The sequence below is a fragment of the Triticum aestivum genome, chromosome 2D, assembly GCF_018294505.1.
Source record: "Triticum aestivum cultivar Chinese Spring chromosome 2D, IWGSC CS RefSeq v2.1, whole genome shotgun sequence".
Taxonomy (NCBI): Eukaryota; Viridiplantae; Streptophyta; class Magnoliopsida; order Poales; family Poaceae; genus Triticum; species Triticum aestivum.
The window spans coordinates 82,667,633-82,739,721 of NC_057799.1; the positions used below are offsets into that span (position 1 = coordinate 82,667,633).

Genomic DNA, 72,089 nt, shown 5'->3' on the forward strand with positions numbered 1-72,089 from the left:
ACAAACACAGGCCAGGTGCTATGTGTGCTTCTCTGGCTGCCAAACGGATTGACTCCATCGGTGCTCGCGCCCAGCACGATGTTCCTTGGATCCTTCCCAAATTCTGGTTGTTCGAAGTTCAACGCTTGCCACTGGCTCCCATCCTTAGGGTGACTCAGCATCTTGTCTTTTTTATTTATCTCCGGATCATTTGCGTCATCTTCTCGCTTCTTCTCCTCCCTATCCGCGTGCCAACGCAGGAGCTTTGCTACCTTACGGTCCGCGAAATACTGCTGCAGACGAGGAGTGATCGGAAAGTACCACACCACTTTTCGAGGAGCTTTCTTCCTCTTCTTGTATCGGGTGACGCCGCACACCGGACATAGGTAGACTCTGTGTGCTCGTCCCGATAAATGATGCAATTGTTCATGCACACATGGTATTTCACGTGCGGTAAATCCAGAGGACACACGATTTTCTTCGCCTCCTCGAAACTGGTCGGGCACTTGTTCCCCTTGGGAAGACGTTCGTGCCAGAATGACATGTTCTCGTCGAAGCATGCGTCGGTCATTTTGTGTTTTACCATCATCTCCAGAGCCATGAGCGTTACTTTCAGGTGGGTATCCTCGGGCCTGCATCCTTCATACAATGGAGTAACCGCGTCTATCTCCAGTTGATCCAGCTTGGCTTTCTCTCGGGCGGCAGCTCTTGCGTTATCCGTCTGCTTGAGAAGCAGCTCTTGAATATGAGGGTCCTGCACCCAGCCCATCGATGGTCCATCGTCGTCTGCTCCGCCGGCATCTTCATCTTCATGATCATGCCCTTCGTCTGCTCCCGCATCTTCCTCATCATCACGTCCGGCATCTTCTACATGATGACTATGTACAGCATCACCGCCGTGATCATGTCCTGGAGATTCTTCGTCTTCTCGCCCGCCCGAGCCGCGGTGGTTGTCTTGCTGCCCATCCTCATTTCTTGCCCGACCCCCATGGACGACTTCATAGTCATCTTCATCACCTTGCCACTGATAGCCATCCATGAAACCACGCAAGAGCAGGTGGTCCCGCACCTGCCCGGAATCCGGGTCCGCAATAAGGCTCTTCAGCTTGCATCTTCGACACGGACATCTTATCTCCGTCTCGTTCTTTTCAAGCATCTCGGCCTTCGCGGAGCTCAAAAACATATTCACGATGCCTTCGGTCATCGTGCGGACCATGGTCGCCTGCGGGGTAGAGCAAAATGATATTTTAGAACCAAGAAAAAATTTGGCATGACTTTCCCTAAAAATAGGACCAAAAAGAATGCATAGTGCCAAAATTCTCGCCGAAACGGAAATGAATCAACATTCCGGCAAAATATTGGCAACTATCGCATTTCAAATACCGGTACCTGCAAACACAAACATATATGCAACACCACAAACATATGCAACACCACAAACATACATAGATCTAGCTAGGCCATAAAAAGTGCATGTGCACGTTGTTCGAGAGGGAGAACAACATAAAGATAGCTTCCCCCTTACTTACCTATCAAAAAAAGGTAATTTAACCACTTAATTTGGATGAATTTATGGTGCAAATGAGGTGAGGAGGAGGAGGCAGCCGAGACAAGCTTGGAGGAGGAGGTGGAGAGAATGAAGTGGGGAAAGTGAGTGGGTAGGTGTGGCTGTCCAAAATATCTAGCTCGTCCCAGGTTACTAATGGCGCACCACCACCTAATGCGCCATTAGTAACCCTGGCTACTAATGGCGCACCTGCTAGCGGTGCGCCATTAGTAGTTTTGCACCCAAAAAAACACTAATGGCGCACCAGGTAACAGTGCGCCATTACTAGTTTAAACTAGTAATGGCGCACCGTTCCCTGGTGCGCCATTAGTAGTTTTGCAAAAAAATAAAAAATAAAAAAATATAGTAGTGGCGCACTATGTGGCTGGTGCGCCATTACTAGTTAGAACTAGTAATGGCGCACTGTGCCCTGGTGCGCCATTAGTATGTTTGGAATAATTAAAAAAATTTTACTAATGGCGCACTCTGTGGCTGGTGCGTCATTAGTGTCTTTCACGCTAATGGCGCACCAGCACATGGTGCGCCACTGCTATATAGCAATGGCGCACCACATGTCTGGTGCGCCATTAGTGGCCATTCCATCTATAGCCCTTTTCCTAGTAGTGTAGATCTCTAAGCAATAAGGTTAACGATGAAAAATTATGAAGATATTAAATTGGTTAGGTCCAAGTGTAAATCGTGTGAATCTCTTTCCATCCTCAAAGTTTATTAGAGTTTGAGTGGAGGGATGAAGATCAATCGAGCTTTAAGGTTTGTCAATGGTGGAGAAGCTTAGATGTAGGATTATGACTAGAGCTCGAATATGGGCAAGTATATATACCTTCCACACCAAATCTGACCATTGCCACCTCGTGGACATGGGCTAAATGGCCACTAGAGACAAAACCATATACCTAAGGGACCCTCGGGTCAAGACGGGAATCCAGGCTATCTAGAGTAAAATCTCTACCCCATAGACCCGAGGGGTTGAAGAACCAGAGAGCCCGACCCGTCCATTGAGATAGCCAAGAGGCGGAGGGAGACCTCGGGCATGGAGTCCGATGGCTTGGTGACCCATGTTATCTAGAGAGTTTTCTATGGACCCCAAGGACCCGGGGGTCCTAGCAACAGACTGTTTTGGCTAAGGTTTTAACCAGTATTTGAAGTAACACTAGTAGAAAACAGGGCTTTCGTTCGGGCATGGCAAGCCCATTAGTCCCGGTTCAGTGACGAACCGGGACCCATGGGGGCATTCGTGCCGATTCGTGAGCCCAGGGGGCCGGCCGGGGCCTCGTGGGCATTGGTCCCGGTTCGTATAGAACCATTTGTCCCGTTTCGAGGCACGAACCGGGACTAATGGGCCTCGCTCCTGGCCCACAACCATTGGTCCCAGTTCTTGGCATGAACCGGGACTGAAGGCCTGGATTTAGTACCGGTTCTAGCAACGAACCGGGACAAATGAGCTGCCTATATATACCCCATCGCCGTAGCAGAGCACTCCACAGTGCTCTATTTTTTCTGGCCGTCGAGGGGAGGGCATTCGGTGCTCTAGCTCACCTCCTATGCACATGAGGTGTTCGATGAAATGTCTGAGCCACACTAGTTAATCTTTCTCCTCTCAAAACTCGACCTCCGAGCTCCATTTTCCCCGAGATTTGTCTAGGTTTAGCGGTCCGTCACGTCCCGTCCCCGTCTTCACCGCCGTCGATCGCCCGCACCGATCTCGTCGCCAGCACCACCGTGGTGAGCCTCTTGTTCTTATCTTCTTTCCGAAAGAAAAAAAATTCTTACTTCAGATAGATACTTGTCTAATTCTGTTACTTTTATTATTCCTTCTTATTATATAGTGCGATGGTTTTGGTATCCGCCCCCGTCGGCCCTCGTCCTGACTATGATTCGGATGTCATATATATTATCTTTATAACTATTGGTTCATTTATTGTTTATGAAAATTATGCCGACCAACGTGACATAGATTTTATTTATCTAGGAGGTATGTGAACCGAAAATTCCAACCGACCCTATTGTCGAGAGGTTAAATTTAGTTGAAGAAGAAAACAATTTCTTGAAGGAAAAAATAAAAAAATTGTGGAGGAGAAGATGATATTGGAGTTGCATGTTGCGGATGTCGTCGATGATCACAAGACCAAGATGGATGCAATGCGCTTGAAGATTAGAAAGATTAGAAAATATGCCATTCATACCGAGGCTTGGTATCATTATGCCGTTGGATCAATTGTTACCTTGGTTGCGATTATGATCGCATTTGTTTTCGCATTGAAATGTTTTACATAGTTTCAATGTATGGTTTAATTAATTAGATGCTCTGGAGAGCTATATGTTGTTAGATGAGAACTATGTATGTACTTTATTTTTAATGTGATGATAAACTTCTATTAATTTGGTCACTTAATTATCTATTCATGATGTTCTGTAATGGTTTTTGACACACTTAATTATATATAATGCACGCAGATGAACCGGCAATGGATGTACGGTGACAGACACACCTCCGAGTACATTAAGGGAGTGCATGATTTTCTTGAAGTGGCTGAGGCAAACAAGCAGAATGGTTTTATGTGTTGTCCATGCCCTACATGTGGAAATATGAAGTCTTACTCTGACCGGAAAATCCTTCACACCCACCTGCTTTACAAGGGTTTCATGCCACACTATAATGTTTGGACGAGGCACGGAGAAATAGGGGTTATGATGGAAGAAGGCGAAGAAGAAGAGGACGATGACAACTATGTGCCCGCTGAATACGGTGATGCTGCAACGGGGGAAGCTGCTGAAGATCAAGAAGAACCAGACGATGTGCCCAATGATGCTGCAACGGGGGAAGCTGCTGAAGATCAAGAGGAACCAGTGCCCGATGATGATGATCTCCGCCGGGTCATTGTCGATGCAAGGACGCAATGCGAAAGTCAAAAGGAGAAGCTGAAGTTCGATCGCATGCTAGAGGATCACAAAAAAGGGTTGTACCCCAATTACGAAGATGGCAACAAAAAGCTCGGTACCGTACTGGAATTGCTGCAGTGGAAGGCAGAGAATGCTGTGCCTGACAAAGGATTTGAGAAGCTACTGAAAATATTGAAGAAGAAGCTTCCAAAGGATAACGAATTGCCCGACAGTACATACGCAGCAAAGAAGGTCGTATGCCCTCTAGGATTGGAGGTGCAGAAGATACATGCATGCCCTAATGACTGCATCCTCTACCGCGGTGCGTACAAGGATCTAAACGCATGCCCGGTAAGCGGTGCATTGCGGTATAAGATCAGACGAGATGACCCTGGTGATGTTGACGGCGAGCCCCCCAGGAAGAGGGTTCCTGCGAAGGTGATGTGGTATGCTCCTATAATACCACGGTTGAAACGTCTGTTCAGAAACGAAGAGCATGCCAAGTTGATGCGATGGCACAGTGAGGACCGTAAGAAAGACGGGAAGTTGAGAGCACCCGCTGACGGGTCGCAGTGGAGAAAAATCGAGAGAAAGTACTGGGCTGAGTTTGCAGCTGACCCAAGGAATGTATGGTTTGGTTTACGTTCGGATGGCATTAATCCTTTCGGGGAGCAGAGCAGCAATCACAGCACCTGGCCCGTGACTCTATGTATGTATAAACTTCCTCCTTGGATGTGCATGAAGCGGAAGTTCATTATGATGCCAGTTCTCATCCAAGGCCCTAAGCAACCCGGCAACTACATTGATGTGTGCCTAAGGCCATTAGTTGAAGAACTTTTACAGCTGTGGAATGGAAACGGTGTACGTACGTGGGATGAGCACAAACAGGAGGAATTTAACCTGCACGCATTGCTGTTTGTAACCATCAACGATTGGCCCGCTCTCAGTAACCTTTCAGGACAGACAAACAAGGGATACCACGCATGCACGCACTGTTTAGATGACACTGAAAGTATATACCTGGACAAATGCAGGAAGAATGTGTACCTGGGCCATCGTCGATTTCTTCCGACCAACCATCAATGTCGAAAGAAAGACAAGCATTTCAAAGGTGAGGCAGATCACCGGAAGAAGCCCGCCATGCGTACCGGTGATCAAGTACTTGCTATGGCCAATGATTTACACGTAATCTTTGGAAAGGGTCCCGGCGGACTAGCTGTTCCGAATGACGCTGAGGGACACGCACCCATGTGGAAGAAGAAATCTATATTTTAGGACCTATCCTACTGGAAAGACCTAGAGGTCCGCTCTTCAATCGACGTGATGCACGTGACGAAGAACCTTTGCGTGAACCTGCTAGGCTTCTTGGGCGTGTATGGGAAGACAAAAGATGCACCTGAGGCACGGGAGGACCTGCAACGTTTGCACGAAAAAGACGGCATGCCTCCGAAGCAGTATGAAGGTCCTGCCAGCTACGCTCTTACGAAAGAAGAGAAAGAAATCTTCTTTGAATGCCTGCTCAGTATGAAGGTCCCGACTGGCTTCTCGTCGAATATAAAGGGAATAATAAATATGGCAGAGAAAAAGTTCCAGAACCTAAAGTCTCATGACTGCCACGTGATAATGACGCAACTGCTTCCGGTTGCATTGAGGGGGCTTCTACCGGAAAACGTCCGATTAGCCATTGTGAAGCTATGTGCATTCCTCAATGCAATCTCTCAGAAGGTGATCGATCCAGAAATCATACCAAGGCTAAGGAGTGATGTGGTGCAATGTCTTGTCAGTTTCGAGCTGGTGTTCCCACCATCCTTCTTTAATATCATGACGCACGTCCTAGTTCACCTAGTCGACGAGATTGTCATTCTAGGGCCCGTATTTCTACACAATATGTTCCCCTTTGAGAGGTTCATGGGAGTCCTAAAGAAATATGTCCGTAACCGCGTTAGGCCAGAAGGAAGCATCTCCATGGGCCATCAAACATATTATGTCATTGGGTTTTGTGTTGACTTCATTCCTGGCCTTAAGAAGATAGGTCTCCCTAAATCGCGGTATGAGGGGAGACTGACTGGAAAAGGCACGCTAGGAGCGGACTCAATAATATGCAGGGACGGGCATTCTTGGTCTCAAGCACACTACACAGTTCTACAGAACTCTACCTTGGTGACCCCGTATGTCGATGAACACAAGAACAGTCTACGCTCCAAACACCCAGAGCAGTGTGACGACTGGATTATATTTGAACACATCAGGACTTTCAGCAGTTGGTTGGAAACACGTCTCAGAGGTGACACCACTGTTTGTGATGAGTTGTACTCGTTGTCCAGGGGACCATCTTCGACTATATTGACTTACAAAGGATACGAGATAAATGGGAATACATTTTACACGATCGCCCAAGATCAAAAGAGCACCAACCAAAACAGCGGTGTCCGCTTTGATGCAGCAACCGAGAGGGGAAAGGACACATATTATGGTTACATAATGGACATAGGGGAACTTGACTACGGACATGATTTTAAGGTCCCTTTGTTTAAGTGCAAATGGGTCAATCTGTGAGGAGGCGGGGTACAGGTAGACCCACAGTACAGAATGACAACAGTGGATCTGAACAATCTTGGGTACACTGACGAACCGTTCGTCCTAGCCAATGATGTGGCACAGGTTATCTATGTGAAGGACATGTCTACCAGACCGAGAAAAAGAAAAGATAAGGAAGTGAATACATCATACGATGAGCCAAGCGCCACATAGTTCTTTAAGGAAAAAGGGACATTGTGGGATTGGAGGGCAAGACAGACATGTCTGAAGATTATGAAAAGTTTCATGAAATTCCTCCCTTCAAAGTCAAGGCTGACCCAAGCATCCTGATAAACGATGAAGATTATCCATGGTTACGGCGCAATAAGCAAATGACACAAGCGAAGAAAAAGTGAAGACTTTCTCCCGCAACTATTATGATGATACCATGCCAACTTTGTAACTGACGAGTATGATACCATTGTCCATTTTGTACACGAAGTGCATCTAGTTTTTCCGTAACCCTCTCAACTTTCTTGCACATGCTATGTGGATGAAATAATGATACCATGCCAACTTTCAACCTTTTCAGAGTTCATTTGAAATGCTTTTCAATTTTAGGGTCTTATAGCTCAAAATAATTAGTAAATGCATGAAAAATGATGCATGAAAAATAACAAATAAAATAAATAAGTAATTAGAAACAAAATAATATAAACTTTATTAAAATATATAAGTAGAAACAAAATAAAATAAACTTTAATAAAATTTATGAAACTAAAATTAACAAAGTATTTTCTGTTCAAAACATTATAAGAAACCTCTAGTATTATTGAAACTAAAATCATATAAAATTGATGCAACTAAAAGTATCGAAGTATTTTCTGTTCAAAATCATTAAAAGCAAAAAGAACTTTCATGAAGAACTTTTTTTGATAGAAACTTTAATAGCAAAAAGAATTATCATAAAGTAAAATAAATAAGTAGTTAGAAACAAAATAAAATAAAATAAATAAGTATTTTGTTGTAAGTAGAAACAAAATAAAATAAATAAAGCAAAAAAATAAAAAAGGGAAAAAATAAAAAATGCCACCTACTGGGCCACCACGGCCTAAATACGACTAGAAACCCATCCATGGGCCAGGATTCAGGCCCACAGGCATAGTAGTGCAAGATTAGGCCCAGAGGCCTGCAGTGCAGAGGAGTTCAATTGAGATGGCGGGGCAGGGCTTATAAACAGGTCCTGTCGCTCCTCGGCTAGCGTGGTGGGACTAAACATCCCACCGCACCGCGGCTTTGGCAGACGCAGGACATTGGTCCCGGTTGGTGCCACGAACCGGGACCAATGCACACCTTTGGTCCCGGCTGAAAAGAGACCTTTGGTCCCGGTTGGTGGCACCAACCGGGACTAAAGGGGGGCATTGGTCCCGATTGGTGCCACGAACCGGGACCAAAGCTCTGGGTATATAACCAACACTTGTGAAAATTTTCATCTTCATCTCGCAGTTGCCCCTGACGACCCCTCGATGACATCGACGCCGCCAGGCTGCCCCGACGCCACCCGCCGCCACCGCCGTTGCCCGCGCCGGTCGTCGCCGTCGTCGCGCCCTCGCCCGACGTCGTCGCCACGCGCTGTCCCTGCCTCGACGCGCGCCGCCCCTGCCCCGCGCCCTCGCCGTCGCCCGCGCCCGTCGTCGCCCGCGCCCGTCGTCGCCCGCGCCCTCGCCGTCGCCGCGCGCCGCTCCTGCCCCAATGTATTTTTTAGATATATGTAATTTTTTATGTATGTTCATATATGTATGTATGTATTTTTTACATGTTTTTGTATGTATGTATGCATTTTTTTATATTGTAATGATGTTTTAAAAATACATATATGCAAAAGTTAGATTTTTAGAAAAGTTTGTAAAAAAATACATCAAAGTTAGGAAAATTTAGAATGTGCTAAATATGTCAAAAATGTCAAAAATGATGGTTAGATTTTTGTGTTTGTAAAAGAGTTCATGATGTTAATTTTTGTGGTTGTAAAAGAGTTAGGAAAATTTAGAATGTGCTAAATATGTCAAAAATGTTTTTTTGTTCATAGAAAGTTTTTTGTTCATATACAGAAAGTTTTTATATATGACTATGGATATATGAGCAATGATGATCCATGGATGTATGCATTGATATATATGAGAAACGATGTTCATAGAATATTTACCAAGTATATATGTATTTTTGTTCATAGCATTTTTTCCATTTATATATGTATGTGGCTATAGATGGATATATATGAGAAATGATGATCCATGGAAAAGTTTTATATATGCAAAAGTTACATTTTTAGAAAGTTTTTATATATCTAGCTAGGAAAGGAAGAAGAAGAAAAAGAAGGAGAGGAAAAACGAAAATAAGAAGAGGAAGAAAGGAGAAGAAGAGGAGAGGAAGAAGAGGAGAAATAAAAAAGAAGAGGAAAAAAGAAGAAAAAGAAGAGGAGAAGAAGAAAGGAATAGAGGAGAAGAAGAAAAATCTATTTTTTCTTCTTCTCCTCTATTCCTTTCTTCTTCTCCTCTTTTTTTCTTGTTTTTTTCTTCGATCTTCTCCTCTATTCCTTTCTTCTTCTCCTCTTTTTATTTCTTCTTTTATTTCTTCAATCTTCTCCTATATTAATATCTTCTTCTCCTCTTTTTATTTCTTCTTCGTCTTCTTATTTTTTATCGGATATGTCGTTGTCGATACACCCCGTGTCCCGATAACTTCAACACGAGGGGGGGTTCGACCTACCCCCTCCCCGATAACATTATTTTCCCATGTATTTATGTCTTCATTGTCAATATAACCCCCTCCCGGATAACTTCGACCGTGATAACTTATACCACGGGAGCACCCCCCGGCCCTCTCGCTCGACCAAAACTCTCGAGGACACCCAAACCCTAGAAAAAACGATGTCGGTCTCCTACCCCCTCCCGCCGCACCCCTACCCTTGAAGCGTTGCCGAGGCCACCCCAAACCCGGAATAAGCTAGGTCTACGTTTGCACTAATATATCCACATGCTGTCATGTTTGTGTAATAATTGCCATGTTGTAATATTTGCAGAAACAATGGATCACGGACGAGACGAGGAAGCAGAAGAGGTGTTGGGGGACATAATCTTAGCCGGAGGTGATATCTTGTCGTATCTTAACGACAATGATGGTCTGGAAGAACAGGGTGAAGAAGCAGGCTACGGTGATCGAAGAGTGGAGGAGGAAAGACATGATTATGATGGCTCCGGTGACCCAATGTTTGTGAAAGAAGGAGCCCGTGGTGCCGGCTCCGGTGACCGAACAGAGTCCGGCCAGGTAAATATATTAGTTAAGCCTATGCTGACTAGCTAATTGATGCATTCATTGTTTTGGTATGTACACATATTAATTAACACTCGTCTTTCTTCTTTTTTCTAGCCCTCCGGATCGAGCACAACTTCGGTAAAGAGACGAGGCCCGAAGAGAAAGTTGCGCTCGGATGAAAGGTTTGAGATCACAGCAATCGCGCGCGACGGCCAACCGAGTGAACCCATCCGGACAAAGGAAGCATTTGCTTCTCAGTGCGGGGTTCTTGTTACGGACAAGATCCCGATCAGCATCTACCAATGGTATAAGCCTAAGAAGGAAGACCCTGAGGTGTCTTATGTCAATGATATGCAGAAAGATGATCTTTCGACTGAGCTGAAGGCAAATTTCACCCTACCGCCAGAGGAGGATCCGAAGAAGCCAGTTAAAGAGCAATTAATCAAGTCTCGTGCTCTTAAGAAGATGGCAGACCTATTCAGGAGGTGGAAGAATGAGCTGAAAACGTTTGTCGACAAAGAAGAGACACCAGAATTCATCGGCCGGTATGAGAAGATCAGAGATCACTGGCCCGCATTTGTGGCCCACAAGACATCGGAAAAGAGTAAGAAGATGTCAGCGACAAACAAGAAGAATGCTGCGAAGAAGAAGCTTCACCATCGCACGGGGTCAGGTGGCTACCTCAAAGCCCGGCCTAAGTGGGCCAAGGCTGAGAATGATCTGCTTGATAAAGGGATCGAACCAGAGACAATGAACTGGCCAGACCGTTGCCGGACTTGGTTCTTCGGGGCTCGCGGAAAATTGGACCCTGTATCAGGGAGGTGCGTTTCGACGGACGAGCTTTTGAGAATACTAGTCAAGAGGCTTCAGCACTATATCGATGCAGCGCAGCAAAGGACATTCGTTTCAGACAGAGAGAACGACGAGCTCACAATGGCCCTCGGGAATCCTGAGCACCCTGGACGGACACGAGGCACGCCAGGCTCCGTTCTGTGGAAGGCTGGTTTTCCGGACGCAGGCGGTTACAAAAGCCAGTAGAGGAGGAAAAAAGTGGAGCAGACCCAAATTCAGAAGCTGCACGAAAGGGTTCAAGCGCTAGAGGAATGAGATGCCAATCGACATGCCGAAACTACCCCCGAAGCTACCCCGCCATCTCAGCGAAGAAGCAGCGTGGCTTCCACCGAGCTGCTTCAGCCGGAGCATGTCTTGACGGCTCCTGCTAGCTACCCCGTGGATGCTATCACGGAGTCTCAACATTGCCACCTTATGACGCAATGGCAGAACTTCAAAGTCAAGGCGGCTGTTGGCTCTATTTTACCTCCTGAACCCGACGCAACCTACCACTGCCGGCCGATTCCAGAAGGATATGCTAGGGTGATGGTGGATGAAATAACGGAGGGATTTGAGGACCTCCGGCTTGACCACCCTACCGTTGAAGGGGAGACTCGGCTGGGTTCTGCTCTGAAGACTCCATGCCTATGGCGGAAGGAGCTCATCAACCTTCCGAACTAGACGCCTCCGGCGAGTAAGGGCACTCCGCCTCCTCCTCCGGCGAGTGATCAGGGCACTCAGCCTCCTTCTCCGGCGCGTGGCGGTACTCCACCTCCTCCTCCGCCTCCTCCTCCGGCGAGTGATCAGGGCACTCAGCCTCCTTCTCCGGCGAGTGGCGGCACTCCGCCTCCTTCTCCGCCTGCGCCGGCGCGCCAGAGCAGCCAGCCTCCTCCTTCTCCGCCTTGTCAGCAAGGGCGGAAGAGACCCGCCGCCGCTCCGGCTGCTCTGGCGTGTCGTAGTCCTTCTCCTCTGCCTCGTAAGCAAGGAAAGAAGACAGCCGCAGCCGCTCCGTCTGCTCTGCCGGCGTCTAGCAGTACAGCCAGAGGCGGGAGGCAATACAGATTCGGTCCTTCTCTGAAGACTCGAGAGAAGTTACCATACGAGAGGACCGAGGAGGAAACCAGGAAGATCGTGCGAGCCGAAGTGACGAACTTCTTTGAAGGGGTGAAAGCAAATAAACATCCACCTCCAGAGGAGAAGGTAGATCCGGTGAAAGCGAAGCGCACTCTGGCTGCCCTGACAAAACCACCAAAGTCTCCGCCGAAAGGCAACTATGAGCGCATTATTGCAAAGACATTTGCCGAAGCGGAGCGGTCGGGAAGTACTGTCAGTGATCAAAGGTTAAAAGAACGACGAGCTGGGAAAAAAATTGCCTAGCTCGGCGAACAAGCGAACCAATCGTGCCCCCCGCTCAAGGTGTCTAGCGACATCGTCGCTAATGATCCGAGGATGGTGCCCGGTTATAGCAATCTTGGAGATTACCTGCCCGACGATGTACATTATGATATCTTTGAGGTGGATGAACACAAATACCATTACGGGAAGCCTCTCGTCAAAGATGAAAGATCTCTAACAACAATGATGCGAAGATTACATGATTGGTACATGAAAACCTGCAGAGAGTCTGGGGGGAGGGATACTTTGACGCTGAGAGTTAAACCGGAGCATGACCTCGTTGGAATTGAACTGTTGAATGTTCCATTTGAGGAGTTCTTCCAGTTTTTCAATCAAAAGGCCCTCGATAAATCAACGGTCACTTGCTACTGTCTGTAAGTAGTACTACTTCTGTCATTAAGTCTCTCTATATAGGTCAGCTCTTTCATTGCCTGTATTTATAATTATCCTCACTATATTATGCAGATTGAAGATAGCCGAATTGAAGAAAAGACAAATCAGTGATATTGGGTTCATTAACACAAATCTCATAGATGCAACTGAGGTTAAATATCATGCCGAAAATACCGAGGCCAACTTGCTACGATCGTTGGTAATAAATGAAAACAAAGATATAATACTCTTTTCTTAAAACTTTAAGTGAGTGTTACTGTCTTGTGCATATTCGGTTTCCCTTATTAGTCCAGGTTATAGTAATGTAATTGATGACTTATGCATGCGTGCGCAGCTTCCACTATATTCTCCTAGAGATTAAGCTTGAGCAGGGAGTAGTAACCGTCTTAGACTCGAGACGAAAAGATCCTCAGGACTATGCGGACATGACTCAAATGCTCGAGAAGTAAGTTAAATCGATCATTATCCACCATATCAGCAACTTTGTTCATTTCCTGATATCAAGTAATTGTTTTCTTTGTCAGGCAGGGTTTGAAGAAAATTCACCAAAAAAGCTCCGGGACTGCCGAAGAAGCTGCAATTTAAACACCCGAAAGTAAGTACTATAGTAGCATGTTTCGCGCATCTCCTAGTGATTCAAGCGCTAGTTTCATCGATACCATTTAGCATGCTTGCTTATCAGTTTGATTGACCTCTATTTCTTGTAAAGTGGTTGTGGCAGGAATCCGGGAATAATTACTGTGGATACTACGTTTGCGAGTTCATCCGCTACACGACCTGTGAGCGGGGCTACTCTGACGAACAATATGAAGTGCGTAAGCAATAATATTCACAATTTTATTTTATTACCATCATTTGTGTTGAGTTTCATTTATTCATATATATATATATATATATATATATATATATATATATATATATATATATATGTATGTATGTATTGACCCCCTTCTTCAAATTTGATGTTTCGGAAGCGGGATGAACTCCTAGCACAAGATCGTATGCGAGCAATTCAAGAGGAATTGACGGCATTCTTCCTTGACCACGTGATCGCTGAAAACGGAGAATACTATGTGGACCATGTGTTCTTACAATTTAATTAGGAGATTATATTGTAAGAGATAATTATTGTATATATGTAGCCGGTAGTGTTGGATAGATATACGAGAACTTGTTGTTCGACCAATCTCCCGGAGAAGGAGAGGTGGTCGATATCACTTCTCTCTGTATGCATATGTTCATGACGATCTTCTGTTTCCTTCATTTGATTACTAGCTAGCGTGTCTAGACCTCTCCATACGTATATAGTACGTAGCGTCGACCAAGCACGGAGATAAGAGAGGACACTTCTCTCTATTAATTAGCTAGCTAACACAATATATGAAACATCTAAATTAACCCCCCAAAACCCCCAACCCCCCCCCCCCCCTTCAAAAAAAACAAAACCCCCAGCCCCTGAAATGCTGACGTGTGGATGCCTATTGGTCCCGGTTAGTGCCACCAACCGGGACCAAAGGCCCTCCTGCCTGGGCTCGCCGCACCGGCCACGTGGAGGCCCATCTGTCCCGGTTCGTGTAAGAACCGGGACTAAAGGGTTAGGGCATTAGTAACGACCCTTTAGTCCCGGTTCAAAAACCGGGACAAAAGGCCCTTACCAACCGGGACAATAGGCCTTTTTTCTACTAGTGTAAACATGACGATGGCTGAGTAAGTGTTTTACATGATCCCCAAGATTACGCAATCACATCAACCCCACTTAAGAGTATGGTTTTCCTATGACTAAAAAACATTTGACTCTTCAGATAACCGACACCTTTTCGGGGGGTTTTAGGGGGGGGGGGGTGTCAAGGAACTCCATAATATATCATCGAGAGACCAATGTCTCGAGTGTGGCACCCAGCACAACGAACCGGTCGCCCCATGTCGAGCCCAGGGATCAATGTCTTCTGAAACACGGTACAACTTGATACAAAATGAAACCACGATTTATTGAAATACTCGGAGGACAAGGTCTTATCTTATAATACTCTTGCGAGTCAAGGGGGCACTACTCATGCGGTAATATTATATATGCACATTATTCCTCAACCACTCGACCTCGATCTTCTCGTAGTGGAAGGGGTATTACACAACAAAATAGTGTGACGATGGCAGGACTCCAATCCAAAGGGATATTGTTGAGACACATCCTAGTTCGCGTACTCGGGATCCTCGAGGTATCCAGCTACGACATCTCCTGCATTTGGCATGGTAAGCCAGGTTAGTACTTTGAATGTACTCACAAACTCAATAATAGTCCAGAAGCAAGAAAGCAAGCAAGAACATGACAGATCAACATGAAACAGGTTAAAGTTCTAGATAGTAAGTAAAACAAATAACCTATAATAATGAAGTAAACATGGCTTGCCCGTTTAAGGTCCCATGGACCATCTCCCGGCATGATCTCCGATCGTCTGGTTTACTTCTCATGACCACCTCGGCTCTTTCTAGCATTAACCTTTCCAACTCTTCCCTCTTAGTTTCCTTTATTCATGGATTTGATCAAATAGTGTGACTTAATACGAACGGTGCCCACTATTGAGGACTCGGCTCTTCGAATAGATTTTTACGCTCTACAGAGGTTGTACACTTTACCGACACCATGGACAATGATGAGTGTTATTTTTACACTCCTCTACTCTTAGTTTAAACTGATATATTTCATTAAAATCGAGATATTCGCTCCGTATTACCACTAATGACTAATGAATGCATAAGATTCCAAAAATTCCTTCTTTATTTTGTTTACACAGGAAATGGGCTATTTATGGACGAAATCAAGTCATGCCATGAGAGTAAAGCAGGAGAGAGAAGAAATCAAGTGGAGGCGCAACCAGAAGAAATAGAGTAAAAGACGGTGTATCATGCGACCGCGGCCACTCGCATGAGCCGTATGGTGTGGAAACTGATGCCTCTCGTGCACCTGAACAAATTTTATAAAAGGGTCGAGGCCGAAACATTAACAGAACAACCATGAGAGGAGCCACAGAACAGAGTCATTTTCATCAACCCTAACCGCCGTCATTTTCTATCTCCATAGCCACCATCTCCATCTTCACCATAGTTCATCCTCCTCTAGTCATACTTGTAATTGTGTAGAACACACGACATCCATTGTAAGACATGTTATCAATCAATCTATCTTTATGATATCCACGTGTGAGTAGTTTGGTAAGGTATGAATTGTGGCAAGAGCCTTGCAACCAATAGATGTATTGCGCTTTTTCTTTGAATGTATTTGTGAAAATTCAAAATTTATTTGGTTTGAAAGCTATGTGATTTTTATTCGATTGTAAACTATTTATTATTGCGATGTAAAATTTATGTGATTTAAACTTTGGGCAATGTTAAGATTTGTATGCAAAAATTATGTATAAATATGACATACCGACAACGGTCAAAATGCGTCGGCGAGTTGAGCGAACTGGTTATCAAAACGCGGACGGAGCCGAACTTCATCTTACAGACCAATCCAAACAGACAAAAAAATGATCAAATCCAAATCCGTTTGAGCGTTGGAGTTGCCCTAATACGTAGGCACATGGCTCACATGCGTCGCTCACATCGTCGTGCAAGCAGACAAGCATACAGACAAGCGGACGAGCAGTCTCCGTGAAAACGACCATCGGCCGGCCGGCCTCAGCCTGTCCGTCCTATCTTCCCACTCACAGATACCGTTGTTCCCAAAGCTCACAGCGCCACCAACAACCACACACCGCTACTACACCCGTTGCCCAAGATCGGAGGCTCCATGGCGCCCTCACGCAGAGCGGGCCGGCTCCTCTTCCTCCCCCTCGCGCTGGTGCACCTCCTCTCCTCCTGCCCGCACACCACCAGCGGCGCGCCCAACACGGCACCGCTCTCCGTGCTCTGCAACGGCGCGGTGTACGGCGCCGGGGACCCCTTCGCGGAGAGCCTCGCCTACGTGCTGGCCGACCTGCTGGCCGCCACGCCGCAGTCCCGCGCCCGCGACGCGTACACCATCTCCCCGTACCCGAACGCGTTCGCCTACGGCCACGCCGCGTGCCGCGCCGGTCTGACGGGCGTGGACTGCGCGAGCTGCCTCGGCTCCGCCGTCAGCCAGATGAACGCCACCTGTGGCCACGCCGTCGGTGCGAGGGCCGTGCTCGTGGATTGCAGCGTACGGTACGAGCAGTACGCCTTCGTGGCTTAGCTACCGCCCGGCCGGCCGGCCGGCCGGCGTCCTCTCCCTGTGTTGGCACGTCCGCGTAGGTGTGTGTAGCCTATGGTTTGGCTGATGGAAATTTGGGCTGCCGATTCAGTTTAAGATTCTACGGTGAAACATGTGTTGTTCCGTTTTGCTCTGCACACATGTGTTCTAGTGTTTGTATCCCAATTTGTATTGTGTTGTTGTTCTTCTCAAAAAAAAAAAATGTATCTCCTCCCAGCCTCTAAACATGTAAGGCAAGGCCCAAAACATTTTATGAGCAGGGTACACTAAATGACCAATAAAGATGGGATGTAAAACAGTACGACTAAGTCATCATCCTCCCACAGCAAATGTTTTTTTTGAGAAAAAACTTTAGATCTATTCATTAAACAACATGGTAGTACAAGAACACTAAAAGCAACAGTCCAGGTTCATAGACCATCTAATGATGAACCGAAGGCGTGCCTCCGTCATTATCCCTCCCTCACCGAAGCGAGGCAAACTGTGACATCCCTAGTCTGGTAATGGCCTAGGTTAGCTATTCTTGAATGCATCATGTTCAAATTTCTCTTAAACATGAAATGGTGAATGATCAAACCCTAGCACCACATTAATAAAATAGGTTCATCTAAAATATTTTTAATTGAACCTAAAATGCCCTTGAAAAATGTTAATGATTTAAGGTAAAATGTAAAACCCTTAACCAGAGATTATGCACATTTTTGCATGGCATTTAGGAACTTTTGAATTGACCTATATTGTATTTGAGTTAGAGCTAATTAATCCTAAAGAATAGTTTTATAGCTCCAAATAATTTGAAACTTGGTGAGGGCCTCTGGAATAGTTCAGTTAGTGCCCACAAAAAGTTTCAGTTTTTTCAAAAATGATTTGGTTTGAAAATCAAATCAAACAAATTACAGAAAATAGAAAACAGAAAGAAAAATAAGGAGAGAGAGAGAGAGAGAGAGAGAGTGTGTGTGCTCACCTGGCCACCCAGCCCATCAGGAGAAGGGGGTCTTCTTCCTCCCGCCAGTCGAATGCAGATCGTCAAGAGAACAAACCATGGTTATATGGATCCTGTTCTCACAAACTTCTCAAAGGTCCACGGAAGATTGATTGATTGATATCTTTCTGATTATTACACGTCACCAGTTATGTATCGAAAGCAAAAGCACCCCTTGATCAATGTAACACGAAGAATATTTGTATGAGTTGCATGTAATTATAACAAAGAAATTATGGCTGATGGAGAAAGAGGGAGGTTGAAATGGTAAATGTCTGCAAACAAGAAGTATGTGGCGATGGACATTTTCTGATAGCTAGTTATTTGTTTTCACAAGTTCTTTATTTTTCCGTGGCAACACATGGGCAGTTACCTAGTACTACTTAAAAGATGTGTAACGTTCCCTCTCCCCTCTTACGTCGCCCACCTTTCGTCCACCCCTCCACGTATGAGAACCCCCACCCTCACTGATTTCTCTTCCTCCACCGATTTTCCACCCCCTTCCACCGGTTTTTCTCTCTTACTGCTTTTTCATCTACGCGTGAAAACCCGGTGTATCCCAAATATGCTCATTACAGTAATCAATCAATTCACATATGTTAAGGCCATAAACTCATGAAAATCTCAAATATAACAATTATGGTAACCAATCAATTCACGTATGTTAAGGTTATAAACTTGTGGGGAAAGCAAATAATCAATCAAGCTCTGCCGTAAACTCATTGAATCTCTTATGTATAAGGCCATAAATCATGGTGTTATCCAGATGTGATTCATACCTACCAAAAATCGTGAATTCAAGCTAGAATTGTTTACGTTGAGCTATGGTTATACACATACATGATTGATGTCATACTACTAGAATATGTATTGACCCATTGCAACACACGGGCAAATACCTAGTAGTCGGGATGCCGCGGTGCAATTCATCATTACTACGCCATGCTTTCGATGCAGCGGTACCACCGCCGAGCGCACGTACTATGCAGCGCACGTGGCCCAAGCGGCCGCCGGCGAGGACCCGTGCGCAGAGGATAGGGAGGAGGATGGCGATGATCTCATCGATTCTACGGAGGAGCTCGTGGACACCGGCACCGAGGTCGCCACCGTGAGTGGCCGAGAACCTCGAGGTGGAGGCGCCGCTCAAAGCTGAGCTCATCGGCAACCCCGATTTTGCATCTGAGCTCATCGCAAACAAGAAGATTAAACCGAATTATAAACATGGTGATGCAACCTGGTAGGACTACTACTTCAACCTGAGGTGCAACTGAATTTAGAATAACAGAGTTATGACCATATGTCCAAATCAAGAAGTGCTGCAACTTCAAAATCATCAGGATTTGCCTTAGAAGACCGTCGACCCGAATGAATACAAGAAGGAAATTTGCATTAATAAAAATTATCCATTGCAAGAATCGCAGAACAGACAACCATAGGATCGGTTCCAAGTTTGTAATTCAATCAGTCAATCATATTTCATCAACCTTCATGCTACTAAGAGCATCTCCACTCACCCCCCAACAGGTCCCAGGTCGCTTTTTTATCACCGGCTCCAAAAAATGGCCGAGTAGCGCCCCCAGGAGCCCAAATTTCGCCGCTTAGGGCCGAAATTGGCGCCGACGGAACCGGGCCGAACCCAGCTCGCTGGGGGCCGACTGTGGGCACCGGCGAAAGAAAAATGGCGCCAAAACTTCCCGCGCCAGATTCCCACCCGTGGGCCCACCGAGTCAGCGACTAGGCATTATCGTCCTCATCTCATCACCTCGGCTCCCGCGCGAATCAATGCCAAGGCTGCCGCAGGTCAGCCTTCCATTGATCACAGGCGGAGTAGTGAAGGCGAGCCGCCGCGTGTCCCACCCTTTTCCGCCACGCGTCCGCACTACTGCCATCCTGCTTGCCCTCGTCAAGCCCGAGCCCAGCGTCGGTGCAGCCGCGGCGGCGACCTCATCATAAATGAGGGCCGTCGCCAACCTTCACCTTCCCGCGGCCATCTTCGCCTGGTCAGGCCGAAGAAGGAGCCGGTGACGCCCGTGGTGGTCAAGCAAGAACACGTGGAGATGGCTGCCGACCTCGAAACCGGCCTGAAATGGGCGCGCGACGACTATGTGCGGGAGGAAATGGAGCGCCAGTGCCGCGCTTTGGAGGAGATCGTCGAGCGACGCCGAGGCCGCGAAGAGGGTGGCGTCATCGTCCTCGACAGCGACGAGGAGGAGGCCCCGGCGCCGACCAACCCCGTTCACAGCAGCGATCCAGGGCAGGACTGCAGCGAGGACGGCGGCGTGCAGGATGACGGCAACGCTGACGACGGCGGTGGCGGCGACTACACCGCCTTCTACAAGCTCCTCGGCATGAACTAGGTTCGGGATGGCGGCCGCGTAGTTTTTTTTAGTTTTTATGTATGCCTTTAAATTTATACAAATATGAATGAGACCGCCTAAATTTCGTCCAAAATTGAGTCATTTTCTTCGAATTTGAGCCCAATTTGCATTTGAAAAAACGGGATCTGGATGCCAACCTGGGGCGGCTTTTGAGAACCCGAGCGCCCCACGGCGAAAATATCGCCGGTTAGCCCGCGGGAGCGCTATTTCAGAACCTGGTGGCCGAACGGCTGGAGATGCTCTAACACCTCAATCGTGCTAATGAGACCTCAATTGATAACAACAAATCCAAGAACTGCCGATCGAATCAAAAACAGCTAATCTTGGGACTTCAAAAACGTATAAAGGGTAATATAGTCATTTCACATGTCGTACTTCCTTCTGTTTGTATGGTGTGTAGTATACGTACAGGACTCCATCAGATTGGGCCGGCCCATGAAGATAGACTATAGCAGTGCTTGAAAATGAAAAATAAAACAGCGCCTGCAAGAGCTCGAACTCAGGACCTCCAGACTACGGCAAACGTGGTAAAACCAGCTACCCTAGCAACCCGTTTTGCCTAAAAAGTAGCGCGAAGCCTTAAGGATAAGAACAAGGCAGAATATTTTTAAAAACTTCCAACGTAAAAATATTTTTTTGAAAACAAAACGTGATTTTTTGTGAATCCCAATCACTTTACAGATTTTTGAACAAATATATAATAAACTGAAACATTTTCTTAAAACCATGAACAACTTTGAAATGCTAATATTTTTAAAAAACGGAACATTTTTATAATTCCAAATTTCTATGGAAACACAAACAACTGTTGGAACATGAACATTTTTTGCAACTCCAGAAAAGAAATGGAAAAACAACAAACATTTTTGTAACAGAAGCCTAAGACCATCATTTTTTGAAATTTTTGAAAATAATATGAAAACAGGAACATTTATTGAATTCCAAACAAATTATAACACATGAACATTTTTTGGAATCCCAATCATTTCTCTAACAGTTGTGAAATTTTTGAATAAACATATTTTGAACAATTTTTGGAAAACACTAACTTTTTCTGAAATTCTTGATTATTTTTTTGAGAAATGACAAACAAAATTTGAAGACATGTAAAGTTAGAACATTTTCTTACTTTTTTGAACAAATTAAAATGCCGATAAATGGCCGAAGGTGTCGCGACTTGCATATGGTGTCAGAAATCATTCAAACCTGGCATGGATGCCTATCATGGGCATGCCCACCTGCTTGCAAAATGTTGGGTTCATTTCAAGAATGTCCAAAAACATTTTTGTTTCTTTTTAATAACCGAATTCAAATCAGGTTCAGTATTGAACCGTATAACTGAAAGAAAAAACTGAAATCCAGGCATCCAGTACGAGGCCCCCTCTCGCGTGTCACCCAACACCAAAAGCTCAATCGCACACACGTGTCCAGCCATGCAGGATACAAATGGCCCAATGCATGCTTTGTTCCCCACGTGATAGCTAAACCAGCTAAGCTATTGTGGATTTGAAATAAGTTCATCAATGCTGGAAAAAATATTCATCTCGAAATTTTTCCAAAAAGGTCCACCCAAAAAGTTGGAAAAATAAGCTCGAGAAATTGAAAAGGATTGAAAAATTTGAGAACAAATTCATGATTTTTTTATTTTAAAATTTTCACACATTTGAAATAACAAGAAAAAATAAAATGGAAAACAAAGGAAAAATGAAATAAAAAGGAAAACAAACTAGAATAAAGCTCTTTTTAAAAAACATGAAAACCTGGCCTAAAACTTCACGAAGTTACATTTGCCACATAATAAGCCAGAAAGAAAGCAAGTGTTCAAGTTGTGTCCATAAAATTGTTCAGAAAGTTACTTCTTAAGTTTGCACGCTCCTCATATCTCTTTAAAATGATTGAAAATGTTGTTCAAAGGAATATACTTAACATTTTGAACTAACATATATCTTTTTTTTTGAAATGTTCATGCTTTTAAAAAATGTTGTTCAAATTTTCGAAATATGCCATGCTTCTAAAAAACTGAAATTTTCGAAAATCGTTGGATTTTGAAACATGATTTGATTTGTACAATTTTATTCAGAATTTCCAACAAATGTTTGAATTTTTTGAAAAGGTACCTAAATTCTGCATTAGTGTTAGTTCTTAAGTATGTGCACTCCTCGTTTTGCACAAAGATTAGTCAGATTAACTGGTATGCCACTCACGGTTGTGCAAGAGATCTGTGGTTAGATTCCTAGCTGGTTTTTTTGTTGTGATTTTTCACAGCCCGCAAGAGGCGCGCTCCTTGGTGTTAGTTTTTAAGATTCGACGGTTATTGATTTACACAGTCATTAGTCGGGTCAACTGGTGAGCCACTCAGGCTTGCTGCAAGAGGTCTGCAGTTCGAATCCTGATATCTCCACTTGATTTTGTTTTCTTTTCAATTTTTACATCCTGTGAAGGGCCGTGCTTACTATAGCAATCACCATTGGGCCCGGCCCAGCCCGGCGGGGGTTGGGTGTCGTATACATGCTGACGAAAAAAAAGATAATCATCAACTAAAAAAATAAAAAAAGACCATCCTACCCTTTATTATGAAGAGGTATAAACAGATCTCCACCGTTGATGTGTTTAGGGGGGGTTGTACCGAAGAAGAAATGTACCTGTAAACCACCGCCGGTCTCACAAAAAGCTGCAATGCAAAGATTCATCGCAAGATCTTTGTCCTTATCCACGCGCGCCTTCTCACGGTCGCTCCTCGGCCTCGCCTCCTCGTGCTCCCCGGCGCTTCTTGCCCGCGAACAAGTTATCCAAGCAAGGGCACTCCTCTAGGGCGGGCCCATAGGCGCCGCAAAAGGGGCGACCACCCCGAGCTCCAAGAGGGGACAGGCCCAACTAAAACTAATAATATTAAGAACTATCCAAGTATACATTACATCTGAAAGATTATTAAATGGATAAAATAGAACCTCAATTTGCAGAAGCGTAAGTTCACACCACATACTGATAAGTTACACCACACATAGGCAAACCAATCCGACTGGCAAAGTTGAGTTCAAGTACATTAGTCTCTCTTTACGATGCACGTCTTATAATATCATAATGAAAATTATGACAACTAGATTTGAATGTTTAAACCAATGCATAATTTTTAATTCGATAAATGTGTAGGCATCTCATTTGCACCAAATCAAATCAAGTGAATATGGACGAGCATGTTAGGTAATCGAATCATGCGTAAAAGTATAATCAACAACATTTTTGGTTCTTCGATGATTCTATTACTAAAGCCAAGTTGCAATCCAAGTTTTTTTCTATGCCCTAGAAGTTTCCATGAATATAACTGCCTAATATACACTAGAAACCACTATTAAAATATTTCTTAGTGTGTTCATAATTTAGAAATCTCTATCATAATATTCATTATAATATTAAAAGATATATGAACACAAGCATAGATATGCAAATGTGTATACAGTATATCGTTTATGGAATATTAAAAAATAAATATGAAAGATTGTTTTAACAATAAAGAGAAAAATTGGTACATCATTAATTTTTTCATTTTGTAGAATTAAAATTTTCAATGATATACATTACAACTGCATACCAATGAATAATATAACTATTATTCAAAAACATTTTATGTTTTAAGTAATGGAAAAATAATAATTACAACTGTAATATGATACACATAGTTTAAAATAAGTATAAAAGTTTAGTATGAAAAACAATTGTTTTACTTTTTTTGGATGGGATGTCCATAGTATTGTTTTGTCGGATTTGCAAGAATTCAGAAAACAGAGTCGGATCAAGAATTCCGACGACTTCAAGATTCCTAAGAAAAAGAATCGCTATGCACGGGGAAATTGCAGTTAGTCATGCTCCGCCGCCGTGCTCTGATCACCGCCAACCGCCTCCCTGTGGAAGAACATCGAGCTCGCTCTCGGGTCCGGGCCTGCGCGTCCTTGCCCTGTTCCGTGACGGCGCTCGCGGGGGATGGTTCTTCGTATGCCTCCGTGCAGAAGCCTGACGCGCTGATGTCCGCCGCAGCGGCGCGCCCGCCGGTGTGGGGACGGTCTTCGTCTTCGTCGTCCTCCTCCTCGCGCCGTGGCAGCACAAAGAGGGGATCCCGCGGGCGTGGGCCGCGATCCCCCGTGCCGGGTGCTGCCACGAGGCAGCCGCCTCTGCAGCCATCCCCGCCGTCGAGCTCTAGCTCAGGCTCAGGGTCCGCAAACGCCATGAGGCACAGGTCGATGCGCCTTCGGGTGGCTTCATCGCCGAGCCTCTCCTCGCGCAGCCGCAGGTGAGGGGTGGCGCGGCCCGCGCCCACGCTCCTGGAGCGAGCGCACATCGCCTCTGCGGCGGCCCTCCTCCCCCGCACAGGGACAGATCTGGGAGGGCAGACTGCGGGAGCGCGGCCAGCCATGGCCGCTGGGCCTAGCAGCGGCAGGAACACCATCATCATCGAGCTCGCCATCAAAGAGGCGAGGGCGCAGGGCTGTGGGCGTTGCCGTTGCCAATGCCGTTCAGTTGCGGTGGCGGTGGCGGTGGCGGTTGCTGTGTGGAATATGTGGCGGCCCGACTATTTATTTGTACGGAGAAGTTTGGGCCGCACAGGCCGAGCTCCATTGAGCTCTTTATTTTTCTTTTTCAGCGAAAATACCTTTTCTACATCTCACAAAAATCTGAAAAAAAGTTTTCATGTACAAATATATTTGTGGTATATATGTATAAAATTTCATGAACATATATATATATATATATATTTAAATAGGATTTTTCTTTGTTCTATTTGTGTCGGATATTTCTCTTTTTATTCCTTTTTCCCGCAAAAAAGATAATTCTCTTTTTTTGTGAAGAATGCAAATAATCTAATTAGTTGATGAAACTTTATACATAGTTCAAGAATACGCACATGTATTCATAGGAAAAAATTGAAATTTTTGTAAACTTATAAATATAATTTGATGTTTTTTTTTGCAAAACAAGCTCCATGGAGCTCGGACTTTGCAACCCCACGCTCATGTACCAAAGCTGCGTGCTCATTTAAAGAGGGAAAATCCGGCTCTAAGATAAACTGGTGGCTTTCAATTCTACGAAGTTTCGCACATATGCAATATAAATGTGTGCGTGTTTGTACAAAAAAGTCGACTTTTTTTTGCTTGGTAGAAAATGTTATTTTAATGGGCGCCATGGTGCTGGTTTTATAGGTGTCACTGTGTTTTCGTCCCAGGGATGCCTTGAGCTTGATTTCCCCTTTCTAGTTTCCGTTGAACCTTGGTAAGACAATTGTATTTCCGTTGAACTGGGAAGTATCTGTTAAAAAAAATCAAATTATTCAAAGAAATAGTTGTATATTATAAAAATGTTCATTGTGTTTGAGATTAACTTTTACCATATGTAAGAAATAGTTGTATATTATAAAAAAACACAAATTTAGGGGTCTACATTGAGATGTCCTAAAATTTTACGCCCAAGACCCTAACATTTTGCAGTAAATACCCTAAAGCTTTTGTTTTCTTACAAAAAAATAACAAAATTTCAACAAGTCATGACAATTTTCACTAGAAATTTCGGCAGCATAACGTGTGGGGTGGATTAAGAAATGCATCCTAAAGCGGCACTACATGAGTGAAAAGCAATTTTGGCCAGTAGAAAGAATGGATTGGTACATGACTGAAAGCAATTTTGCCATTGTACAAGTTCTCTGGGATCAGACTACTCTGACCATGGGATCAACATACTCAACCGGTTCGACCCGAGTATGTGACAGCCAGCACCCATCTCCTTCACCGTCCGGAAGAGCGGCACTACATACGGTTCAGCACCACCGGCACACATGCTTTGCTGCTAGAGCTCCTCATACTAATTTTCTTCTTTTGCACCTGGAGTCCTGACAAGTCATGTGAATTTGTCCGCGTAGGTGTGTCTTGGTACGTCCGCGTAGGTGTGTGTAGCCTATGGTTTGGCTGATGGAAATTTGGGCTGCCGATTCAGTTTAAGATTCTACGGTGAAACATGTGTTGTTCCGTTTTGCTCTGCACACATGTGTTCTAGTGTTTGTATCCCAATTTGTATTGTGTTGTTGTTCTTCTCAAATTTTTTTTTTATCTCCTCCCAGCCTCTATAAGGCAAGGCCCAAAACATTTTATGAGCCAGGTACACTAAAGGATCAACAAAGATGGGATGCAAAACAGTACGACTAAGTCACCATCCTCCCATAACAAATGTTTGTTTTCAGAAAGAACTTTAGATCTATTCATCAAACAACATGGTAGTACAAGAACACTAAAAGCAACATAAGTTACATCTAGGTTCATAGACCACCTAGTGACGAGACGAAGGCATGCCGTCGTCATTGCCCCTCCCTCACCAAAGCCAGGCAAACCTTGTTGTAGTAGATAGTTAGGAATTTGTCATGCTAAGACCCCAAAGGACCAATGAAGCAGAATAGCAACCATCGCTGATAAAGAGAACCGTAGATTAGAAGGATCCAACCTGTAGACACACAAATGTAGACGAACAAATACCAAATCCATATAGATCCACTGAAGAAAAACACCGATCAAATCTCGCAAGATCCGCCGAAGACACACGTCCACACCCATCGACGACACTAGACGCACCACCAGGACGGGAACTAGGCAGCGAGAACCTTGTTTCATCTTAAGGGAGCCGCCATCGCCTCCCCTTCCTGAGCGGGACATAAACCCTAAACAAACTCAAAAGAACACGTAAATACATAATAGGAGTCCTCCCACAGGCAAGGACAGGGATCCATCGCGCCTTCATGCCCTTAGGGCCACAAGAGGCAAGGCAGATCGATGGCGACGCCGGCTGGAGGTGTGGAAACCTTAGTTGCTGGAATCACTCCCGGGGAGAAAACAACTGATAGTACCCTAGAACAAAGTTATAGTACTCCATAACAAATGTTTTAAGTGCCTCCCTGGCTGAACTCATAAAATTTAACTCCTCAAACACATCCTCAAACTTTAACACATCAAATTTGAGGAGTTAAAAGAATGCAAACCTAACCAAACTCCCAAATTTAACTCCTCAAACGAACCAGACCTCATATGAAAGCCCCTCTCCCTCTTCTTCTTCTTCTTCTTCAAACGAACCGGCGGCTACTTTTTAGGGTAAGTTTTCTTCATATACGTGAAATTTTGCATTTTGTAAGTGTTCCCCTGTGACGTAGCTTTGCTCGTGGTCCAGTCTACATTGAGGAATGCCAACGGGTTAGGGACGATGAGGAGGAGCGCCGCCATGGCAAGATACGACAAAAAGCGAAGAAATGAAGGAAAAAATCATCACATTCTTGCTAGGATCTAACTGGAATTTTTCAGACAAAGGTTGGCGGAGCTATGAGGTGTCAGCCAGCCATCGGGGTGGTCGTCGTAGGCAAGGAATACGGCGAGGGCAGCTCCAGAGGAACGAACAAGTTAATTGTCACGAGTCGAGTCGATCTAGTCGAGTCCATACTACTCTGGCTTGCAAATGGCTGAGCAACATTGAGAGGCGGTCGCGCGTGTGAGAGCAAATCTTTTGGCGAGACTTGTGTTCGCTCTCTCAAAATTGTAAGGTCACCCTCGTTTCTCCCCAGTTTTTTTGATACATTAAAGTTTTCGAGAGTTCACCTAGGTGGTGCTTAACTCCTTAAAAGGAAAACTGAGGAGTTATAGCCTTTAGGAGTTCAGATAGAGTTGCTTTAAGCCTATGCAAAAGGTTAACGTTATGGCGATAATACTTGCCTCGCGCTATAGCACTCTCTTTTAACATTTTTTTTTTGTGATAACGCTTTAAGTAATGCATTTAGGTGGGGACTCTATCCCCCGTTGATTGTTAAAAAATATCAGCGGATAGGAAGCTGAGAAACCATCTCATATGACCAGACTAGATGCTCAGACATTCGCGATGCGAATAGGATGACCACAAATTCGGCTATGCACCAAAATGATAACATTTAGTTCTTTTTGGGAGGGGGTGGAATTTCAATCAAGATGAGATGAGTGTCATCCTTCGAAATCGATTTTGACCCTGAAAACATGTATCTCCGGTATATCCCATTTTTCACACAAAACCAATCAAGAGGTTCAGACGAGATTCATCTTCTAAAATCGACTAAAATCCAAGAACAATGGAGACGAGAAGAAAAATGTAGGTGTGACACCATCGTACTCCGCCGCCTGGAAAAGTCGAACTATATTCACATCGTTCAATTCCAAGAAATCCAAGAAATTGCTCCACGCTATTCATTCACAAGGTTCATTTCCAAAAACCCGATCTGGGGTACTCTCGCATGATTCAGTCTGGCCCGTGTATTTGTAGGCGAAGTTTGGGCTAGAATATTCAACGCTCGCTCCGAAAAAGAAAAACACGGCCCTTCACTGAGAGGACACCCACTAGTGTAGAACAAGCCTTTATCACCGGTTTGTAAGAGCCTTTAGTGCCGGTTCTGCAACCGGCACTATGGAGTGGAGACTAAAGCCTCTCCCCCCCTAGTACCGGTTCGGCACGAACCGGCGCTAAAGTGCCACCACGTGGCACGAGCCAGGCCCGGGTGCTGGTAGACCACTAGTATCGGTTGGTAGCACCAACCGGTACTAAATGTTTAGGGGGTTTTGGTTTTAATTTTTATTTTTCCATTAATTTTGTATTTTCTATTTAATTTTTTTTGTTTGCTGGTATTTTACGATACACATATTGTACACGTTATGCATATATATAAATAGATTTTATCGTAGAACTGATCATATATATATATATAATCGAATGTCTCACAACCACCATTAATTATTTACACATACACATGTATATATATACAATTTCTCCTATATGTTGCCTTGGTGCCTTCGGAGCACGATGACAAGTGGTTCATGGGGCGGTAGCGGGTAATAGTATTCTCCTTTGGGATCTATGACCTGGTCGAGCAAAAATCCCGCTATTTCCTCTTGAAGTGCTCGTATGCGCTCCTCTTTGAACTGTTAAGAAGGAGATCGATATGCATGTGTATTAGTTGTGTGACTAGATATCGACAATCATGTAAGATTTGTGAATAGTGTTCTGGCAAACGTACCCAGTCCTGTCTATCAGATCTGCTCCTTTCGGACGCCATCATGCGAATGTTCTCGCAAACATAGTATGCACACACTTCAGTCCCCGGCGCCTGCTTCAGGGACTTTACGACAATAGAATTTAATCAGATAATAATTAATCAAGCATGTTAATTAATTAATGGTATTGAAACAAGAATTAAAGAGATGGTAGCTAGCTAGCTAGTACTACTTAATTACTTACCTTGGGTCGATACCAACATAGCTTTTGTCGCCATTTTCCTGGAGTCACCTTGATGTACTTTGCCCAAGCCTTGCCCGCCAGCAAAGAAAATTAATAAAGGGGTTATTAAAAATAGTTCATATCAGGAAATGACGAACTAAATAGGCCGAGATATAGTTAATAATGATTGAAATTACCTGTCGACTATCCCCTTCACGATGCTGTAGTCACTTTTTAAGTAGTGAGTCCAGTACTTCAACTTTTCCTTCGTCAACTTTAATGTCTATCAATATCCAGTGGAAGCTGCATGCGCATACGTTTGCATGTATAAATTAAGCGGGCATGTGCATAACACTAATCAACTATAACCCTAAACCCTATACACTTATTAACATCTAGCTAGTAAGCAAAAACAGAATTTGTAGTACAAGACAGTGTGACTCACTCGAAGTTGTAAGGAAGTAGTATATCTTTATTTCTATTGAGGCGCTTCAAGAACTCTAGCATGCATTTCTCTACATCTTGTCTACACCATCCAATTTCCATGTGTATTCATTAACGGTATTTGGGTCAATGAACCCAATGCCATAGCATCCAACTTTTTTCATTTCATACATCTTCATCCTGCATAATACCACAGAAAAGAATATATAGTGAGGATATATTCTTACAGGTAATTAATGATCAATCAATGAGCACTAGAGCTAGCTTGAGACTTAAATTACAGAAAGAAATCACTTACAGACAATAGCAACTGACGATAGATTTGTCGAGTGCATCTTGATTGAATAACTGAAATAGTTCTGAATACTCAACGGCCAGAGCTTTCTTATGGAAGTAATGATCTTCCTCGACTTGCACCATGAGGGACTCTCGATTGGAAATCTTGGTAATTTTCATGTACCAATCATGCATTTCATACATTCTCGTTGGGAGGTTCTTGACCTCATCGGGCTCGACCAAAGGTTGGCCCCGGACATATTTCCGTTTTATTTCCTCCTCTCTAAGCGGAGGCATGGGCTCGATCTCGAGGAGTTGTCCAACAGTGATCTTGAGCATTTCAGCCTGCATTATATGCTCCTCGGTTATTACCACATCGCCCAGCTCGGGAACGTAAACGGTTTGCCCATAATAATATTGGGCGCGCGTACTCTCATGTGTTGTTGGCACAACAAGCGCGGGGGGGGGGGGTCGATTGCGCCGCCTGTTCTCCTAGCTGGGGAACGGTTTTCCCGCATTTTTTGACAGCTGCTTGTTGGCTCGAGCTCGAGCTCGAGCTCGCTTCTTTCTGTAGTCGTGCTCGATGTGCCTTCCTGATTTGGTGCTCATAGTTTGAGTCAACAGGCTTGGGAGCTGGTGGTCTAGCCATACGAATGAAGTGGTCAATCTTTTCCTCAGGCACTTTCTCCCTCGGCGGCGTTGCCGGTTTCGGTCCAAAATGAGCGTCCACTTCGGCCCGCACTATTGCATCGTTTTGCTCCTCGGTCATGTCATAAGGCCTCTGAGGAAGAGGAGCGAGGCTGCTTGGACCATATTTATATCGCTTGTCTCCGCTTGTACTTTCTGTACTACCTCAACTCGTACCGCTACGCACCATAGCTGCAGCGTGTCTTTTTTGCGATTGCTTAGGCAGCGGAGACGGCTGACGTGGCTTAGTTGGAGCAGGAGGAGTGGCCTGACGCTGTGCCGGACTTGAAGCAGGAGGTGTGGCCTGACACGGTGTCGGACTTGAAGCAGGAGGTGTGGCCTGACGCTATGCCGGACTTGGAGCAGGAGGTGTGGCCTGACACGGTGTCAGACTTGAAACAGGAGGAGTGGCCTGACGCTGTGCCGGACTTGAAGCAGGAGTCTGCTCACGCGTTCATGGACTTGGAGGAGCGGGAGTCTGCTGACACGGTGGCGGACTTCGAGGAGGAGTCGGCAGACGCGGTGTCGGTGGACTTCGAAAGATGATGCAATCCTTTTTCCATAGGATGAAACGATGTATGGCCTCTCCCAGTGTTTGCTCGTCGTCACCTCCAGGAATGTCAAGCTCTAGCCCCGAATATGGGCCCACCACCTCATCAACCAAGACACGAGCATAGCCCTCTGGAATCGGGGCGCAATGGAAGGTTGCTTCGGGGGTAATTGTAAAAGCAACGGCGTTTGCCACCTTCATGGATATGTTCTTCATTTTGAAGTGTAGCTCACAGTTAGTGTTCTCTATGATGTCATCCACAGGGTATGTATCCAGCAGTGCGTCGCCCGGGGCGGAACCAACGCTGCTTCTCGGCATGGATGAGACGGTGCTATCCAATGCTGGATGATCATCCGCTTGCTGTTGCCGCTGCTGAGACCCCCTTTCCTAGCTAAGTGAGTCGATCTGCTGCTGCTGCTGCTGGAATTTGAGTGCCAAGTCCGCGTGCCTTGTTTCTAGGCCTTGAAGGCGTTCCGCGTCCTGCTTCCTCTGCTCCTCCTCCAGCTTCCTCTTCTTCTCCTCCTCCATCTTCTTTCTTGCACGGCTCCTGTAGTCGTCGTTCCATTCCGAAAAGCCCTCATACCAGGGAATAACGCCCTTGCCTCGTGTTCTTCCCGGGTGTTCAGGATTTCCCAGGGCGCGCGTAAGCTCGTCGTTCTCTCTGTTGGGCGTGAACACCCCCTTTCGAGCATCTTCTATTGCGTCAAGTAACTTTTGTTCTGCTCCATTTAGACTTGCCTTCTTCGAAACCAGACCTGTCTTCGGGTCCAACGCCCCCCATGCATCAGCCTGGGCGTTCGGTCTTTTCGGTTTGTTCGGTTCGGTCTTTTCGGTCTTTCAAGAATTCGGTCTTCCATAATTGAAGACCGAAATAATTTCGGTCTTTTCGGTTTTCCACTATTCGGTCTTCGGTCTTTACATACCAATGTTCGGTCCCGACCAAACAGACCAAATTTAGTGACACAACTCAGATTCATATACATTACTTCCAATATTTGTACATATTTATTTATGCAAAATTGAGACAACAAATGTATGTACAGAGGTGCGTGTGTGTATAAGAAAAATTAGACAAGTGTTAGACAACAATAGTATGTAACAGGCTAACATCACAAATTCTGAACAACATAGCTTTGCACATACATAAGTATGCGTTAACATAGGTATGCACACACATTCAATAATCTGGACATGACACAAGGCTCTGCACGTAGGCATTATTGGCTGATCTGATGCACTCATGCACATACATAAGAGTCACTTGCTCATCTTCAAGCTTCAGTTGTGAGGTAAAGCACCGGAAAATGAGAGTAGGCGGCGGCCAGCTTGGAAGAGACGGTGGCGACGGATTGACGCCAGTGCAGCAGCGTGGAAGGGGACAGGATCTGAAGCACCACTGGCGGATGTCGATTCGCAGGCTGTGGAGCGATGTATGGGAGGTTGGGTTGCCGGGCGGTCGTCACCGGTCACGGCAGCAGATCTCACCGGTCACGGCCGCGGATCGGAGCGCTCCTTGGGGAGGCGGTCGTCACGGGGCCTGGTCTCTTAGCGGCGGCTAGGGTTGGTCATTGGCAGAGAAGGGGGAGGAACGAGAGTGAGGCTGCGGTTCGTGCCTCTGTGTCGCTAGTCGTGAGGAGGTGAGGTAGTGTCTCGCTCGTGAGGATTGGGCTAGCCAGTTGGGCCTTAGGTAAACATTGTTGTGCGTGTGGGCTTTTAAAATAGATCGGTCTATATGGTCTTTTCGGTCCTGCAGGGTAGAGGACCGATTTGACCGTATTAAATTCGGTCATGTAGTTTTGCAGACCAAAGTTTATTCGGTCTTTTTTAGTTTGGTCTTTTCGGGTTCGGTCTCGGTCTTTTCGGGTTCGGTTTTCGGTCTTCGGTTTTTATGCCCGGGGTGACCCATGCGCATAGAACCAAGTTCTGCACCTGGGGGGCCAGCTCCTAGTAACCGAAGTGACCCTTGCATCCTCCATCTCTTGCTCAGACTTATCCCACTTAGGCATTGCCACCGCGTAGCCACCTGGACCCAGCCTATGGAACTGCGTCTTTTTTGCGGCATTGGCCTTGTTTTTTCTCGACCGTTCCTTAGATAATTCTGATTCCTTGAATTTCACGAAAGCGGGCCAGTGTTCTCTTTGCTTCTCCAGTGTTCCCTTGAATTCTGGAGTCTTCCTTTCTGCAGCGAGGTAGTTGGCCCATACAGTTTTCTTGTGGGTGTTGAATGCAATTGCCATCTTCTTAAGAGCAGCGTCCTTGACTTTCTGCACATCTGCATCAGTGAAATAATCTGGTAGGGTGAAACGTTCCATCAGAGATTCCCAAAGCTTTTGTTTTGCTCTGTCGTCGACCCAGGTAACATCTGGGCGTTTAGTTTTTGGCTCTTTCCATTCTTGAATGGAGATCGGGAGTTGGTCCTTCACAAGAACTCCGCACTGACGAACGAACTTGCTCGCAATGTTCTTAGGCGTGAGGGGTTCGTCACTAGCTTTGATGGAATCGATGTTGTACTTTACACCCTCCTTCAACTTTTTGCTCGGGCCGCGCTTTGTCCTGCTGTCTGTAGAAGCAGATTTGCTCGATCCGGAGGGCTGAAAGAAGAAAGATCGATTCGTTAATATATCTTCAAATAAAAAGACATGTGATGATCACTAGATGCCTGCTTATATAAATATACCTCGCCGGTAGTCTTTGTTATTTCAAGATCAACATTGTATTCGTCATCATAATCATTGTCTGCGTCATCATAATCATAATCATAGTTCATGACTTCATCAGCTCGGTCGTCGAGATCGAATATCTTATCATCACCCTCCCCGGTATTGTTCAGATATTGGGAGCCGTCATTTGCTTCATTCAGATCATTTGGCCTGCTAGGGCTGCGTATGATCTCGAATAGGGCCTCTTCTCCCTCTCTGCCGGTATTGTCCACCATAGCTTTTATTTAACTAATACAGAAGAAATATAAAAGAATTTAGTATTCAAATTACAATGCATGGATGCAATCAATAAGGAAAAACTGAATCATATAGTACATAATATGCATCGTCTCGAATAATATATAATCTCGAATACATCATCTCGAATAATATATAATCTCGAATACATCGTCTCGAATAATATATAATCTTGAATACATCGTCTCAAATAATATATAATCTCGAATACATCACTGGCTAGGTAGCTAATAAAGATCGAATACTATAGAAGAATCTAGGCCACTCGCGGTTCCTGGGGCGCGGGCGGTGGACACCCAAAGACAAGGAACCATCACAGGATCATATCTCCGGTCATCTGCCCAAAGAACCTGCCAGGTATTGGAGAACCTGACGTCCATAGCAGCCATGTAGCGATGGACGTGCTCGTCCTCCTCCCTGACACGACGACGCACCACCTCCGGCGGGGCCGGCTCCCTCTGCACCGAATGTGGCCCACGCGAACGCCACCAAAGGAGATCATGGTCGACGATGGGACCCGAGGCCGGGTTCCTTACCAAGCGTCGCGCTCCTCCAGGTAGCACCTCCCAGTGCCAGCCCGGCGGAGTGCAATCCCGGACATGGGTCCTCTGAAGCAGGACGTCGTCGCGAACGGGTCGACGACGAGGATGCGGGCCGGGCATCGTCGACAACAAATACTATATGCCGCAAAAGTAAAGTAACATTTTTTAAATGATTGGATTGTGATTTCTTATATGCAAATTCTAAATTTTATAACTAAAAATATAATAAACTAAAAAAACATCGACCATATCTAAAACTAACATTTCTATAACTAAAATTGTATAACTAATTTTTCTTTAACATTTCTATATAACAAACATTTCTATAACATTAATACAGAAAAAACTAACATTTCTATATATAACTAACATTTCTATAATATTAATACAGAAAAAACTGAAAAAACTAATAACTAATAACTAATAACAGAAAAACTAAAAACTAAAAACAGAAAAACTAAAAACTAAAAACAGAACAAAAGTTGTGTATGTGTGTGTGTGTATGGTGTGTGTGTATGTGTTGTGTGTGCAGGCGACGGCGACGGCGCCGGCGGCGCGCGCGGCGGCTTCGATTGGAGGGAGAGGAGAGGGGGACAGAGGCTCACAGCGCGGGCGAGGTCGAGGCGACGGCGACGCGGGCCGGTGCGGGGATGGGGACGGGCCGGCGACGCGGACGGCGCGACGAGGACGGGGGCGGCGCGGAGTCGACGGGGACGGCGCGACGGCGGCGGCGATGGCGCGGGACAGGGCGGCGGCGACGAAGCAGAGAGAAGTGGGAGGAAACTGACGAAATTTTCGTAAGTGTTTCTTATATAGGATGGTCCTTTAGTACCAGTTGGAGCCACCAACCGGTACTAAAGGTCGATTTTGGCCAGGCCAAGCGGCGGGAAGCGCGCACCCTTTAATACCGGTTGGTGCCACCACCCGGTACTAAAGGGTGTGCGCTGCCACGCGAGAGCGCAGAAGTTTAGTCCCACCTCGCTAGTTGATGTGACGCCCGGGTAATTATGCTACAGTAAACCTACGCTGATGAGGCCACGTCACCTCTGTTAGTGTTGATAATCACGCGTTAGTTCAAAAACAATTCAAATTCAAAATTTAATAAAAGGCAAACAACAAAAGTTTTCAAACTTTAAAACTAAAATGTTCGGGTTGTGCCAAATAATGCGCCGGTAATTATGGTGGAGAACCACACTTTTATAAAATGTTCAAATATTCAAATGGTAATAAAACAGTAGCAAAACTATTATTTAAATACTTTAAATACTAAAAAACTTACAAAGTATTTTATTTTAGGTGCCAAGTTAATTGTGGCAGTGGACTAATTAGTAATACTAATTTAGGTGCTCATTTGGCATTTTATAAAACTAAAATAATAGGAGGAAAAAAATATAACAGAAAAGAAATAATTAAAAAAAAGAACAAAAGAAAATAAAGCCCCCCCCTCGCTGGGCCTCGGCCCAGCTGGCCACTGGGCTAGCCAGGCCGGCCCAGCCGGCGCCCACTCCGCTCCTCCATATCCCCACTCTAGGGCAAACCCTAACCCGTAACCCCCCCACTCTCCCTCTCGCTCCCCATCCCGACTTCCCCCGATCCAGAACTGGATCGGGCCGACCCCCGACGCCGTGCGCCGACGCCGACGCCCGTCCCTGCCGGCGCCCATCGCTCAGACTCGCCCGACCCCCTCGCCACCGACACCCATCGCCCTTCACCGACGCCATCGCCGTCGTCCCCTTCGTCGTCGACCCGACCCCGACCTCGGTCCCCACCGTCACCATTGGACGCCGCCTCGCCGGAGCGCTTCCCCGCTGGTCTGCTTCCCCTCCGGCGCCGTCGTCCCCGACCTCCTCCCCAAGCCCCACTGCCTCGAACCCTGCATACCCACGGTGAGGCCACCGGCCTCCGTCGCCCGCCCCTCTCCTCTCGGTCACCGTCGCACCGCTCGCGCTCCGGCGCGCCCAGACGCGCCTGGCCATGCACCGCGCTCGCCCGCTCCAGCCGCTGGCTGCGCCCGTCGCCCCGCGCCGACGCGCCTCGCCTGCGCCGCTCGCTCGCCGCGCCCACGCCCCCTCTGCTCCGCCCGCCACGGATCCGTTCGCCCCGTCGGTGCCCTTGCCCGCCCCGCGCGCCGTACCCCCCCTCGCCGGAGCTCCCCTGCCGCCCCGCAGCGCCCGGTCGGGTGCGCCTCTGTTCGGGCTGGTGCCCGTGCGCCCGCTGTGCAGACGCCCGCACCCTGCGCCCGCAAACCCACTATGCCCCCATGGCCCTATGACATATGGGGCCCAGCCCCAGAACGAAATAAAAAATGATTTAAAAAATGAAATAAATAATAATAAAAATAATAAATTAATTAATAAATATTAATAAATATATAAATATACATAAATAATAAAAATAAATAAATAAATAATTAATTAATTAAGATAATTAATTAACTTAATTAATCATGTTAATATTAATTAATTAAAGTTAATTAATCCTAATAAATTAATCTAATTAACCTGTTAGTTTAATTAAACAGAGTTAGTTTAATTAAACCCAAATTAACCTAATAGAGAATGACAGGTGGGTCCCACTGGACCCACATGTCAGTTTGACTTAGTCAACCCCTGCTGACTGCTGATGTCAGCATGACATCATGCTGATGTCGTAAATACAATTTCGAATTAAATTAAATGATTAATTAAATTCCAGAAATTAGTAAATCTTTAGAAAATCATATCTTTTAAACCGTAGCTCAGATGAAAATACTTTCTACATGAAAGTTGCTCAGAACGACGAGACGAATCCGGATACGCACTCCGTTCGTCCACCACACCTCCCTAACCTATCGAACTCGCAACTCTCCACCTCCGGTCCATCTGTCCGAAAACGCGAAACACCGGGGATACTTTCCCGGATGTCCCCCCCTTCGCCGGTACCACCTACTGTCGCGTTAGGACACACCTCGCACTGCTCATTGTCATGTCACGCATCGTCATGCTTATGTTTGCATTATTGCTGTGAATTTACTGTTTCTTCCCCCTCTTCTCTCCGGTAGACTACGAGACCGACACTGCTGCTGCCCAGTTCGACTACGGAGTTGACGACCCCTCCTACTTGCCAGAGCAACCAGGCAAGCCCCCCCCCTTGATCACCAGATATCGCCTATTCTTCTCTATACTGCTTGCATTAGAGTAGTGTAGCATGTTACTGCTTTCCGATATCCTATCCTGATGCATAGCCTATCCTTGCTACTACCGTTGTTACCTATACCTGCAATCCTACATGCTTAGTATAGGATGCTAGTTTTCCATCAGTGGCCCTACATTCTTGTCCGTCTGCTGTGCTATACTATCGGGCCGTGATCACCTGGGCGGTGATCACGGGTATATACTATATACATGACACATGTGGTGACTAAAGTCGGGTCGGCTCGGTGAGTACCCGCAAGTGATTCTGATGAAGGGGCTGAAAGGACAGGTGGCTCCACCCCGGTAGAGGTGGGCCTGGGTTCCTGACGGCCCCCGACTGTTACTTTATGGCGAAGCGACAGGGCAGGTTGAGACCACCTAGGAGAGAGGTGGGCCTGGCCCCGGTCGGCGTTCGCGGATACATAACACGCTTAACGAGTTCTTGGTATTTGATCTGAGTCTGGCCATTTGGTCTATACGCACTAACCATCTACGCGGGAGTAGTTATGGGTATCCCGACGTCGTGGTATCAGCCGAAGCTCTTTTGACGTCAGCGACTAAGTGGCGCGCGCCGCATTGGACCGTAAGCTCGCGCTTGTATTAAGGGGGCTAGGTCTGCTTCCGGCCGCGTACGCAACGTGCAGGTGTGCATAGGGCGATGGGCCCAGACCCCTGCGCGCATAGGTTTAGACCGGCGTGCTGACCTCTCTGTTGAGCCTAGGTGGGGCTGCGACGTGTTGATCTTACGAGGCCGGGCATGACCCAGGAAAGTGTGTCCGGCCAAATGGGATCGAGCGTGTTGGGTTATGTGGTGCACGCCTTCAGGGAAGTTTATCTATTCGAATAGCTGTGTCCCTCGGTAAAAGGACGACCCGGAGTTGTACCTTGACCTTATGACAACTAGAATCGGATACTGAATAAAATACACCCTTCCAAGTGCCAGATACAACTCGGTGATCGCTCTCTAACAGGGCGACGAGGAGGGGATCGCCGGGTAGGATTATGCTATACGATGCTACTTGGAGGACTTCAATCTACTCTCTTCTACATGCTGCAAGATGGAGGCTGCCAGAAGCGTAGTCTGCGACAGGATTAGCTCTCCCCCTCTTATTTTGGCATTCTGCAGTTTAGTCCACCGATATGACCCTTTACACATATACTCATGCATATGTAGTGTAGCTCCTTGCTTGCGAGTACTTTGGATGAGTACTCACGGTTGCCTTTCTCCCTCTTTTCCCCTTTCTATACCTGATTGTCGCAACCAGATGCTGGAGTCTAGGAGCTAGAGATCCCGAGGATGATGCTACATGGAGTTCGGCTTCGAGGAGTAGTTAGGAGGTCCCAGGCAGGAGGCCTTGCCTTTTCGATCGTTGCTACTTTTGTGCTAGCCTTCTTAAGGCAAACTTGTTTAACTTATGTCTGTACTCAGATATTGTTGCTTCCGCTGACTCGTCTGTGATCGAGCACTTGTATTCGAGCCCTCGAGGCCCCTGGCTTGTATTATGATGCTTGTATGACTTATTTATGTTTTAGAGTTGTGTTGTGATATCTTCCCGTGAGTCCGTGATCTTGGTCGTACACATTTGCGTGCATGATCAGTGTACGGTCAAATCGGGGGCGTCACAAGTTGGTATCAGAGCCGACTGCCTGTAGGAATCCCCCTTTTCAACTCCTTGGCCGAAGTTGAGTCTAGTCAGTGAAAACTTTTACTAACATGGCTGTGTGGCTTACGGGCCCACGTCGCCATTGGGTGGTATTAGGATCTTTTACTCCTTACCTATACTCTGGGACTCTGATCTCTCTTCTATTCGGGTTAAATGAATTTTACTAAATCTAACATTAGGATCTCGTTATCACTTTCACCCGGAGAGCCCCTTATTACTGATGATCGTCTGTTGCACGTGAAGACCCTGAAGATACTCTCCGCTGACAACCCGAGAACTTGTGTTCATCGCTTTTACAATTCCCTTTCATCGATAAACTCCTATGGATAACCACGTATACTCGCCATTCATACAATGTTTCCCAGATGATCTTGTTATTACAAGATACCCCGAAATTCTCTCTGTTGTTCCGAGAATCCCTTGAGCTTACTACCCTGCTGTTCTTTGTCACCTGAATACCCCTACGGATAATCCTCGCACTTACCGAGTATCCGCTCATCCCCAGTTGATTCAAGTATTTCACAAAAGTGTTCAAAATATCATTCGATCTTCCGAAAATCTTCAGGAGCCTGTTGCTCTTGAAATTCTTGCTTACTAGCATTATGATTAATCCCATAAACCTCGAAATCTTATTGGCACCCTTTGTCATTATCTTTTTGAGTCCATTGATTCAATATGATGCGAATGCTCGCAATCCTCAATCAGATCCTAGAATTCATCCTTCCGGCTCAGACATCTTTAACATGAGCTGGATCTCGACCAATCAAATCGTCATCGATTGTACCCCTAAGGCTATTCAACTTATCCATCCCTAATCAGAGCATTGCTTCTGATCCCTTGTCTTGGAATTCATAATTCCTTTGCATTTGAGCTTTTGAGTTAGTCAGTTGTTTCTATAGTCTGATCTCCTTGCATTCTTTCTTCCTCTGGTTGAGTACTGATGCTCACATCAGATCCCTTGGGGACCACAGACCCTTTTGTCGGATTTTATCCGACAATGTCCTCCATATTAAATAAGCTGGTGAGCTTTTCCTCGGATACATGATGCCTTTGGTAAATTGTATCCTCTGCCTTGTGAACCATACTCTACTTTCGAGCTTGTATTATTTACTCCGAAGTTCGTGATATATGTTCTAAGAAGCCCTGATGGGCTGAACCTATGCCTTCCTTAATATGTGTGAACTCGAAAGTTTTCACGAGTCATACTCTCCTGGTATTTTGCCATATAAAATTTCAACACTACAACTTCATCGAACGCGAGAAGTAAATGAAAGGATATGCATTGGAGAAGTGGGAGTCGACCTTGAACTTTGTGTTCATGCCCATGGACACGATGTAGATCTTATCATTAAAAGCTTCTCTTAAATTAATTATTCCCTTGGTATAAGTTCATCTTATATCTGGGATCTGGCCTTTTGCAATCGTGGTTTCGACCATGTTCTCCTTTAAATACCATTTCTCGTGCAAGTTTAAGCACTTGTCTTCTGCAGAGCAATACCCTAGTCCAACCTCTACTTTGATCTGTCGTCGAGCATTACCCCCTGGTATCTCGAGATTATCACGGAACCGCATAACTTCTTATGAGTTCTTCATCAAGTACTACATTCTCACGGGTTACTATTTTTCCTGGGTTTTGAGTGGTTAATCACTCGAGTACCCCGATAATTGAATCGAGTCCGCACTACGGTTCAACAACTTTTAGTAATGTTCCTTACTTACGAGTTTGTACCCGATCGCGTCATTCCTAGCCTGTTTGGCTATATCATTATCTTGATGATTTTAACTGTGCTACCTGGTCCTTATTCCCGGAGCACCACTTTCGACGATGATGCTAAGCTTACGTCAATTTTCCTCGTCATATCGTTTCACCTCGAACAACAAACTTGACCCCGAGTTTGTGTGCTACCCGTGGTTCCAATAACCTTTCGCTTTCATCATTCCTTTGAATTAATGTCATCGTCGATCAATTACATCTTCTTGAAAACCTCTCGACAAATTTGTCGTGATCATTGTCAACAAATTTGACTTCTTCCAAGTTGTGTGTCGAAAATTCAGGATGAGAAATACCATCCTTGCCCTCGATGAATTATGTTATCATCGACAACATCCTTACCTCCCCCCCAACACGAACTTGTTCATATTTTGTGATGTATCTTGATTTCCCCTGCTATCCAACTTATGTTATGTTCTACCGTGGAGTATTACCATTTTTGATGTCAAGAATGTCGTGAACATTACTCCACCTCTTAAGAAATTCTTGGTACAGTGATACTTCTCACCATCACCATTCTTTCTTGGTCCCGTGTAGTTTCTAAACGAAATACCGACAAATGGTCTGTGATGTGTAGATTCTAAACTTCTAGCAACCCTATTGCTTTGAAGTTATTGGTCTATAGTTTCATTCTACGTCTATGGCTTAATGAATCATCATTCGAACATTGATCGTGCTACCTAGCCCATATTTCTGGTGCACATTTCAACCAATGTTTAACTGTGTATGTTTTCCTCGAGCATACATCATTAAGTTATTCGATCTAGCTAATGTTATCTCCTTGTTCACATAGTGGTGGAAATCCATCTTTTGGAAATCTCAATGGATTGTCGCTGAGTCAAGCAGTCACCTCCTCACCTCTCCTTGATTTAATTATGAACCCTTGTTCGGAACTCGCTTCCATGGTTCATTTCCCGAGAATCTTACAATGTCATCCCATCAATTTGTGTTGCACCTTTCTTCTCAGGCCTCCTATGTCCGAGTTATCCTGACACCAATCAGATCTGAATCTCGGTCAGATATGATGGTTGGAACATATTTCCAAGAGTTATAACATTGGCCTATTTATGACCCGGTAAGGTGATGATACCCAGCACACCTGGCGGGAGGACCTATTGTTATAAGTTTTCCCTTTTAGCAAGGTTAGCTGTTCTTCCATGAGGAAATTGTAAGACTTATTCTATAAGTTGTTCCTGATGGATCCTTTTTGTTTCCAAAGTCTGATCTTCACCTGTTGACCATGTCAATGCTATCTCGAAGCATGTCTATGGTACTCCGATTTTCAACAGGAACATTTGAAGCCCAATGCTAATGTTTCCTGCTCAATTATCCAAACACCGTTGTATGGGTAATGTCATGAAATTTCTCTCCCCTACCTAAAGAGTTTTCTACATTATATCCTGTCATGAATATCATGCTCAGCTTGTCCTTGGGAAGGATATAACCTTGAAATATGTGTTTAAACACATTTTCCTTTCCATTCTTCTGTTTAATCTGATAATCATATTTTCCTTTCCATTGTGTGGTTTAACCTTTCTGGTGAACTATATGATCTAAGCAGTAATATTCTCCTGCTTATGTAAACACCTCGGTGTACAACTCTGTCAGTAAGACCCTGTTATTATTGTTGGTGACATTTCGGTAACCACTGATGGACGAGAACTTTGCCTAATGGTCCGCCTCGTTTCAACGAGCAGGAAAATGGTTCTCTTCGTCCTCGCCCTTGGTACCGACGATGTTGCTGACATATAACTGACAGGCTACCCTCTGCCATGCCTTGCTATCATGATCGTGCAAGATGTCACCGCCCTTCCTACTTTTAACCCACATGGTGGGCCCATAACCCACAGTTCCACAGGATCGAAACCTGACTCTCCTGTGCACCCCCTGTTCCCAAATTTATTCATCGCGCGTGGCCTCGTATGTAATTCACGGACCACCGTCCTACTGATCTATACTGGCATCAGACATAATACTTATTCCGATTGCTTTGAACCCCTTTCACACTTTGTTTCAGGCTTCGAACGATTGCCTACCCGTTTGAAACTTCTCATGGTACTTTATTACTTGCTCTCGGCTTTTCTTAAGGTTTAGTTCGAGAGATACTTTCCGCCACCTTCCCCGATGATATTGACCAGATAGTAAACCCTGCAGAAGTCCGTTCTTCCAGAATACCCCCTAACTCTGTCGTAAGTACGATGGAGTTCCCGAAGAAAGGACGACAACTTTATCATGATGACCTGAAACAGCAGAATGAAGACATCAATGTAATGGATCAACCTCTTCGAGAAGAACAACCAAGACCAAGAACGCTCCCTAGAATTTCGTAACCCGAACCTTCCCCCTTTACTTCCCTCTTAAATCTCGGGACGAGATTTCTTGTAGTGGAGGAGAATTGTGACGCCCGGGTAATTATGCTACAGTAAACCTACGCTGATGAGGCCACGTCACCTCTGTTAGTGTTGATAATCACGCGTTAGTTCAAAAACCAATTCAAATTCAAAATTTAATAAAAGGCAAACAACAAAAGTTTTCAAACTTTAAAACTAAAATGTTCGGGTTGTGCCAAATAATGCGCCGGTAATTATGGTGGAGAACCACACTTTTATAAAATGTTCAAATATTCAAATGGTAATAAAACAGTAGCAAAACTATTATTTAAATACTTTAAATACTAAAAAACTTACAATGTATTTTATTTTAGGTGCCAAGTTAATTGTGGCAGTGGACTAATTAGTAATACTAATTTAGGTGCTCATTTGGCATTTTATAAAACTAAAATAATAGGAGGAACAAAATATAACAGAAAAGAAATAATTAAAAAAAAGAACAAAAGAAAATAAAGCCCCCCCCCTCGCTGGGCCTGGGCCCAGCTGGCCACTGGGCTAGCCAGGCCGGCCCATCCGGCGCCCACTCCCCTCCTCCATATCCCCACTCTGGGGCAAACCCTAACCCGTAACCCCCCCACTCTCCCTCTCGCTCCCCATCCCGACTTCCCCCGATCCAGAACTGGATCGGGCAGACCCCCGACGCCGTGCGCCGACGCCGACGCCCGTCCCCGCCGGCGCCCATCGCTCAGACTCGCCCGACCCCCTAGCCACCGACACCCGTCGCCCTTCACCGACGCCATCGCCGTCGTCCCCTTCGTCGTCGACCCGACCCCGACCTCGGTCCCCACCGTCACCATTGGACGCCGCCTCGCCGGAGCGCTTCCCCGCTGGTCTGCTTCCCCTCCGGCGCCGTCGTCCCCGACCTCCTCCCCAAGCCCCACTACCTCGAACCCTGCATACCCACGGTGAGGCCACCGGCCTCCGTCGCCCGCCCCCTCTCCTCTCGGTCACCGCCGCCCCGCTCGGGCTCCGGCGCGCCCAGACGCGCCCCCGCCGCGCTTGGCCACGCACCGCGCTCGCCCGCTCCAGCCGCTGGCTGCGCCCGTCGCCCCGCACAGACGCGCCTCGCCTGCGCCGCTCGCTCGCCGCGCCCACGCCCCCTTTGCTCCGCCCGCCACGGATCCGTTCGCCCCGTCAGTGCCCTTGCCCGCCCCGCGCGCCGTACCTTCCCTCGCCGGAGCTCCCCTGCCGCCCCGCAGCGCCCGGTCGGGTGCGCCTCTGTTCGGGCCGGCGCCCGTGCGCCCGCTGTGCGGACGCCCGCACCCTGCGCCCGCAAACCCACTATGCCCCCGTGGCCCTATGACATATGGGGCCCAACCCCAGAACGAAATAAAAAAATGATTTAAAAAAATTAAATAAATAAAATAAATGATAATAAAATATAATAATAATAAAAATAATAAATTAATTAATAAATATTAATAAATATATAAATAAAAATAAATAATAAAAATAAATAAATAAATAATTAATTAATTAAGATAATTAATTAACTTAATTAATCATGTTAATATTAATTAATTAAAGTTAATTAATCCTAATAAATTAATCTAATTAACCTGTTAGTTTAATTAAACAGAGTTAGTTTAATTAAACCCTAATTAACCTAACAGAGAATGACAGGTGGGTCCCACTGGACCCACATGTCAGTTTGACTTAGTCAACCCCTGCTGACTGCTGATGTCAGCATGACATCATGCTGATGTCGTAAATACAATTTCGAATTAAATTAAATGATTAATTAAATTCCAGAAATTAGTAAATCTTTAGAAAATCATATCTTTTAAACCGTAGCTCAGATGAAAATACTTTCTACATGAAAGTTGCTCAGAACGACGAGACGAATCCGGATACGCAGTCCGTTCGTCCACCACACCTCCCTAACCTATCGAACTCGCAACTCTCCCCCTCCGGTCCATCTGTCCGAAAACGCGAAACACCGAGGATACTTTCCCGGATGTCCCCCCCTTCGCCGGTACCACCTACTGTCGCGTTAGGACACACCTCGCACTGCTCATTGTCATGTCACGCATCGTCATGCTTATGTTTGCATTATTGCCGTGAATTTACTGTTTCTTCCCCCTCTTCTCTCCGGTAGACTACGAGACCGACACTGCTGCTGCCCAGTTCGACTACGGAGTTGACGACCCCTCCTACTTGCCAGAGCAACCAGGGAAGCCCCCCCCTTGATCACCAGATATCGCCTATTCTTCTCTATACTGCTTGCATTAGAGTAGTGTAGCATGTTACTGCTTTTCGATATCCTATCCTGATGCATAGCCTATCCTTGCTACTACTGTTGTTACCTTTACCTGCAATCCTACATGCTTAGTATAGGATGCTAGTTTTCCATCAGTGGCCCTACATTCTTGTCCGTCTGCTGTGCTATACTATCGGGCCGTGATCACCTGGGCGGTGATCACGGGTATATACTATATACATTATATACATGACACATGTGGTGACTAAAGTCGGGTCGGCTCGGTGAGTACCCGCAAGTGATTCTGATGAGGGGGCTGAAAGGACAGGTGGCTCCACCCCGGTAGAGGTGGGCCTGGGTTCCTGACGGCCCCCGACTGTTACTTTATGGCGAAGCGACAGGGCAGGTTGAGACCACCTAGGAGAGAGGTGGGCCTGGCCCCGGTCGGCGTTCGCGGATACATAACACGCTTAACGAGTTCTTGGTATTTGATCTGAGTCTGGCCATTTGGTCTATACGCACTAACCATCTACGCGGGAGTAGTTATGGGTATCCCGACGTCGTGGTATCAGCCGAAGCTCTTTTGACGTCAGCGACTGAGTGGCGCGCGCCGCATTGGACCGTAAGCTCGCGCTTGTATTAAGGGGGCTAGGTCTGCTTCCGGCCGCGTACGCAACGTGCAGGTGTGCATAGGGCGATGGGCCCAGACCCCTGCGCGCATAGGTTTATTCCGGCGTGCTGACCTCTCTGTTGAGCCTAGGTGGGGCTGCGACGTGTTGATCTTACGAGGCCGGGCATGACCCAGGAAAGTGTGTCCGGCCAAATGGGATCGAGCGTGTTGGGTTATGTGGTGCACCCCTGCAGGGAAGTTTATCTATTCGAATAGCCGTGTCCCTCGGTAAAAGGACGACCCGGAGTTGTACCTTGACCTTATGACAACTAGAATCGGATACTGAATAAAATACACCCTTCCAAGTGCCAGATACAACCCGGTGATCGCTCTCTAACAGGGCGACGAGGAGGGGATCGCCGGGTAGGATTATGCTATACGATGCTACTTGGAGGACTTCAATCTACTCTCTTCTACATGCGGCAAGATGGAGGCTGCCAGAAGCGTAGTCGTCGATAGGATTAGCTCTCCCCCTCTTATTCTGGCATTCTGCAGTTCAGTCCACTGATATGACCCTTTACACATATACTCATGCATATGTAGTGTAGCTCCTTGCTTGCGAGTACTTTGGATGAGTACTCACGGTTGCCTTTCTCCCTCTTTTCCCCTTTCTATACCTGATTGTCGCAACCAGATGCTGGAGTCCAGGAGCTAGAGATCCCGAGGATGATGCTACATGGAGTTCGGCTTCGAGGAGTAGTTAGGAGGTCTCAGGCAGGAGGCCTTGCCTTTTCGATCGTTGCTACTTTTGTGCTAGCCTTCTTAAGGCAAACTTGTTTAACTTATGTCTGTACTCAGATATTGTTGCTTCCGCTGACTCGTCTGTGATCGAGCACTTGTATTCGAGCCCTCGAGGCCCCTGGCTTGTATTATGATGCTTGTATGACTTATTTATGTTTTAGAGTTGTGTTGTGATATCTTCCCGTGAGTCCCTAATCTTGGTCGTACACATTTGCGTGCATGATCAGTGTACGGTCAAATCGGGGGCGTCACAGTTGAGGAGTGCCAGGACCAGTTTATAAGCCCCGACGCGGGCACCGCATTGAGCTCCTCTCAATAGCAGGCCTTCTGGGCCTACCTCTCCTACTCTGCCTGTGGGCCTACTGGGCTTGCGGGCCTGCATCCTGGCCCAACTACAGGTTGGGTTTCTAGTCGTATGCAGGCCACTCTGGCCCAGTAGGTGGGCTTTTTTATTTTCTTATTTTTTTGCTTTATTTATTTTTGGTTTATTTATTTTTGAATTGTTTTTTGCCGTATTTAGAATTTATTTGGGAATATTTTTGCTTTAGGTACAAAAAATTACAAACTTTCTGTTAGTGCCGGTAGTTTACAAATTTGAATAGTTTACATTTTGAATTATTTAAAATTTGTGTGAATCACTAGTTTGTGAATAACTTAACTTTGAAAATAGATTTTCAGTGATTCTTTTTTCTTATGTTTAATATTAGTGTGTTTTATCATTATATTCAATTTGGTAATGCTTAGGTTATTTAAAAAATGAAATCCCGTTGTAACGGATGAGTTTTCGTCCGAAACCCTGATACTTCGAAAGAGATTGTCCATTTTATACATGAAGTGCATCCAGTTTTTGCGGTAACCTTCTCTACTTTTTTGCACATGCTATGTGGGTGAAATTATGATACCATGCCAACTTTCAACCTTTTCTGAGTTCATTTGAAATGCTTTTCAATTTCAGGGTCATTTAGCTGAAAAAATCAGTAAATGCATGAAAGAATTTGTTTGCACATAAAATTTCTTCGCGTTTCAAATGCCAAAACACATAACTACCCTAACTATTACAGAGATTCCCTCCTGGGTGTGAAACACAGAAGAAAGTGATGATAGTGAAGCCGATCACATCCCAGATCTTTGGGTGTGAAACTTTTTCTTCGCGTATGTCCCTTTGTGCCGTAGCCATGGAAAATCTTCATCATTTAACTGGATACTCGGGTCAATATTCACTGTGAATGGAGCAATTTTATCAAACTTTTCATAATCTTCTGACATGTCTGTCTTGTCATCCACTCCCACGATGTTTCTCTTCCCAGAAAGAACTATGTGGCGCTTTGGCTCATCGTATGATGCATTCGCTTCCTTATCTTTTCTTTTTCTCGGCTTGGTAGACATATCCTTCACATAGAAAACCTGTGCCACATCATTAGCTAGGACGAATGGTTCGTCTGCATACGCAAGATTGTTGAGATCCACTGTTGTCATTCCATACCGCGGGTCTTCCGTTACCCCATATCGTGTCATATTGACCCATTTGCACCGAAACAAAGGGACCTTCAAATCACGTCCATAGTCAAGTTCCCATATCTCCTCTATGTAACCATAATATGTTTCCTTTCCCGTCTTGGTTGTTGCATCAAAGCGGACACCGCTGTTTTGGTTGGTGCTCTTCTTATCTTGGGCGATCGTGTAAAATGTATTACCATTTATCTCGTACCCTTTGAAAGTCATTATATTCGAAAATGGTAACTGGGACAGCGAGTACATGTCATCTTCAATAGAGGCGTCATGCATGGTACGTGTCTGCAACCAGCCGGCGAAACTCCTGGTTTGTTCACGTGTAATCCAGTCATCAGACCGCTCCGGGTGTTTGGAGCGTAGAAAATTCTTGTGTTTGTCCATATACGGAGCCACCAAGGCGGAATTCTGTATAACTGTGTATTGTGCTTCAGTGAGAGAATGTCCGTCCATACATATTTTTTTGATTCCCTCCCAGCGTGCCTTTTCCATCCAGTCTGCCCTTATGCCGCGATTCAGGAACACCAATCGGCTTAAGGTCAGGAATAAAGTCAATACAAAACTCAATGACCTCCTCATTTTCATGGCCCTTGGAGATGCTTCCTTCTGGCCTAGCACGGTTATGGACATATTTCTTTAAGACTCCCATGAACCTCTCAAAGGGGAACATATTGTGTAGAAATACAGGACCCAAAACGCTAATCTCTTCGCATAGGTGAACTAGGACGTGCGTCATGATGTTGAAGAAGGATGGTGGGAACACCAACTCGAAACTGACAAGACATTGCACCAAATCATTCTCTAACCTTGGTATGATTTCTGGATCGATTACCTTCTGAGAGATTGCATTGAGGAATGCACATAGCTTCACAATGGCTAATCGAACGTTATCCGGTAGAAGCCCCCTCAATGCAACCGGAAGCAGTTGCATCATAATCACGTGGCAGTCATGAGACTTTAGGTTCTGGAACTTTTTCTCTGCCATGTTTATTATTCCCTTTATATTTGACGAGAAGCCAGACGGTACCTTAATACTGAGCAGGCATTCAAAGAAGATTTCCTTCTCTTCTTTGGTAAGAGCGTAGCTGGCATGACCCTGATGTATGCCGTCTTTTCCATGCATACGTTGCTGGTCCTCCCGTGCCTCAGGTGTATCTTTTGTCTTCCCATACACGCCTAAGAAGCCAAGCAGGGTCACGCAAAGATTCTTCGTCACGTGCATCACGTCGATTGCAGAGCGGACCTCTAGATCTTTCCAATAGGGCAGGCCCCAAAATATAGATTTCTTCTTCCACATGGGTGCGCGTCCGTCAGCGTCATTCGGAACAGGTTGTCCGCCAGGACCCTTTCCAAAGATTACCTTCAAATCCTTGACCATATCATGTACATCAGCACCAGTACGGTGGCGAGGCTTCGTCCGGTGATCCGCCTCACCTTTGAAATGCTTGCCTTTCTTTCTTACGGGATGCCTGCTCGGAAGAAATCGACGATGTCCTAGGTACACATTCTTCCTACAATTGTCCAAATATATACTGTCGGTATCATCCAAACAGTGCGTGCATGCGCGGTATCCCTTGTTTGTCTGTCCTGAACAGCAAGGCCTTTAGGTCAAATTCTTCCCCCATGTGCTCATCCCACACACGTACACCTGTTCCATTCCACAGCTGTAAGAGTTCTTCAACTAATGGCCTGAGGTACACATCAATGTCGTTGCCGGGTTGCTTAGGGCCTTGGATGAGCACTGGCATCATAATGAACTTCCGCTTCATGCACAACCAAGGAGGAAGGTTATACAAACATAGAGTCACAGGCCAGGTGCTATGGTTGCTGCTCTGCTCCCTAAAAGGATTAATGCCATCTGCGCTTAGACCAAACCATACGTTCCTTGCGTCATCTGCAAACTCCTTCCCGTACTTTCTCTCTATTTTTCTCCACTGCGACCCGTCAGCGGGTACTCTCAACTTTCCGTCTTTCTTACAGTCTTCTCTGTGCCATCGCATCGCCTTGGCATGCTCTTTGTTTTGGAACAAACGTTTCAACCGTGTTATTATAGGAGCATACCACATCACCTTGGCAGGAATCTTCTTCCTGGGGTGCTCACCCTCGACATCACCAGGGTCATCGCGCCTGATCTTATAGCGCAATGCACCGCATACCGGGCAAGCGTTCAAATCCTCGTACTCACCGCGGTAGAGGATGCAGTCATTAGGGCATGCATGTATCTTCTACACCTCTAACCTTAGAGGGAAAACAGCCTTCTTTGCTTCGTACGTACTCTCGGGCAATTCGTTGTCCTTTGGAAGCATATTCTTTATCATTACCAGCAACTTTCCAAATCCCTTGTCAGATACACCATTCTCTGCCTTCCATTGTAGCAATTCCAGTGTGGTGCCCAACTTTTTCTTGTCAGCTTCGCAATTCGGGTACAACAATTTCTTGTGATCCTCTAACATGCGCTGCAACTTCTTCTTCTCCAAATCACTTGCGCAGTTTCTCTTTGCATCGGCAATGGCCCGACCTAGATCATCAGCGGGCTCATCTGATGCCTCTTCTTCAGCTTCTTCCCGCATTGCCGGCTCAGCTTCTTCCCCCATTGTTGTATCATTGTATTCAGGGAACCCATGGCCAGGATAGTTGTCGTCGTCCTCTTCTTCTTCATTGTCTTCCATCATAACCCCTCTTTCTCCGTGCTTGGTCCAAACATTATAGTGGGGCATGAAACCTGACTTAAACATGTGGACGTGAATGGTTCTTGACGTAGAGTAATTGTGATCATTCTTACAGACTAAACATGGACAAGGCATAAAACCATCCGCCCGCTTGTTTGCCTCAGCCACAAGCAGAAAAGTTTGCACGCCATTAATGAACTCGGGAGAGCATCGGTCATCGTACATCCATTGTCGGCTCATCTTCATTACACAACACCGAATAGACCAAATTAATACAAGTTCATACATAAAGTTCATACAATACTTAAATACAACAAACAAATAACTCTCTAACTAAAGAATTTAAATGCAACAACAAATGCGATCAAGATCGCAACTAAGGTAACAATTGATCCAACAGCATAATGATACCAAGCCTCACTATCAACGGCATATTTTCTAATCTTTCTAATCTTCAAGCGCATTTTCTCCATCTTGATCTTGTGATCATCGACGACATCGGCAACATGCAACTCCAATTCCATCTTCTCCCCCTCAATTCTTTTCAATTTTTCTTTCAAATACTCGTTTTCTCTTTCAACTAAATTTAACCTCTCGACAATAGGGTCGGTTGGAATTTCCGGTTCACAAACCTCCTAGACAAAAATATCTATGTCAACTTGATGGGCATAATTTGTCATAAACACGAAATGCAACAACTAGTTTTAAAAGAGAATATACCACATCCGAATCATAACAAGGACGAGGGCCGACGGGGACGGATATCAAAACCATGGCACTATGTATAACAAACAACGTACGGGTAAGATAATTAGACGAGTAACTATATATCCAAATCACACAAACATCAATTTGGTAATGTAAAACATTCATGAACAAGAGGCTCACCACAAGGTGGTGCCGGCGACGGAACGGTGCGGGTGATCGACTGTGGTTACGACGGAGATTTAGAAGGCACTAAGTAAACCACACCTACATATGCAAACTAAGTGTTAGTTTTGACCACAAATTGCATATAAATCAAATACTAGCACATATATTTTCTACCAAATTACTAAACTCATAAATTAATCACTATACAAAGCATTGCAAGAGCTAATCTAGCAATGAGAGATGAAAGGACAAAGTTGCTAACCTTTGTGATTATTTGAATGGATGGGGGCCTTCAAATCTTGACAAATTTTGGGCAAAATGTGTGATGAGCTCGAGAGGAAGAGGGGAAGAACAGAGAGGAGAGGGGAAAGGGGAAGAACAGAGCGAGCTCGGGTGGAGGAAGGGCTTATGTAGGACGACCTTTAGCACCGGTTCGTGCCATGAACCGGTACTAAAGGTGCTGGAGGGGCCCCGGACTGACAACATCCTGCCACCACTCACTTTAGTACCGGTACGTGGCACGAACCAGTGCTAAAGGTCGGCCACGAACCGGTACTAATGAAAGCGGCTGGCTAGCCGTTGGAACCGGCACTAATGCACACATTAGTGCCGGCTCAAAAGCACATTTGACCCTTTTTCTACTAGTGACCTGCTAAAATAAATTTGTACCAAATTTGTGTCAGAGCGATTGGGGAGATTTTTAAAATGTAAAACTATATATTAAAAAAATAAATTAAAAACTCTGATTTTTTAAATATCCATGAATTAAAAAACTCTTCCTGTATTTCGCGAGAGGCATGGTCGTGCCTCTTTCGAAAAGGAAAAAAACGTGTTTCTGTTTTTTTTTCTTCCGCGAGAGGCACGATTTTGCTTTTGCGAAAGGCAAGGTTGTGATTTCGCGAGAGGCAAGGTTATGATTTCGCAAGAGGCACGGCCGTGCCTTTGGGAAAAAAACCATGCTCCCGGTTCCCCTTTTTTTGTCCGGTTTTCTTCGTGAAAAAAGTTAGTTAAAACCTATCAACATGGGATCTAGTTTTGAAGATCTCGACGCGAGTAATCCAGCGGTGAAAACGGTTCGAGATTTGAACACACGGTTTAAGAGATAAAAATGTTTTGAATAAACGGATATACGAAAAAGGGTTGTGACAAGTGGCGCACATGCAACGTGCCACTTGTCACAACCTGAGAAGGGGGGTGATCTTTGCGATGAGTACTCCTCAATTAGTAATTTCGCTGAAAAGGCGCACCTGTAGAAACTCGCTGGAGAGATAAGCCCGTGGCTCTTTCCATGGTGCAAGAAAGATTGGTTGGACTAGCTCACTTTTCCGTTAGTTATATATTCACTTATGCAGCTTTCTTGATTGCCTCAACATTAGGCAAGTTTGGTTAATTTAGTTTGTAATAATAGCAACATACATAATGCGAGGCACGGGCTGATTCATCGTCGTCATGCTCCTCCTCCGTCTCGGGATACTCCAACTCCGAGTCGGTGTGCTGCTCCCCCCTCCATGCTCTCAATGCCGTAGTCATCGAGAGTGTCGTCAGGAATGGGGGGCGGCGAGCAGACACCCGAGTCCTCACTAGAAGTGGGAGGGATGACCTCCTTGCTGGAGGAGGGGACAACCCATGGCCCATCCCAGTACATGAGTGGGCAAGCATTTTTTTCCACCAATAACAATTTGCAAATATCTAGCTAGCTTTCTATAACTAGCTAGCTATAACTAGTATTTGCTATAATATAACCGTCTGTTTTTATCAATTTGCTAGCAAATAACCGATCATGCATGCATGATATGGACATATACTTAATTATTTTAAAAAAACTGAACAATTCGCTTCAAATTAATTAACTAGCAAACTTGGGACAAATAAACAATTTAATTAGATATGTAATGTGCATTTTAATACATACAAAATTTATTTCTAACAGATACATAATTTACTTCTAATTTAACTAACATTTTCATAAATTTTCCAAATTAACTAGCATTTGCTACACACATGCATGCACATTTTGCCCAAAGTGCAAAAAAGGTGAAGTAGCTCACTTTGCATGGTCCTTCCTGTGGATTCGGATGCCGGTGCCGGTGCGACAAGAATGGAGGCGGTTGGCATCGATTGCAGCCGAGGCACCTGTGGCCCCGGATGCGACGATGTCCACCGATTTAACGACGGTGGAGCACGGGACCATGACTCCGACGAAGGAAGGGCCGATGGCCGTGGCTGCAACGGACGCAACATCCATACGTGTAACTGTTGCGGCGACGTCCGCGCAGCAAATGACTCGGCTGCCGGATTGATGCGACGATAGCTTCGAGATGGGGAGGCAGTGGCGCAACTGGTAGGAGTAGAGGAGGCAGCGCGACGACGGTTCATCATCCACTACTAGGAAAAAGGCTACTAGTAGCGCTGGAAAACTGGCTAGTAGTAGCGCGGGTTCCCGCGCTACTACTATCGCGCTACAGCTAAAAGTTAGTAGTAGCGCGGGTAAACCCATGCTACTACTAAAATAGTAGCAACGCTTCTATAGTAACACACGCTACTAGTATCTAGCATACTAGTAGCGCTTCTATAGTAACACAGGCTACTAGTATCTAGGATACTAGTAGCGCGGTTTTTTTCAAGCGCTACTACTAACTAATTACGAATAAAAAAATCCCCAAATTCCATTTTATGCATTACACATCATTACAAATTCAAGATTTATAGTAAACCATGAGATGCAATCATGTTTAAATGGTTCAAAATGATCAAGCCATATCTGCATAGTGGGAGCAACGACGGTGAGTATACATCGTTGCTGCTTGCTGTAGACTGAGGGGGGGGGGGGGCACAAGGACCTAGGAGTCGGTGAGGTACTGCTTCCTGTTGTTGAGCCATTGCTGCTTGTTGTCGGCGAGCTCCTGCTGGAGCTGGGGAGGAGGTAGGTGCTCTCTCCAAACAAACTTGCACCTTCTTCCTTCCTGTAGTACTAATTCAAGTTATCGAAAAAAGTGACCAGTCGTGCATATATGCGTGCACTAATTAGATTCATATGTTTATACTTTCACTTTGGCTTAATTGACATATTCTCAGCTGGGAAGTATCTATTATGAAATCAAGTTATACCCACTGAAAATAAATTGGCCGGTGTTACTTATTTACCTAACTTATTTAGTTGTTTCTTATGATTGAACCATGACCTTCATTTGCACACGGTACTATGTGATGCCCAACCCCTCCCCCGCGTTTTTGGTTTCTAACCCTCATTCATGAAGCTCACTTAGAATAATGACCACTGAACATCGACTGGAATAACTGCAGCATATTGTGAATGTCAGTGAGAAGCAATGCTTCACATGTTCTATACTCCACTTTTATTTTGTTAAGAACTAGTATTACTAATGGTACTATCTTCTAAAGCATGCCTACATGTTGTTTAGTACTTTCCTTACCGTAGGTATGCATTATGCCAGCAAGAAGCTCGAAAACAAGTGCACAGATGATGCATTTACTTCTTACTTGGGCAAATGTTTTGTTACTGCTTGATTCATCTATGGAGTTTTTTCTAACAAAACATCTACCCGTCTTATTTAGCCAGTGCAGAATTATATAGTGATCGTGATATACCTCGTCAGTTTCCCTCACTGGTGTGCATGTCAGAAAGTGAGACGTACTAGTGAAGTTTTTTCTAGTTGTCTCATTTAACTCACTCTAAAGGGTACTGTTTTCTTTCATGCTTGAAGCAAGACAACAAAAATACTATAGAAATCTGCAATGTACTAGTTAAGATGGATTCCAACCAGTGAGAACAGAATGTAAACATTTCTATATGAGTATTGTTATCTGCATGCCACCAGTTAGCTAGAACAGAATGTTCGGAAAAATCTGCAATAGTTCTTTTGTGTACTGTTATCTGCACACAATCAACTTAAATGCAGATAGATTCCAACCAGTTAGAACATAATATATAGGAGTTTCAGGACTTTGCCCAATCGATTCTGCTTTTGTGACAAATCTAAAGTTCAGTTGTAAATAACTATAATTTTCCAACAGCACATTCTGTTTTCTGCTATTCTTGCTGTGATGAATAATTATAATTTTTCAACGGCACATACTCTAAGAAAGAAAGAAAGAACAAAAGGAAGGCAGATGCCTTGTATGTTTAACTACTACTGGAGTTCAGCTAAGATCAAGGCATTTAATTTCCTTTACCAAATATTTTCTCAACTGATTCATGGTCGTACTGTACTGAATAATTCAACTAATGTTTACAACTCTATCTAAAGCCCTATTCTGATCTACTCCGCTCCACAGTTGCAACTCCCGAAGTGAAAGGAGCGGCAACGCAATCGCACGGAGCGGCTCAGACCCAGCTGCTCTCACGGAGCGGAGTTTTGAAACTGGAGAGGTATCGAACGGCCACTAAGATAAAGACATGTGGCAATAGGGAAAAAAGTCTTTACCAATGAAAGGAAGGGACCACTAACCAGATGCTGATGCATATATATATATCATTTCCATGCATACTAACCTTTGCTTGCATTGGCTAGTGTGAATCTTCCGGAACAAACACATGATGGCATCCGTGACAAGGAACACACTCCATCATATCCCGCCTAGAGCATAACGCGTGGGGTGGATTAAGAAATTTCGGCAGCATAACGCGTGGGGTGGATTAAGAAATGCATCCTAAAGCGGCACTACATGAGTGAAAATCAATTTTGGCTAGTAGAAAGAATGGATTGGTACATGACTGAAAGCAATTTTGCCATTGTACAAGTTCTCTGGGATCAAACTACTCTAACCATGGGATCAGCATACTCAACCGGTTCGACCCGAGTATGTGACCGCCAGCACCCATCTCCTTCACCGTCCGGAAGAGCGGCACTACAGACAGTTGAGCACCACCGGCGCACATGCTTTGCTGCTAGAGCTCCTCATACTAATTTTCTTCTTTTGCATCCGGAGTTTTGGGGTCTGCATTTGAGATGTGGTAAAATTTTACGCCCAAGACCCTAAAATTTTGCAGTCAACACCCTTAAGCTTTTGTTTTCTTACAAAAAAGGACAAAATTTTGACAAGTCGTGACAATTTTCACTAGAAATTTTGGCAGCATAACGTGTGGGGTGGATTAAGAAATGCATCCTAAAATGGCACTACATGAGTGAAAGGCAATTTTGGCTAGTAGAAAGGATGGATTGGTACATGATTGAAAGCAAGTTTGCCATTGTACAAGCTCTTTGGGATCAGACTAGTCTGACCATGGGATCAACATGCTCACCGGGTTCGACCCGAGTATGTGACCGCCAGCACACATCTCCTTCACCGTCCAGAAGAGCGGAACTACAGACGGTTCAGCGCCACCAGCGCACATGCTTTGCTGCTGGAGCTCCTCATACAAATTTTCTTCTTTTGCGCCCAGATTCCTGACAGGTCATGTGAATTTCGGCCACAAATTTCAGCGACATAACGTGTGCGAAAGAAACGCATCCGTAGCAGCACTACATGACATAAAGAAATTTTTGCTACTAGAAAGGATGGATGGATTGAACCATTTGTGAGTGAATGCATCCTGGCACCAGACATGTCAACATGGTTATAACCACCGAGGGAGTTTCATGAATAAAATTCTACCACATGCAAAATCATCACATTTTGTTAGTACTGGTTCATTTGATTCTGAATCTGTGTTCCACTCTTGTATTTCCTAATTGCTATGTACTACATACTATCGTGAATCGATTCAATCCCTAGTTAAATGCTCTCTCCAAACAAACCTGCACCTGCTTCCTGCTACCTCTTGAGCACTGCGTTGGTTTTCCCTTGAAGAGAAAAGGGTGATGCAGTAAAGCAGCGTAAGTATTTCCCTCAGTTTTTGAGAACCAAGGTATCAATCCAGTAGGAGGCCGCACATGAGTCCCTCGCACCTACACAAACAAATAAATCCTCGCAACCAACGCGATAAGGGGTTGTCAATCCCTACATGGTCACTTACGAGAGTGAGATCTGATAGATATGATAAGATAATATTTTTGGTATTTTCATGATAAAGATGCAAAGTAAAATAGAAGGCAATAAAATAACTAAGTGTTGGAAGATTAATATGATGGAAAATAGACCCGGGGGCCATAGATTTCACTAGTGGCTTCTCTCAAGAGCATAAGTATTATAGTGGGTGAACAAATTACTGTTGAGCAATTGATAGAATTGAGCATAGTTATGAGAATATCTAGGTATGATCATGTATATAGGCATCACGTCCGAGACAAGTAGACCGACTCCTGCCTGCATCTACTACTATTACTCCACACATCGACCGCTATCCAGCATGCATCTAGAGTATTAAGTTCATAAGAACAGAGTAACGCTTTAAGCAAGATGACATGATGTAGAGGGATAAACTCATGCAATATGATATAAACCCCATCTTGTTATCCTCGGTGGCAACAATACAACACGTGCCTTGCTGCCCCTACTGTCACTGGGAAAGGACACCACAAGATTGAACCCAAAGCTAAGCACTTCTCCCATTGCAAGAAAGATCAATCTAGTAGGCCAAACCAAACTGATAATTCGAAGAGACTTGCAAAGATAATCAATCATACATAAAAGAATTCAGAGAAGATTCAAATATTGTTCATAGATAAACTTGATCATAAACCCACAATTCATCGGTCTCAACAAACACACCGCAAAAGAAGATTACATCGAATAGATCTCCACGAGAGAGGGAGAACACTGTATTGAGACCCAAAAAGAGAGAAGAAGCCATCTAGCTAATAAATATGGACCCGAAGGTCTGAGGTAAACTACTCACACATCATCGGAGAGGCTATGGTGTTGATGTAGAAGCCCTCCGTGATCGATGCCCCCTCCGGCGGAGCTCCGGAAAAGGCCCAAGATGGGATCTCATGGGTACAGAAGGTTGCGGCGGTGGAATTAGGTTTTTGGCTCCGTATCTGGTAGTTTGGGGGTACGTAGGTATATATAGGAGGAAGGATACGTCGGTGGAGCAACATGGGGCCACGAGGGTGGAGGGCGCGCCTGGGGGGTAGGCGCGCCCGCCTACCTCGTGCCCTCCTGGTTGATGTCTTGACGTAGGGTCCAAGTCCTCTGGATCACGTTCGTTCCGAAAATCACGTTCCCGAAGGTTTCGTTCCGTTTGGACTCCGTTTGATATTCCTTTTCTGCGAAACTCTGAAATAGACAAAAAACAACAATTCCCGGTGGTATTTTCATGTATAATAAAGTCCAATAATGTCCAAAACAGAATATAATATAGCATGGAACAATAAAAAATTATAGATACGTTGGAGACGTATCACTTCCTGTGGTACTAATTCAAGTTATCGAAAAATGGGACCAGTCATGTATACATGCGTGCACTAATTAGATTCATATGTTTATACTTCCACTTCGGCTTAATTAACATCTTCTCAGCTGGGAAGTATCTATTATGAAATCAAGTTACACCCACTGAAAATAAATTGGCCGATGTTACTTATTTACCTAACTTATTTTGATGTTTCTTATGATTTAACCATGACCTTCATTTGCACAAGGTACTATGTGATGCCTCCCCCCTGTTTTTGGTTCTAACCCTCATTCATGGAGCTTACTTAGAATAATGACCACTCAACAGCAACTGGAATAACTGCAACGTATTGTGAATGTCAGCGAGAAGCAATGCTTCACATGTTCTACACTCCACTTTTATTTTGTTAAGAACTAGTATTACAAATGGTACTATCTTCTAAAGCATGCCTACATGTTGTTTAGTACTTTCCTTACCGTAAGTATGCATAATGCAAGCAAGAAGCTCGAAAACAAAGTGCACAGATGATGCATTTACTTCTTACTTGGCAAATGTTTTGTTACTGCTTGATTCATCTATGGAGTTTTTTTTTACGAAACATCTACATGTCTTATTTAGCCAGCGCAAAGTTATATAGTGAAGGATTTTTCTAGTTGTCTCATTTAACTCTCTCTAAAGGGTACTGTTTTGTTTCATGCTTGAAGCAAGACAACAAAAAGTACAATAGGAATCTGCAATGTTCTAGTTAAGATGGATTCCAACCAGTGAGAACAGAATGTAAATGTTGGTATATGAGTGTTGTTATCTGCATGCAACCAGTTAGAACAAAATGTTTGGAAAAATCTGCAATAGTTCTTTTGTGTACTGTTATGTGCACACAATCTATTTAAATGCAGATAGATTCAAACCAGTTAGAACGGAATGTATAGGAGTTTCAGGACTTTGCCCACTCGATTCTACTTTGTTGACGAATCTACAGTTCAGTTGTAAATAACTACAATTTTCCAACAACACATTCTGTTTTCTACTATTCTTGCTCTGATGAATAATTATAATTTTCCAATGGCACATTCTCTAAGAAAGAAAGAAAGAAAGAAAGAAAGGAAGGAAGAAAGAAAGAATAAAAGGAAGGCAGATGACCTTGTATGTTTAACTACTACTGGAGTTCAGCTAAGATCAAGGTATTTTATTTTCTTTACCAAATCTTTTGTCAACTGATTCATGGCCGTATTGTACTTAATAATTCAACCACTGTTTACAACTCTATCTAAGATAAAGACATGTGGCAAGAGGGAAAAAAGTCTTTACCAATGAAAGGAATGAAGCACTGACGAGATGCTGATGCATACTAACCTTTGCTTGCATTGACTTGTGTGAATCTTCCGGAACAAACACACGTCGGCATCCCTGACAAGGAACACACACCATCGTATCCCGCCTAGCGTTCAGGTTTTTTATGTTGTCCCCCGACTTGGTGTCGGCATCTCATCTCTGCCATAAAAGGTTCACAAGAAAACTCATCAGATGGAGAGGTACTGGTACCACGCCATGTTTTCCTTGAGGAAGAGGTTCGCTCGAGAAAAGGACACGACAAGTACGGCTTGGGCGGGCGTCGAAGACATGGCGTGGCCACTCGACGAGACATGGTCTTGGTGCCACTCACTGGCAGAGCATCTCTCGACATGGTGTGAGGAGGAAGGAGGAGGGGCTAGTCGAACAAGCAGAGGAGGAGAAGTTGCGGGGCGCGAGCGGCAAATCCAGAGGCTGCGGCAAAGAGTTGTACATTTATAGTTATAGACAGATAAGGCTTGAGCGGGAACGAGCAAGGAGAGACGTCGGATGGGATGGCGATCCGCGTGAGGTGAGGCGCGCGGCAGCGGATTGATGGAAGAAACGGGAGGCGGAGCGACATCAACGATTGAATGAGGACGCGTTGGTTTTTGGGGGAGTGCCTGATTTCGAGGAGCAATACGTGTGAGAGAATTGATGTGGGATTTGTTATGTTTCCTAAAAACTAATCCACATGAATCGCATCTATTTCTTTTTTTCTACTCCCTCCGTCCCATAATATAAAAGCGTTTTTTACACTAGTGTAGTGTCAAAAACGCTTTTATATTAGTGTCAAAAACGCTTTTATATTATGGGACGGAGGGAGTAACTAATACACATGAATCACGTTTGGATTTGTTATGTCTCTGTTTTTTCTTTGTTTGACAAGTGTTGATCCCTAATCCTCTCCCTTGTGTATCTCCTATTTATAACATAACAAACTTTGCATCTGCTTCGTAGGTATGGAAAATAAAAATATACGAAAGATATTAGTATATTAGATAGGAGAAGAAAGGCAAGCATGAGGAAATGGATCACTTAACTTGTACCAGTATATATAGCAGGAAGATTCAATTCAACACTGTGCTGTGCTCCTAGTTAGAATGATGATGGGAAGAGACTGGAGCGAGATGCATGCCAAGGGAGACTCGGCGAGGGTTTCTTTGACAAGTGTTGATCCCTAATCCTCTCCCTTGTGTCTCCTATAACATGACAAACTTTGCATCTACTTCGCATGTACGGAAAAGAAAAACATAAGAAAGATAATACTCCCTCCGTTTCTAAATATAAATCGTTTTAGAGATTTTAGTACGGACTACATATGGATGTATAGAGACATATTTTAGAATACATATTCACTCATTTGGCTCCGTATGTAGTTCATATTGAAATCTAAAATTATGTTTAGGAACGGAGTTAGTTGTATATTAGAGGAGAAGAAAGGCAAGCAGGAGAAAATGGATCACTTAACTTGTACCAGTATATACAGCAGCAAGATTCAATTCAATGCTATGCTCCTAGTTAGAATGATGATGGCAAGAGACTGGAGCGAGCTGCCAAGGGAGACCTGGACCCAGCAATTCATTGGTCCTGCAGCAGGATGTCTTGAAGTTAAGGTGAGCATGTTGTCGAGTTTAGGTCATTTGCAGCTTTACATCCATCCAATGCTGCTGTGGAGAAGAGATAGATGGTACTGAAGAAGCTCATCTTGTCCAAAAGATTTAATACAGGTTGTACTACACCTCTTTCAATTCAATCACATGGACAATAGCCAAACAGTAGTCTCATCTCATCTCTAGTTTGTAAGTTTAATTTGTGCACACCATACATGCACCAGTTGAAAGCACCTTACCTTCGAGTAGGGCATTTTTTAGACTGAGCTCCTTGGAGCCCTTTATTCCTGATTTCAAAACCATACAAACATGCATCAGTTTTCATATACTGAACGAACGGACGAACAAATGAACGAGCCTTTTTTCATGAAGAATTAACCATCTGAGCCAACAAAAGAAACCACGCATTCATCAAATCAATCCATTCTCTTGACGACGTTGACCAAAAATACAATACAACCCAAATTTTACAAACTCCAGAGACACCCGGCCAACAGGGAAGAATAAAGCAAAAATACACAAAAGAATGCCCTTGTATTTCAGCATTTATACTCCGTCCCGAGTATCCTGGTCCGTTCCGCGGAGACACTTAAACCATGAGATTGGGATCTTGGTCCATCAAGTGGCAACAGTGTTCATCGTGCATCTTGATTGATTGCTGATAGACCATCCAGCGAGAACCCCCTGCCTAGGGCCACCTCCTCACACATCAGGGCATCCACCTCCAAGGCCAACATTCTCTAGGCCAGCGAGGCGTGTTCGGCCAGAAACATTGCTCGCCCACCATAATCCATCCATGCCATGACACGGAACCTGACAAACCAGAGCAACAAGCCAAAGAATCAGTTACTAAATCTTCAATACCGAGTGTCAAAAAGGAGACTGGAAAAGCCCACACAAAGTGTTGGCTGATACTATTATAAGAAGACGGCGAAAACAACAACATGCTTTGCTCACAACCCAAAATGAGAGAGCTAACCCATCCATTGAGCTAGCTAAAATAAGGACGAACGGTCACCGACACCATTGTGTTGCCAGTGCATGGCATCATCTTTCACAAACTGGTGGCATAGCTTTGTAAAGAAAACAACAACAAAATTAAACTGCACAGCCAGTCTAAAAAGCAACATATCAGGGGGTGCAGGAAACATCATAGGAGCTCTTAATATCATCTTTTTCATCCAAAAAATGCATCCCTCAAAGTAAGTGATGTCCTGCGAATAAGTTTCCATTTTACATGCCATTTCCATGCAAAATAAACTCACTGGACAGCTGTCCCACAGTAGAAGAGAACAAATGTTCAATCAAGGCCAACTATTGTAAAGTAGAGAGCAAGTCTTGAAGCAAATGTCCAAGATTATTATATATGTTCTTATGTTTAACTTGCGCTTCTCCACTCAAATTAACTCCTACATATGGTGATCTAAGGGATCTAATTACAAGAGAACAGTGTAGTAATGACCAAGCAAAATAAAGGACAATCACCAATAGTTTCATTTACTAGAAACTAGGAACTGGGCATAAGTCGAAGCAATATGCTTCTCCCGGTGAATCAAAAAATAACCGTAAGTGATGGATAGATTAGATTACCTTGGCTACCGCAAGCAGCCTGGTTCTGGTGGGGGCGTTGTAAACATGCAGAGGTAGCAGCCGACGCTGCTCCTCCCTCGACATGCAATTGTGGAGGAAACTGGCTTGGTCTGTGGCGGCTCCGTGCCCCTTGGTGCTGGCGGGGTGCCGACAAGGTCAAACTCGCCCAGGATCTTGTTCTCTATAGTCATCACATAGATACCCATTTGCGTCTGGTTGTCAACAGTTGAAAACACCTGCAGCTGAGAAGGGTTATTCTATGTTAGGAATGTTTAAAAAGGCACAAGCAAACACCACAAGGAGAGATTATTACAAGGTTTAGGTTAACAAAATAGAACAGAGAGTTTATTTGCTACAACAACTATCACAAAACCATACAATAGCATTATCATAACTCAGAAGGCATAGTGTCATGAGGACTATGAAAGGCACTGAACCTAAACATCAGCAACTCGCATTGACAGGGACAAGTATAGCAAACCATAGGAACACCAAAACGAACACATAGTCAGCCTTTACACAAACTGAGCACATGCATCATATCCAACCCTTAGCTGCATAGTAGAGGAAAACTACATAACCGAACCCTAAACAATTTAAATCCAGGAAACAAATTCTCTTCAGTTCACAAACTGTGGTGGACACTGAAGACACAACATTTGATCCCAACCCTTTAGCAACAGTAAGATGAGTACAAAAAAGGCCTAACCAGCAACAGTAGCAACAAGATAAAAAAATTGAGTTCACAACAAGAAATTGCTATCATCTTGAGTAAAAGACTTTTTAGCAGCTCCCAATCTACCAATGTGGGGGTAGGATTAACAGTAGTAACTTACTAATACTAGCCCTAGTTCCTGATCTCATTTATCTCTACATCATAAGCCATGTGTTTTTGAAGAGGCAAGAGAAACGGGGCCTAATCAGAAGCATCACAGCAACCATATATTGCTCTGAACGCAGTTTTTTTTAAATAGACCAGCTATCAAAAGCTACATGTGCTTAGGAACCCGTAGAATATTATAATCACCAGCTATCAGTAGCTCCGAGCTCAAACATTCACAACAAGAAGAAATTATAATCATCTTATGTACAAGACCTGTAAATAACTGTCAATTAGGGTAAATGATGATGCCTAGGAGTGAGGATTGACAGCAAGAATACTAACTCTAGAGTAGATTATGCACTAGTTAGATATTGATTATATTTAAAATTTAACTCCTGCTGCAAGACAAACAAATGTTGTTCCTTTTAGAACCAAAACCAACCAAACAGAGAGAGGAGATGGGAGGGGACCTTCCATAGTAGCAGGGTCGGAGCCAGAAGGCTCCTTTCCCTCCCGGCGCGCGACTGTGACCAGATGGGAGGCAAAAGAATCCGCAACTGCAGCAGCTTCTCCTGGCCGTTGGCCGCTCTACCAACAGAAACGAGACGGGGGTCCTGCACAAACCACACGCATATTCAATTTTTATGGGCCAAAATATCCACAATTTATAAATTGCCGAGCGGAGCTGACATCAACGCTAGCACAGGAGGCCATCATCAGTACCGGCGTAAATTTTCTGTTGGTTTATTCTGAGCAATGGCAAAATACACCAACAATGGATAGTGACCAATATAAGATGTGTAGTTATCTCTCTGGATAGCTACAGCCCACTCAACTGCAATACAAAAAATGAGACAAGTCAGAATGCCCTTTTTCTGAAAAAATGGATTGAACATGCTCACGCAGTCACGCTGAATCTGTCCCTAGCCTTAAAATAGAGATTTGTACTACAGCTTACATACAATCCAGTTAAAATGCAAAAAGATGTTACTAACGACACATTATATCGAAAGACTATGGCCATGTTCAAGACATTAAGTTGAAGCTAGCTATAACATCATTTCCAAAATCTGACAGAGAACCAACAACTTGCAGTAGCCACTCTAAACACCCAAGAACAGTACAATTCTGGAAAAATAACAGATTTTATTGAAAATCAGTGTTTTCAAATGCCATGACTTTCCCTATCTAGATTACTCAAGTTCAGGCAAAACAATCGCAAAGGTGTTCGGAACCAACAGTTTATCAATAATCTCAAGAAAATAATGTGATAGTGTGAGCATTCAAGACTCATACTCCCCAAGTTTCTATCAGTTTAATATTAATCCATAGTTGAGTGCTATCCGATAAGAAAACCAGAAATCTGATTTTGCTCAGGAGCTCATGTACATCCATGGAGCTCAAGTAAATATAATTTGGCACTAATACTTGAGATTAATCAACAAATAGTGCTAGGATAGCACTTAGCTTCATTCAATTTTGAAACATTTAGTAGAACTCTCATATTACAAGGGTAACTCTGTCTAAACAATTGAGCCATGCAATACTATAATGGTTGGAAAGGAAGTGCAGGACAAGAACAATGTAGTCTAGAGCCAGCTCTACAAACAACAATAATTCAGCAAATACACCGTGATACGAAATAACCGGTTCTGTCCTCAACAACCAAAGTGTAGGCAAAGAAAATTCAACTCTGGAGATTTGTCTGAAATGAATAGTAGTGATACATGAGCAGAAGTACATCAATATGAACTCCCTTTAAACCATAAATTATCTTCGTCGTACCGCTGCACAATAATATGTATCCGTACAAGTAAACATCTAATACAACAATATTTATTCATACAAGTAACTGAGCATCCAACCAGTTACAGTAAAAGTTAACCAAAATATTAAAAAAAACGTACAGTTCCAGATCGAGATGTGGGGGTAGAGGGGCAGGGAGATCACCATGTATACCCCCTTCCGTTGGACATCCCCTTCTTGTTGTTGTAATTTATGTTCTCGTTAATAAATTTTATTGGCAGGGAGCCCTTCCCTATAGTCTTTCGGTCATAGTAATAATAATAGTATGCATATTTTGGCACGAACATTGTGACACAGGGAGGTGCTTGTGCAGATTATGACAACTCCTAGAGAACCTAGACTTAACATAGGTGAATGGTTTGGAATCTGGTAGTGGAAAATCGGACGACCTGAATATATACCAGTACTGTGCAGTACACTTAGCTACTACTCCGACCAGAAGTAATTAGAGAGACTGAGAGCAGTAAACATGCAATAGGTTCCATAAATGATTGACAAACAACAGGCGTCAGAGAAATAATGAGAAAACTATAAAACAACATGTTGTAGGATGTCAGCAGAAATTTCACAAACATCACTTCCCAAATCTGACGGAGAACCAAGAACTTGCAGTAGCAATTCTAAACATCCAAGAATAGTTCAATTCTGGAACATAATAACAGATTTTATTGAAAATCAGTGTATTCAAATGCCATGGCATTTCGTATGTGTACATTACTCAAGTTCATTCACCAAGCTTCAGAAAACAATTGCACATATGTTCGGAAACCAACAGTTTATCAATAAGCTCAAGAAAATGATGTGACAGATCCACTGTGAGCGCTCAAGACTCACTTAGTCGCCATGTTTCTATCAGTTTAATATTAATCAATAGTTGAGTGCTATCCGATAAGAATACCAGAAATCTATTTTTGCTCAGGAGCTCGTGTACATCCATGGAGCTCATGTAAATCTAATTTGACATTAATATTTGAGATTAATCAACAAATAATCATGCTACAGGAAAATGGAACCTTATCCCATCATGAACCCAAAAAAGCAAGACCAAGACTAGAGATAAATAGTGGCATGCCAAGGGAAGTATAAAAAAAATTAAATCCTATCGAAAGTTACCCCCTGTGGAACCCATCATGAACCCAAGTAAGCTAGACCAAGACTCTAGACCAAAGAACATACTTGAATTATAACTTCCTCAGCAACCATACAGGCAGCCAGCTCAAACGCATGCATGTGTGAATTCTACATTTCTATTCTTAAGTTACTACAAAAAATGAATGTGGCTTAAACTCTGGGTGAGTGGGTCAGACTTCCAGCTTTCACTTACAGTTTTATACTTGACATATTGGGTCTTGGCGGCACAGCGATGAATAAATAAACCTTTTCTATCTTTAAAGACACGAGCAATCAGTTATAATACATGTACAGGAATGATATCATGGCATTTTAATCTGCAGTCATGTTGTATCTAGTCCAAAAGCACATATTTCTATTGTGACTAGCACAAGATTTCCTCGACAGTCGAAGCATTCAATCAAGGATAATCTCAAGGCACAAGCAATCACTATACATGTACAGGACGGTAGACCTAGAGTGAGAGTGGGTGTGTTCCTTACCAGGCACTAAAATCACAACTGTTATTACAATTGTCACCAATGATGGCGCTGCCCAAAGCCTCAAAGATGGTGACCAGGCAACAAAACGAGGATGGATAGTGAGCCTCCAACCGAGCGAGGCCAGGGCCAGGATCACCACATGCACCAACTTTGGCACATAGTAACACTCCCTGCAAGAAGAGCAGAATATGAGAGCAGCATACCCACTTCTTCTCAAACAACATCATATAGCCTGCTACTGCTATGTTTGCAACCAATGTTTTCAAATGCCATAACATTTCGTATGCAGATTATTCAAGTTCAGGCACCAAAGCTTAAGAAAACAATTGCACAGATGTTCGGAAACCGAAAGTTTATCGATAAGCTCAAGAAAATAATGTAACGGTTCCACTGCGAGCATTCAAGAAACACTTAGTCCCCCAGTTTCGATCAGTTTAATGTTAATCCACAGTTGAGCGCTATCCAATAAGAATATCGGAAATCTAACTTTGCTCAGGAGCTCGTGTACATCCATGGAGATCACATAAATCTAATTTGACATTAATATATGACATTAATCAACACAAAGCCATGCTACAACAAAATGGAAACTTTATTCCATCATGAACCCAGCTTAAGCTAGAACAAGACTAGAGATAGATAGTATCATGATATGGGGTATAAAAGCCGCTAAATCATAAAAAACAAAAGTCAACCTTCTGAGGTGACTGCTTTGATTTTGCTAATTCTTAGTCAGGATCCCAAATAAGTATGGAAGTATCAAACCCCAACAAATAGAATATACAGTAGCAAATAGACCTGGCCAACACGTGAACCAATTTTCACAACGAGATCATCACAATCACAAGATGGTGGTGGCTAGAAGACCACCACCAAAGACGACATGAACCAAGTCGTAACTCATTGGCTCAATGGCCAGCACCACAACCGGCCACGGCTCAATGGCTCGACCATCTCAGGGCACAGCGAGAAAGGGACGAGGATAGGGACTCACCAGAACTGAGGAAGAAGCAGAGGTAGTGGCCAAGGAGGGGGTAGTCCGCCGAGCCATGTTAGCCGTACAGGGAGGTTACAGCGCAGCCTCCGCTGACCGGTCGGTGACGCCGCCAGAGCCGAAGGGGCACAGAGGTTCTTCCTTGCAGCAGAAAATTGGTTTTTGATCTGAAAAATATAACCGAGGATTCATTAGAAAGCTTAATTTTGGAAGAATATAAAAATTCCAGCCCTTTCTTAATTAAAGTCTGCCAGGAAAAGCCACACATATTCTCTAATTAGTAAGCTATGAGTAGAGACAATTGCTTCCTGTCAAACATTTAGCATATAGCAGTAGAAAACGCATTCGTTCGTCATGCCTTTTGTTTACAGATAACACATAAGTCATTCACAAAGAACTGTTTCCAACAAACACGGGGGTCAAATCACTGGAACAAGAGTATAGAAGCACAACAATGTGGCCTACAATGGCTATACCTATACATGCAACTTAAAGCGGCAGATAAGCAAAGATACAAGAGTATATGGCCTTGTTCAAGACATTAAGTTGAAGCTAGCTATAAGAAGAATCTTATATTGTTGATGTACAGTACCATGTTGCATGTCAGTGAAATTTCACTAAAAGCTTCAACGCATACAGATGGAGAGCGCTAAACTTGTAATAGGTACCATAAATGATTGACAAACAATAGACGGGACGGAAATAATGAGAAAACTATAAAATGACACACCGTAGGATGTCAGCAGAAATTTCACAAACATCACTTCCAAAATCTGACAGAGAACCAAGAACTTGCAGTAGCCACTCTAAACATCCGAGAATGGTAAAATTCTGGAAGATAATGACAGATTTTATTGACAATCAATATTATCAAATACCATGACATTTCGTATGTGGATTACTGAAATTCAGGCACCAAGCTTCAGAAAAAAATTGCACAGATGTTCAGAAACCAACAGTTCATCAAATAATCTCGAGAAAATAATGTGGCAGTTCCATTGCTAGCATTGAAGATCACTTAATCCCCAAGTTTCTACCAGTTTAATATTCATCCATAGTTGAGTGATAGTATTCAATAAGAATGCCAGAAATCTGATATAAATCTAATTTAAATCTAATATTTGAGATTAATTAACAAAAAACCATGCTACAGGAAAATGGAACATTTATCCCATCATGAACCCAAATAAGCTAGATCAAGACTAAAGATAGATAGTATCGTGCCAAGGGGAATATAAAAAAGGCTAAATCCTATCAAAAGTCACCCTTCTTAGGGGATTGCTTCGAATTTGCTAATTCTTAGTCGACTAAATAAGTATGTAAGTATCAAACACCAACAAACAGAATATACAGTAGCAAATTGACTTAACCAACACATGGCCAATTTCCACAACCGAAAGATTATGGTGGCCAGAAGATCACCATCACAGATGGCATGAACGCAGAACCAACCCCTAAATCAGTCATCGTGCACCACAGAACCAAGCACTAAATCGAGCACCACAACCGGCCACGGCTGGATGGCCGGACCATCTCAGGGCACAGGGAGAGGGAGGAGGAGAGGGACTTGCCAAAACTGAGGAAGAAGCCGAGGTAGTGGCCGAGGAGGGGGGTAGTCCGCCGAGCCATAGTAGCCAGAAAGGGAGGTTACGACACAACCTTCGCTGACCGGTCGGTGACGCCACCAAAGCCGAAGGGGCACATAGGTTCTTCCTTGCGGCAGACAAAGTGGTTTCCGATCTTAAAAATATAACGAAAGGTTCATTAGAAAGCTTAATTTTGGAAGAATATAAAAAATCTAGTCTTTTTTAATTAAAGTCTGCCAGGAAAGAGACACATATTCTGTAATTAGTAAGCTGGGAGTAGAGAGACAATTGCTCTTGTCAAACATTTAGCATACAAAAAGAGAAGGGTGCATTCATTCGTGACACCTTCTGTTTACGGATGGCATGCAAGTCATGCACAAAGAACAGATTTAATTTAACAAACACAAGATAATGTAGCCCACAACAGTTATACCTATACACGCGACTTAAAGTGGCAGATATGCAGAGATACAAGATGGTCCTGTCCAAATAACAACCTTCGTCAATTTACAAGTCAACAGAGTGCAGTTAGCCTACGCATTATGCCCCTTGGTGGCTTTGCTATGATAGCACTTCATTCAAGGTTCAAATATTTAGTA

At 44.4% G+C, this 72,089-nt stretch overlaps 1 protein-coding gene across 1 annotated transcript; it reads left to right on the plus strand.

Annotated features, from left to right (window-relative positions):
* Positions 1 to 16,539: 16,539 nt before the first annotated feature.
* LOC123048846 (antifungal protein ginkbilobin-like protein) lies at positions 16,540 to 26,546 on the plus strand. Its single transcript, XM_044471867.1, has 2 exons — positions 16,540 to 17,146; positions 26,395 to 26,546. The coding sequence occupies exon 1, from the start codon at positions 16,665 to 16,667 to the stop codon at positions 17,085 to 17,087; it is 423 nt and encodes a 140-aa protein (XP_044327802.1). The 5' UTR covers positions 16,540 to 16,664; the 3' UTR covers positions 17,088 to 17,146; positions 26,395 to 26,546.
* Positions 26,547 to 72,089: the final 45,543 nt, after the last annotated feature.

Excerpts from the sequence above, each read along its gene's own strand:
- LOC123048846 (XM_044471867.1), top strand. The coding sequence starts at position 16,665 with ATGGCGCCCTCACGCAGAGCGGGCCGGCTCCTCTTCCTCCCCCTCGCG.